Source organism: Lygodium microphyllum, chromosome 28 (assembly GCF_053477565.2).
Source record: "Lygodium microphyllum isolate KBCC chromosome 28, Lygodium_microphyllum_v1.1.10, whole genome shotgun sequence".
Classification (NCBI taxonomy): domain Eukaryota; kingdom Viridiplantae; phylum Streptophyta; class Polypodiopsida; order Schizaeales; family Lygodiaceae; genus Lygodium; species Lygodium microphyllum.
The window spans coordinates 54,303,323-54,375,411 of record NC_141162.1 but is presented as its reverse complement, the minus strand read 5'-3'; the positions used below and the strand labels follow the sequence as shown (position 1 = coordinate 54,375,411).

General features: G+C 39.5%; 3 protein-coding genes across 4 annotated transcripts; 1 reads left to right on the top strand and 2 right to left on the bottom strand.

The window, feature by feature from the left end:
• Positions 1 to 1,732: 1,732 nt before the first annotated feature.
• On the bottom strand, positions 1,733 to 2,605 carry LOC148011450 (ATP-dependent DNA helicase RRM3-like). The gene has a single exon (XM_087670368.1). It carries the CDS (start codon positions 2,603 to 2,605, stop codon positions 1,733 to 1,735), a length of 873 nt encoding a protein of 290 aa, XP_087526494.1.
• Positions 2,606 to 23,606: 21,001 nt separating this feature from the next.
• Positions 23,607 to 55,191, top strand: LOC148011449 (uncharacterized). The gene is made up of 5 exons (XM_087670716.1): positions 23,607 to 23,963; positions 49,346 to 49,627; positions 53,343 to 53,514; positions 54,164 to 54,210; positions 54,294 to 55,191. The coding sequence occupies exons 1-5, from the start codon at positions 23,695 to 23,697 to the stop codon at positions 54,616 to 54,618; spliced, it is 1,095 nt and encodes a 364-aa protein (XP_087526842.1). The 5' UTR covers positions 23,607 to 23,694; the 3' UTR covers positions 54,619 to 55,191.
• Positions 55,192 to 57,066: 1,875 nt separating this feature from the next.
• LOC148011448 (uncharacterized) lies at positions 57,067 to 61,445 on the bottom strand. Of its 2 annotated transcripts, XM_087670691.1 has the most exons (4): positions 61,173 to 61,445; positions 60,920 to 61,023; positions 57,521 to 57,584; positions 57,067 to 57,451 (listed from the first exon to the last, which is right to left on the bottom strand). In XM_087670691.1, exons 2-4 carry the CDS (start codon positions 60,991 to 60,993, stop codon positions 57,197 to 57,199), a joined length of 393 nt encoding a protein of 130 aa, XP_087526817.1. In that variant the 5' UTR covers positions 60,994 to 61,023; positions 61,173 to 61,445; the 3' UTR covers positions 57,067 to 57,196. The 2 variants fall into 2 exon arrangements, with proteins under 2 accessions (XP_087526817.1, XP_087526816.1); XM_087670690.1 differs by having other exon boundaries at positions 57,067 to 57,584.
• Positions 61,446 to 72,089: the final 10,644 nt, after the last annotated feature.

Here is a 72,089-nt window from a genome sequence, read left to right as displayed (position 1 = left end):
ACAAAGACCAAGCACCATGAAAAGAATTTCTATAAGAGACCTAGTCAAAATGAAGCCACAAAGGCCAAGTATACACCACACGAGTGTTTCCAAGCACCATAGGCAAATGGTCGATGCCAATAGAAAAAGACAATGTCTCCAAGATGCCTAATAGAAAGAAAGCTTCCTCTTTTTTGAGTAATCATTAACAAAACCTTCCTCCTTGAGCAAAACATGCAAAGGCAAAGCAGGGAATGATCCCATAGTTTCCATTGGTAATCGCATGGGCGATGCAATACTCCTACCTCTCTCTTTACCACCTATACTGGAACAAAAATCACAATATAAGTACGTGGAACAACGTAATCGAGACAAAGACCAAGCACCACAAAAAGAATTTCTATAAGAGACCTAGTCAAAATGAAGTCACAAAGGCCAAGTAAAAGGCACCCGAGTTATTCCAAGTACCATAGCCAAATGGCCGATGCAAATAAAAAAATACAATGTCTCCAAGATGCCTAATAGAAAGAAAGCTTCCTCTTCTTTGAGGAATCATTAACAAAATCTTCCTCCTTGAGCAAAACATGCAAAGGCGAACTAGGGAATGATCCCACAATTTTCATTGGTAATTGTATGAGTGATGCAATAGTCCTACCTCTCTCTTTACCACTTGCATTGGAACAAAAATCACAATATAAGTACGTGGAACAACTAACAAATATCATTTCATCCCAACAATAATAATACATGGTCGCATATTTGTGAACCATTCTGTAGGTACTGACAAACATTGATGCAGCTTCAAAATCAACCCAAATCCGTGAACCCATACTTGAACCAATGCCTCGGTATCTTATCAGTATGAGAGCGTTGAGATCTCTTCTTATGGTCAACCTCGTATATATGCACCCAAAAACATTGTGTGTATCCACAATGTACAACTTCAATAAAATTTGGGAGCTTGATGTCAATAGTAACATCATCATATAAACGCTCGATGACCCTTGCAAGTGTCCTTCTTATGATATCATCACTCATAACATGCACTGTAGCTCCTTTTAATAGTCAGAAACAGGATAATAGTGCTACTCTAGGGTAGGCATATGCAAAAGTTAAATAAATAGCGAAACATTATAAGTAATTTACTTCCAAGAGAGCATATGCCAACCAAACACGGCGCACAAAGAGCAATTCATATATGCGCAAAACCAATGTCCCTACATGGTCATCAATAATTACATATCCACAGAGAAAGCAATGCACATTATTGCACCTTTCGAAGAACATCCTTGTATACAATGTTTGTGGTCATATCCCCATCCTTTTCACCCAATAGGACTTTCACACCATGCGAAGATTTTACCTTTGAAAATGCAACATAAAGCTGATCATGTGTAAATACTAGTGCCTTTAAATAAAGCCCAACAAGTCTACCCCTACCGGATGGGAAACTGTCTCCATTTCATAGTAAATGGCAATTGTGCAGCATTTGAAATAAAAGTAATCCGGGGAATAAACACTCATTCGCCCACATTTTCCCTTGTTATTATCTCAACATCTATCGCTTTCCTATTGAAAGCTCTACATACCAACTACGTACCATTACACATACCCCTTCCCTGGGTTTAGGTTTCTAAGAAGAAGAATAGGTGCATTTATCTTCAGCAACAATAAATGAGGAGGAAATCCACCTCCAAGTTTCAATGTATTTAAATACTCAACAGAGTACAAAAATGAGTCCAGACTCTACAATCTAATTTGCACTATAATACTGCCTGATCTCCCCTGGCATCAGTTGCAATGCATAATCATTCAAAGTAGCTGCCTCTGTATTCCGTGAGGCAAGTATAGCCCGCTCACTAAAATATGATGTGTAGTCACCCACATTGGACACGTCATTGTAGACACTATCAATCAAGGTTTCGATAGACTGTCCTTTTAATACCATGCTAGGTGGAACACACAACTTATCACAACTTTCGATAATACCCACTCTATCCCCTATTCCTTGAGTCCAACAGATGAACCCATTGTCCACTATACTACCAGTTGTTGACACTTGCATATTCCCAGTTAGCCTTATCACCCTTATGTAATGCCACAAATCAGAGTAACACAATGCAGCATTAACAATATCCTCACATGTTCCCTTTACCACAACCGACAAGGCATGCCTAAAATCCCCTCCAAACAAAACAACTTTTCCACCAAATGGCTTATCACAACTCATAATATCTCTTAGAGTTCTATCAACTACTTCAAAGGCATATCGATGGGTCATGGGAGCCTCATCCCACAAAATAAGGCTTGATTGTCTCAATAACCAAGCAAGGTCACTTTGAACATGAATGTTGCAAGTGGATCGATTATTTAATTCTACTGGGATTTTAAACCATGAGTGAGTTCTACGACCACCTTGTAAAAGCAAGGCACCAGTGCCACATGATGCTATTGCCAGTGCTATACGGCCACCACTACGCACCTTCTCAAGTAAACATTTATACAACAAAGTCTTCCCAAACCCACAAGGACCATCCAAAAAGAATGCATCCCTAATACTTGTGTCAACAGCATCCATGATTGCACTAAAGGCAATTATTTGTCCCTCGTTCAACATTGCCTCCATGGATTCAAAAACCCTACCTTGTTTTGATGTGTTGTATGCATATTCATCTTGCAAAAAAGGGTTAGCATGCAGTTGTGAGTTTGGTTTATGAGGTTCAGGCAACCCATCAAAATCAAAGAGTCTTCGCTCTACATGGCGCAAAAGGTCTTACAGATGTAACAAAGCCATGTTAGATGCCTCATGTTGTAGAACACCAAGAGAGGTGTGCACGTGCTGTAGCTACAATCTACACATGATATCCTCTACCATTGGCACCAAAAATCTTTCCCATAGATGGCCAAGCCGAGCTGGCTCACAAAACACCAAAATTGCAACAAACAAAGTACAAAGTTAAGCGCCAGTTTGCATAGAGGCAGCTTCTTCTAAGCACACAACATATTCATCATCACTCTCCAACATGCCCCTTGCAATGCAAGCATCCCTAAAAGTATCATGGATCACATTATCAACAGTATGCAAATCTTCAAAAGAAGTATGTCCCCTACACTTTGTTAAAAGCATCCACAAATAGTAGAGCTCACCACAGGTAGGCGGCACAAAATACATCCGACCATATATATTCACACGCTTCCTCCTAGTCCACAGCTTATGTCATGCATTCCACACCCAATACACTGGAAAGTCTTGATAGCGAATAGTCTTAGCCTCCTGATGAATGCGGTTGCACATAAACCATTCAGTAAGAGTAGTCTTGATAGCGAATAGTCTTAGCCTCCTGATGAATGCAGTTGCACATAAGCCATTCAGTAAGAGTAGTTTTTTGGAGGTCTTCATTTTGTACAACATCTAGTATACTATCTATATCTCGAAACACCACATAGTTCTCACCAAGTAAGTGAGCCTGTAAACATTGCATATCAGGCTTTTCACTGTGCAATGCATAATCATAGACCCGCCAACATGCCTCAGAGGCAGAAACATATCTGCATCCAAATAACTTTGAATCTCGTCCACCTCGTGAACATCGCCACCATTCCGTGCTAAATCAACCCCAATAGAAAATTTGACGGTTGCACGGCCATGCCCCTTGTACACATACTTATACAAATACTTAACACCTCCAATTGTCGAGCACACCTCCACATTTATGTGTGCATTGTATTTCTTACTCAAGAAAGGATTGTATGGAACAATCCATTGATTATCAATAACATTACCATTTATGATTACAAAGTTTCCATCATCTCGTCTTCAATAAATGGGATAGCGAGAACTATCAACCATTGTCATGTCTACTAATTTTTGTGGGTATTCTTTAGTACATCTACCCTTATCCATACAAGGACTTTTGGGGTTCAATCCTCCGCAAGGGCCATGAATGTTGCACTTTGAAATTGTCTCAAATAAGGCTGGAAACTCAACTCTATCATGCAACTCAACACAAACCAGTCTATCGTAGTGACATGCTTCAGAAGGTTTGAAAGACGGCTCTAAAATTAGCAAAATATGAGAATGCGATAGCCCCCTCTTTTGGAATTCAATCACTGTAACATAGCCTACAACCTTTCCAAAGAGATCCTTCCGCAACAACGTGTACATTAAATCAACATGTTTTTAATGAAACACGTGAGTAGTCAAATCCGAACGGTCATAAGCACTTTGTCCAGGCAACAAAGCATTAGTTATCTCCAAACACTTTGGATTGCATGTCATTGTTATAAAAAGGTTAGGTCAACATTAGCTCTGAGTGATACAAATGCAAGAGCACTATTATATACTCATATGTTCTTTTAAATATCCTACTTTGAGGGTGCATACCATGCAACAAATCATGCAATGGTTGTGGTGGACGTTGCAATGGTGGTAACATTACTTTTCCATTTTGACAGCAGTGCCTTCCAAACAAAATCGACCCTTGCACCCGAGTCTTGCATCTCCACAACCTAGCTAAATACCTCTCACGCATTTCAGAAAGACTTCCCATGGAATGCACATCCAGATCTTGAAATAGCAATACCGTTATTGCTAGGTAAACATCTGTTGAAGGCAAACCATGTGAAATGCAGCACAATCCACCATTCTTGGGATCAAAAACAACAATATTATGAACACGTGACTCATTAACCACGGAATTTTCCACATTGTGGTGACTCCCAAAATCACAACCATCTATTGATGTAGAAATATCAGGCACAACATGATTGACATGCATCATTGCCAAATCTATACCAACATGTTGTTCAATTGGCTCATTATCCCCATTTACAATTTCAACATATCAAGACACACTCTCACAAACCAGTCCATTAAGATTTTTCCCACTCTGGCACTTAGACATTGAAACATTATTAATGTGTGACTTGATAATCACATGATTAAGACCATTGCAAAGGCCACTGACGGCAAAGCATTTGTCAAATCCACACCAAACTATCATTGAACTTGAAATCCCCTAATGGTTCTATCCCCGCTGATGGCAAAACATTAGCCAAGTCTATACCAAACTGTGGTTGGCCTAGTTCATGATGACCACTTAGAATCTCCTGATGAAGAGGCTGGTTTTCAATATCCCTACGAAAGGGTCTACCATGATCTAAAATCCCTTTTCGAGTCCTGAGCCTAGCAACCTGCCGTCACTCATACCTTGTGGATGTAAGCACATCCCTACGAACATGCAACACATAGTCTCTGCCAGTTGCTCGATGCGAACACCCCATATTGATTGGATGGCCGCAAAATCTATTATCAACTAATTCCGTCGAAGGCATGGATTAGTATATATGTGTAGACACATTTAATATTTAAATTTTTAAATATTAAGATTAAATATCAAGACACAATACCAAGTCAATATATTTGAGTCAATACCTGCAACCCTGTCAATGTATCTGTCTACAAAGACGTTGCACCTGCCCATGAGAGAGAGAGAGAGAGAGAGAGAGAGAGAGCCTTTTTGTTGAGATAGAGAATTTAGATATAAACACATGCATAATTGATCCATTTCAATTAACTAACAAAATAAAGTAAACATGCAACCATAGAAACGGTTATCAACACACTTTATCAAAGGCATTGTTTGATTTCAAAACTAAATGTATTGCATACATTCGATGTATGCAATACATTGTATGTAAATATACTAACTATCATTGGATTATCAAAATTGCTCCATGTGAACCTCAAGAAAGAGACATCACATTATACACACTTAATACATTTTACTCAAATATGCTTTGTTATATCAAAACTGTTACACATCTTAGCATATTCCACGTAGGCTTTACAAAAAGGAAGCATATATTATCACAAAAAGTGCTAGCCCAAGCACTTTAAAATATGCAAGACAATCCGAACCTATAAGTTCCACCCTAAGCGATTCTTTCTCCTTAGATGCGACCGTTCATTTGACGGCTCAATTGTTGTAACAAAGCATTAAACCTACTAATGTTCATTTGAAACTGCAAGAACGGCATTGGCAACCCCTCTGGCAAATCACAAGTTCGTGGTCATCTCCAAGCCCCCAGACCAAAGCCCACATATCATTCACTAGTAGATTCATTAATCTACTTGTCTCAGAAATAATTGCTAAAAGTGCCCTTACTTCAGCACCCATATCAGTCGACACTTGTTGGAGAACACCTTGTGTGTGCTTTGTCTCACACACAACACCATACAGACCTTTAGCCTGTTCATGTAACTTCATTGATTACATGGCAACTACATGATCAACATGCGCACATAAACCCATCTGCATTTCCATCAACTCATTCATCCTGGCCGCCTCAAGATTTTTAAATTCTGAAGCACTTGAAGTAGCCCTTGTGTTTCTCCGAATCTTTGTAACTCTTGTACATTTAGCAACATGCATCTCTTGAACCCTTGCCACCTCTTTCATTTTTCACACATTCATTCTATTAGAGCCCATACGTTGGCTGCAATGAAACATATTAACAATCATCTCCAAAAATATATATAGTAGCACTTTGATGCAAGCACAATTAAAGCAACTATCTTCCATACCCATGCGAATGGCTCCAAGCTAGCAAGCGTCGAAGAGATAATGTCGTTGCCACTTTGTTTAATTCAACTGAATCCACTACATTCAATGGAGTCGAAAGCACTACGCCGGGAATATCTCCCATGGCTTCACTTTGTTCCATGGCTACACCAAACTTTAAAGAGAACATAAGAGTCACACAACAAATAAATCTCAAATCTATTCAAGACATAAGCGATAGACACATTCACAACCCTAAATGCATGAAAGAATGTATGTACGCTATGCATGAGTGCCATCATGCACACATGGCACTCACCAAGCACTAGCCACGCACATGAGTGCCATCGTTACTCCATCAACAAGGTGCCCTTCATATTTCTCTTCCAACATTCTCTCAATCTTCTGTAGACTGTCACCAATGTTCTCACAAATAGAAATCGAAGCTTTTTGATTCCGAAATAGTATCTTCACTTACTTTTCAATCCCATCCAAGTGATGAAAAAACCTCAAGGAACCAATGGAACTATCATGCCCTCCAACATGCTTAAGTGCACGACGAACTACCTTCTTCCTTGTGACCTCCTTTATTTTGCGTAAATTCATTTGCATATTAGGAGTGCACTGTATAATATCTTCTACAGACATATTCTTGTTTGCTACAGAAGCCTCCATACTGGGCAAAAAGTATGTGTTAACCTTGAAGGATATATAAAATATTCTCAAAATTTAGAAACAGTGGAAATTCCCATATCTAATACTGCCACAAAGTTCAACTAACCCTCTCTCTCTACTTCTCCCTCTCCCTCTCTCTACACCTAACCAACCAACCAATGTAACCAACACAACCAACCTATTCTCTCTCTCTCTCTCTCTCTCTCTCTCTCTCTCTCTCTCTCTCTCTCTCTCCACCTAACTAAATAACCAAACATTAATAGAAAATAATAAAGTAAATAACTAAACTAACCAACTAACCCTAAACTAAAGTAACCTACCAATTAACTAATCAACTAAGAAAGAGAGACATTGAGAGAGAAGAAGAAGAAGAAGAAGAAGAAGAAGAAGAAGAAGAAGAAGAGATAGAGGAGGAAGAAGAAGGAGAGGAGAGAGAGAGAGAAAAAAGAAGAAGAAAAAGAAGCGAGAAAAAGAGAGAGAATGTAAACGCCCCGAACAACGTAGTATGCTTAACAATTATGATATTCGCTTGTTTTCGAGATTTAATATAAAAGAGAATGAACACTTAAAGCTAAAAATGAAAATTACTCACAAAATTACAGCCATGAAAATGTAAAAGTAATGGAGACAAGATTGAGGGTTGAAGATGGGCAACCCCCCCCCCCCCCTCCCCCCCCGAAGGAATGCATTTCTGCTCAACCCAAGTCCCTTAGGGAAGAGCTCAGTTACAATCAACCTGAGAGTGAGAAGAAGTAATTCTCACTCTCACAAGATCATGCAAAGATGTACAAACACACATGCATTATCTATTATGCAATGATAAGAACTGATTTCTTTACAGTATGAGAGAAGAAAAAGGGGAATTCAGCCTTTCTCCATCGTTGATCAGCAGTACATGGATAGAGCTTGCTTCTTGTAGCTAAAATGGAAGAAAAAGCTCGAGAAGGAGGTGTTGTGATGAATTTACAGGCTTTCTGTCCTGTAAACAGCAGTGATAGAAGAGGGAATATGGAGGAATTTGATAATGAAGAAGTGGGGGATGATGATGGGGATGGATGGGGCCAGTTTCTGGCTATCTGTGGGTGCTGTACATGAGTTTACAGCAAAGAAAAATGATGATCAATGAAGAAAAACGAGCTCTTATTTATAGGAGAGGGGAGAGCTAGTACAAAAGGGGAAAGTGGAGTAGCACAAGACAAGTGTCCAGCCACATGTCATGAGATGTGACAAGTGGTGGGACACTTGGAAACTTGTGTGACAAGTGTCTTGACACTTGTCTCTTCTCTATGGCCTTCCTTTTTGGGTTGAATACTGTCAAGAATAGAAACAACCAAATTTAGTAAGCACAGTCAGAGTACAGAACTTACTATTTTTAAAATGACATCCCTATTTTTTAGGACTAGCATTTTTAGGCTAATTCGAGGCTCCTAAAATTTAGGGACCTCCTAAAATTTAGAGATCTCCTAGAATTTAGGGACCCCCCCAATATGGGTATCATATGAAAGCTTTTTCCGTGTACATCGCAAAAATGGTATCCGAATCTTCATGTGACTTTCCTATGCAAAGAAATGTGCATTTCAAGCTTTTAGCCCACACATGCACATTATACAAGCATTTCATGATCATGCCATCTTGTTGATTGTAACTGTCTGTTCTGGTGGATCTAGCCCACACTTCAAGGCATCAATCCTTTCTGTGTGCGAGTCTAACCCTGATATGCGTGAGTTCTAGTCACAGGCGCCCAATCGGGTCATATAGGTGGAAGTGTGAACTATCTTTTCTCTAACCCACCGTGTGGGTCCACCATAACCTGTGACCACTCATCAGTGGCCAGCTCCAATGCACTTTTCTTTATATCTAATTAGTGCAAAGGAAATCATTATATAGACAAATTAATGAAAAAGGATACAAATTCTGTTTCTATAGAGTTGTGACAGCCCTCTGGCTTTTATTCAGCTGTCCTCAGCTGAAAAGCTTGTTGATATTGCTGTAGAATATTTGGGTAATCCTTCATGAATCTTTCATCTACCCATTGTGCATCTGTTGTGGGTAGATTCTTGAATTTTAGTAAGAATTTTCGTGTCACAAGGCCACTTCTCGTGGTTCGATCCTTGAGAAACAAAATCTTTTCAGGTTCCAAGAGTTGCTCTGTTTCTTCAACTTCTGGGGGATCTTCAGTAATGGGTTCCTTTGGTTCTGGTCCTATGTAAGGTTTTAGCAAACTTACATGAAAAGCATTGTGTATTTTCCAATGAGCAGGAAGCTCAAGTCGATAAGAAACTTCATTTATTTTCTCAATCACTTTGAAGGGTCCAAAGTATCTACTGGAGAGCTTTGGAAAAGATGAATTTTGACCCGAACCTTGTTTGAGCCTACTTTTATCAAACTTTAGCAAGACATATTGACCTTTTTCAAAAGCCAAAGGTCTTCTTCATTTATCTGCTTGCTTCTTTTGTCGCTCTTGGGCAACTTTGATAGTGGCTCGAACTTGATCCATTGCGGTTTTTAAATCTGAAGCAAACTCATCAGCAGCAAAAATCTTATCTTTAGTGCGAATAATTGGAGGAGGAATCACTTTACCCTGTACTATTTCATTTGGAGCTTTCCCTGTGGATGAGTGCACTGTATTGTTGTAAGCAAACTCCAATAATGGAAGATATTTCTCCCATTGTGACTTATGTTCGCTAACATAAGCTTTCAACATATCCAAAAGAGTGAGATTCATCACCTCTGTTTGGCCGTCAGTTTGAGGATGAAAAGATGAGGAGAACTTTAAAGTGGTTCCCAAATTCTCAAATAAAGCACGCCAAAAGTTACTTGTGAATTTGGAGTCTCTATCTGAAATGATCTCAGAAGGCATACCATGTAATCTAAAGATATGTTGAATGAAAAGTCTTGCAGCTTGTGCGGATTTCAATGTTTTATGACATGGAATAAAATGTGATTGTTTGCTGAATCTATCAATTATGACCCAAATCATATCATGACCTTGAGGTGTTCTTGGAATACCTGAGATGAAATCCATTGTGATAGATTCCCATGGATCTTTGGGCACTGGAAGAGGTTGTAACAATCCTGGAATCTTCTCCCTATCATATTTGGATTTTTGGCATACCAGACAAGCCTCAATGAAGTTATGTGTATCTTTTCGTAATGTTGGCCAATAAAAGTAGCGCTCAATTGCACTTAGAATGGCTGCCCTTCCTCTATGCCCTGCATAAGGGGGTAAGCACCTTTTGTCGAACAGGAAGAGTGACACAAAGGCGATTGTTCATGAGAAGGTAACCGTCCTTGATGGAATAATCTGGATGAGAACCTCCTTGCTGTAAATTTGACCAAATTGCTGCAAAATCAGTATCTTCATCATAAGTATTCTTCATCGTTTGAAAATCTTCATGATGAGCCACTGTAATAGTTGCAATGCGAGGCACTCTAGAAAGTGCATCAGCAACTACATTTTGTTTCCCTGGAGTGTACATAATTTGAAAATGAAACATAGACAAGAAATTTTCCCATCTTGCGTGTTTCTCCTGCAAATGCTTTTGAGTCTTGAAATACTTCAAGCTTTGATGATCGGTTTTAATAAGGAATTCATTGCCTAAAAGATAATGTTTCCATATCTTTAAAGCATGAACCACTGCTAAGAGCTCCTTTTCATAAATGTCATATATTTTCTCCACATCATTTAGACGGCGGCTTTCAAAGGCTACGACATGGCCTTCTTGATTTAGCACTGCACCAATACAATCACCGCAAGCATCTGCTTCCACCACAAATGGTTTTACCAGATCTGGAATGATAAGAACAGGTCCAGAAGTAAGAGCTGTTTTCAGCCTTGTGAAGGCTGCCTTCTCTTTTTCCTTCCATTGGAAAGAGATCTTCTTCTTTGTAAGGTCATGAAGTGGAGAAGCCATATGTGCAAAATGCTTGATGAAGCGACGGTAATAAGAACATAAGCCAAGAAACGATCGCACCTCATATACATCACGAAGATGAGGCCATTCTTGGATTATCCTGATCTTTTCAAGATCCATCTGAATCCCTTCAAAAGAGATGACATGCCCAAGGTAATTTATTTTATGCATGAAAAATTCACTCTTTTTACCATTTACCAAGAGTTGATTTTGTTGTAGTAATTGTAGAACAATTTCCAAGTGTTGATGATGATCCTCTTCATTCTTGCTAAAGACAAGAATATCATCAAAGAAAGTACCAACATATTGTCGATGCTCTCTAAAGATGCGCTCCATCATTCGATTAAAGGTGGCTGGTGCATTGGTTAATCCGAAAGGAACCACCAAGAATTCATAAAGACCGTATGAAGTGCGGAAAGCAGTTTTGTGTACATCTTGTGGTATTACCCTAATTTGATGATAACCACTCTTTAGATCAATGCGGCTGAAAACCTTTGAGCCTCCTAGACGATCCAAAATGTTGTCAATTCTGGGAATAGGAAACCGATTCTTCACAGTGATTTTGTTGAGGGCTCGATAATCAATGCACATCCTGAATGTGCCATCTTTCTTTTGAACAAGAAGAACCGGTGAACAAAATGGTGAGCTACTTGGCCTAATTAGCCCACGGTTGAGTAGGTCTTCGACTTGCTTTCTGATTTCTTCTTGTTGAGGACGGCTCACACGGTATGGTGCTATATTAGGAGGAGAACTGCCCGGAATAATATCAATATGATGGTCTTCTGGCCTTTCTGGGGGAAGTTGATAAGGAAGATCTTCCGAAAAACAATCTTTATACTTTTCCAAGAGCTGAAGTCGCTCTTGGTTTTCAGCATTCATATTATCTTTTACATCAGTGACATAAAGCAGACAACATTGAACACAATCCTTAATTGCTCTAGAGACTTGCATATGGCTTACCATAGGTATGGTGTCTCCAGAAACTCCAGCTTGGATCTCGTACTTCTTGCCTTTGTTGGTGAGTTCTACCTTCTTTTTCTGAGAGAAGATGGTTGAATCTACTCTATGATTCCAGGGCATGCCAAGAATCACATCGCAACCATCAAGGTCTCCGATACAGAAGGTATCTTCGTCACTGTAGCCTTGAATTTGAAACTTGAGCTTGCCAATGTAGGGTATCACAGTCTTCACTGTGTCACCTTCATCAGCATTTAAAGCTTGGCGAACTTCTGCCGGAGTGTCCATCTCTTCATTCTTTAATCCAAGCTCTTTAGCTAATTGCAAGGAAATAATATTTTCATTCGCCCCAAGATCTATTAAGAATAGTGCTTGCTTACCTTGCAACTGTCCCCAAGCTTTTAATAATTTGCGCGTCTCTGGAGTGTGAGTTGTGTTTGCAACTACATCACTAATAGCATTGATTTTCACTGGCGACTTAGGCTTGTTGTCAGAAACCTTGCTTTGTCCCTTGTTTGGACATTGCTTCGCTATGTGGCATGTTTGTCCACATTTAAAGCACTTCCCTTCTTTCATGAAGCGTTGCTTTTCTTCTTCGGAAAGCTGCTTTGCTTGTGGGTATAGATTGGAGCGAAATTGAGGAGCATTAGGAGGTGCATAGGGCTTCATCTTCTTTTGATTTGATGGCTGCTTTTGCCACTGTTTTTGTCCTTCATTTGGGGCTGAATACTCCTCATCGTCAGCTACTCTCTTCTTATCATTCTTTTGGAATGATTTGTTGCCATTGTGCTCCATTTCCCATGTCTCAGCATAGTCAATGAGTTCCCTGAGACTAGAACAATGATAATGATTAAGAGCAGTACGAAGTTTAAAATGCAAACCTCCTTGAAACTTCCTAAGCTTTTCCGAACTGCTGATCTTCTTGAAATGTTGGACCTTCAAAAGTAGCTCCCAAAATCTCTTGGTATAGTCACCAAGTGACTCATTTTTCTTTTGCCAAAGCCGATCCCATTCCATTTTTACATCTCTTTTGAAATGAATAGGAAGAAATTGGCTTTGTATCAGGCGAACAAAGGACCGCCATGATTTTGGGGCAGCATGATCATATTCCAACCCCCTCCACCAAGTATGGGCTAAGTCGGTTAAATGTAAAGCTGCAAACTTAATCTTTTCTTTTTCTTTATACTTGTCACGACCATACAAAATTTGAAATTGACGAATAAACTTCAGAAGAAGATCAGGATTTCGGGAACCATCATACATACTGAACTTGATCTTCTTTTCAAGAATAGATAGTGACTTAGTCTTCTTCTTCTTCTTATGCCTTCGTCCATGCTCGGATCTTGAGGTTGAAGATGATGAAGTGCTTGATGGGGATGAAGATGGAGACGAGGGTGAAGAATGTCGATGCCTTTGACGATGATGAGGTCTTCCACGAGAAGGGTGTGACTCTTCATTACTAGAAGAGGATCCATCAGAATAGGCGCCAGATGACTTTGAAGAAGAGGATGAGCTTCGACGCGATCTCTTTCTTTGTATTGAAGTAGAATGGGACTGCCTCTTAGAAGTAGTTGGACTTCTTGATCGGCTCCTTTCATTGGTATGGCTTTGTCTCCTTGAAGTAGATGGGCTTCTTTCCTTGAATTCTTTGGGATTCTCAACTTTTTCTAGTTTGAGAAGTTGCTCACGAATTTGCTGATTCTCCTCTCTAAGACTTTGAATGGCTTGAAGGATAGCACTCGATTGATCCATTGAGACTAAAGAAAAAAAATATGCTCAAGCACTCAATGCAAGGGCTAAAACAAACAAACTTATAGTTGTAAGCACTACCAGTGTTGGGGGTGAGGACCGAACCTGGCTCTGATACCACTGTAAACGCCCCGAACAACGTAGTATGCTTAACAATTATGATATTCGCTTGTTTTCGAGATTTAATATAAAAGAGAATGAACACTTAAAGCTAAAAATGAAAATTACTCACAAAATTACAGCCATGAAAATGTAAAAGTAATGGAGACAAGATTGAGGGTTGAAGATGGGCAACCCCCCCCCCCCTCCTCCCCCCCCGAAGGAATGCATTTTTGCTCAACCCAAGTCCCTTAGGGAAGAGCTCAGTTACAATCAACCTGAGAGTGAGAAGAAGTAATTCTCACTCTCACAAGATCATGCAAAGATGTACAAACACACATGCATTATCTATTATGCAATGATAAGAACTGATTTCTTTACAGTATGAGAGAAGAAAAAGGGGAATTCAGCCTTTCTCCATCGTTGATCAGCAGTACATGGATAGAGCTTGCTTCTTGTAGCTAAAATGGAAGAAAAAGCTCGAGAAGGAGGTGTTGTGATGAATTTACAGGCTTTCTGTCCTGTAAACAGCAGTGATAGAAGAGGGAATATGGAGGAATTTGATAATGAAGAAGTGGGGGATGATGATGGGGATGGATGGGGCCAGTTTCTGGCTATCTGTGGGTGCTGTACATGAGTTTACAGCAAAGAAAAATGATGATCAATGAAGAAAAACGAGCTCTTATTTATAGGAGAGGGGAGAGCTAGTACAAAAGGGGAAAGTGGAGTAGCACAAGACAAGTGTCCAGCCACATGTCATGAGATGTGACAAGTGGTGGGACACTTGGAAACTTGTGTGACAAGTGTCTTGACACTTGTCTCTTCTCTATGGCCTTCCTTTTTGGGTTGAATACTGTCAAGAATAGAAACAACCAAATTTAGTAAGCACAGTCAGAGTACAGAACTTACTATTTTTAAAATGACATCCCTATTTTTTAGGACTAGCATTTTTAGGCTAATTCGAGGCTCCTAAAATTTAGGGACCTCCTAAAATTTAGGGATCTCCTAGAATTTAGGGACCCCCCCAATATGGGTATCATATGAAAGCTTTTTCCGTGTACATCGCAAAAATGGTATCCGAATCTTCATGTGACTTTCCTATGCAAAGAAATGTGCATTTCAAGCTTTTAGCCCACACATGCACATTATACAAGCATTTCATGATCATGCCATCTTGTTGATTGTAACTGTCTGTTCTGGTGGATCTAGCCCACACTTCAAGGCATCAATCCTTTCTGTGTGCGAGTCTAACCCTGATATGCGTGAGTTCTAGTCACAGGCGCCCAATCGGGTCATATAGGTGGAAGTGTGAACTATCTTTTCTCTAACCCACCGTGTGGGTCCACCATAACCTGTGACCACTCATCAGTGGCCAGCTCCAATGCACTTTTCTTTATATCTAATTAGTGCAAAGGAAATCATTATATAGACAAATTAATGAAAAAGGATACAAATTCTGTTTCTATAGAGTTGTGACAGAGAAGATGAAGATTTCTCTGCGTAACTACCTAACCAACTAACATAATACAAACTAAACTAACCAACTAAGAAAGAGACATAGAGAGACATAGAGAGAGAGAGAGAGAGAGAGAGCATGGGGATGAAGAAGAAGAAGACAAAGAAGAAGGAGAGGTAAGAGAAGAGGGAGAAGGAGACAAGAGAGAAGAAGAAGAAGAGAGAAAGTGAGAGAGAAAGAGATAGAGAGAGAAGGAGAAGGAGGAGAAGAGAGAGAGAGAGAGAGAGAAAGAACAAAAAGAAGTGAGAAAAAGAGAGAGAAGATGAAGATTTCTCTCCGTAACTACCTGACCAACTAACATAATACTAACTAAACTAACCAACCTACTAACTAACTAACCAACTAAGAAAGAGAGAGAGAGAGAGAGAGAGAGAGAGAGAGAGAGAGAGAGAGAGAGAGAGAGAGAGAGAGAGAGAGAGAGAGAGAGAGAGAGAGAGAGAGAGAGCAGGGGATGAAGAAGAAGAAGACAAAGAAGAAGGCAAAGAAGAAGGAGAGGTGAGAGAAGAGGGAGAAGGAGATGAGAGAGACAAAGAGACAGAGAGAAGAAGAAGAAGAGAGAAAGAGAGAGAGAAAGAGATAGAGAGAGAAGGAGAGAGAGAGAGAGAGAGAAAGAGAGGTTAGAGAAGGAGAGTCAGAGGTGAGAGAAGAAGATGGAACCTGCTAATAGCTAACCAACTAACTAATATCATATAGATTTCTCTCTGTAACTACCTGCCCAACTAACATACTAACTAAACTAACCAACTAACCCTAAACTAACCAGCCTACTAACTAACTAACCAACTAAGAAAGAGAAACGTAACCAACCAACCAACCAACCAACCCATACACCAAACCAATAAAAACAACAGATAAACTAACAAACACTGCAAGAGATCACCAACTTGAATAATATTCGTCAAAAATTGCCCCAATGACCAATCCCACAAACAAAACTATACCAAGCAAACCAAAACACCAATAAATTAAACCGCACCAACCAAACACCTCTCTCTCTCTCTCTCTCTCTCTCTCTCTCTCTCTCTCTCTCTCTCTCTCTCTCTCTCTCTCTCTCTCTCTCTCTCTCTCTCTCTCTCTCTCTCTCTCTCTCTCTCTCTCTCTCTCTCATAACTAACCCATAACTAAGTTACAACAATGTACTCTAACTAACCTACCTAACAACTAAAACTAACTAAGCTACTAACAACTAACCTACCAGCTAAGTAACCAATAACTAACTTACAACTATTATTAATCTCTCACCACCCCCTTCTAATAACTAACTTACCCAACCACCAACTAACTAAGCTACTAGCAACTAACTAACTAAGCTACTAACAACTAACCTACCGACCAAACTAATAACATTAAATAAACAATTAACCAACCAATCGATAAAAAATTAAAGTAATGCTAAACAACAAAAGTAAACACACAAATTAATTTAAATAATCCAAACTAACTAACTTACTAACTAAATAATTAAAATCACATGTCTAAGATAAACAATTAACTAACCAACCAATTGATTAAAAATTAAATGCTAAACCACTAAGAAAACAATTTAAGGTAACCCCAAACTAACAATTAACCTACAAACCAAACTAATAACATAAAATAAATAATTAACCAACCAACCAATCGATAAAAAATTAAACTAACGTTAAACAACTAAAGTAAACACACAATTTAAATAATGTAAACTAACTAACTAACTAATTAAATAATAAAATAACCAATCAATTGATTAAAAATTAAACTAATGCTAAGCCACTAAGAAAACTAACAAAATAATAATAAACTAACCTAACCACTAGCGAACTAAGATGTTAACAACTAATCTACTTACAACTAACTTACAATAACCTACCGACTAACTTACAACTAACTAATTAAAGAATTAAAATCACACGTCTAAGATAAACAACTAACCAACCAACAATCGATAAAAAATTAAACTAACACTAAACCACTAAGAAAATAATTTAAGCTAACCCCAAACTAATGATTTAAACTAACCTACCAACCAAACTAATAACATAAAATAAACAATTAACCAACCAATCAATCGATAACACATTAAACTAACGTTAAACAACTAAAGAAAACACACGATTTAAATAATGTAAACTGATTAACTAACTAATTAAACAATTAAAATCACACATATAAGATAAACAATTAACTAACCAACCAATTGATAAAAAATTAAACTAACACTAAACCACTAAGAAAACTAACTAAACAATAATAAACTAACCTAACCACTAACTAACTAAGCTACTAACAACTAATCTACTTACAACTAACTTATGGTAACCTACCGACTAACTTACAACTAACTAATTAAACAATTCAAATCACATGTCTAAGACAAACAACTAATCAACCAACAATCAATAAAAAATTAAACTAACACTAAACCACTAAGAAAATAATTTAAGCTAACCCTAAACTAACGATTTAGACTAAACTAACCTAACCACTAACTAACTAAGCTGCTAACAACTAACCTACTTACAACTAACTTACAATAACCTATCGACTAATTTATAACTAACTAATTAAACAATTAAAATCACAAGTCTAAGATAAAAAATTAACTAACCAACAATCAATTAAAAATTAAACTAATGCTAAACCACTAAGAAAATAATTTAAGGTAACCCCAAACTAACAATTGAAACTAAACTAACCTAACCACTAACTAACTAAGCTATTAACAACTAACTTGCCAACCAAATTAATAACATGAAATAAACAATTAACCAACCAACCAATCAATAAAAATTTAAAGTAACGCTAAACAACAAAAGTAAACACACAATTGAGATAGTCCAAATTAACTAACTAAGTAACCTACTTACAACTAACTTACAATAACCTACCGACTAACTTAAAACTAACTAATTAAACAATTAAAATCACACGTTTAAGATAAACAACTAACCAACCAACAATTGATAAAAAATTAAACTAACACTAAATCACTAAGAAAATAATTTAAGCTAACCCCAAACTAATGATTTAAACTAACCTACCAACCAAACTAATAACATAAAATAAACAATTAACCAACCAATCGATCGATAACAAATTAAACTAGCGCTAAACAACTAAAGTAAACACACAATTTAAATAATGTAAACTAACTAACTAACTAATTAAACAATTAAAATCGCACGTCTAAGATAAATAGTTAACTAACCAACCAATTGATAAAAAATTAAACTAACACTAAACTGCTAAGAAAACTAACAAAACAATAATAAACTAACCTAACCACTAACTAACTAAGCTACGAACAACTAATCTACCAACCAAACTAATAACATAAAATAAATAATTAATAACTAAAATTAAACAACTAAAGTGAACACATAATTTAAATAATGTAAACTAGCTAATTAAACAATTAAAATCACGTGTAAGATAAACAATTAACTAACCAAAATTAAATTAATGCTAAACCACTAAGAAAACAATTTAAGCACCCCAAACTAATGATTTAAACTAAAGTAACCTAACCACTAACTAAGTAAGCTACTAACTCACTAACCTACTTACAACCAACTTACAATAACCTACCAACTAATTTACAACTAAATGACTAATAACTAATCTACCTAACCACTAATTAAAATCACACACACACACACACTCTCTCTATTTCTCTCTCTTTAAGAAAGTAATTTAAGCTAATTAAACTAACCTAACCACTAACTGACTAAGCTACTAACAACTAACCTACTTACGACTAACTCACAAGTAATTAACTAATAAGTAATCTACCTAACCACTAACTAACTAAGCTACTAACAACTAATCTACTCTCTCTCTCTCTCTCTCTCTCTCTCTGTGGGAACATGGTCACACACACACACACACACACACACACACACACACTCTCTCTCTCTCTCTCTCTCTCTCTCTCTCTCTCTCTCTCTCTCTCTCTCTCTCTCTCTCTCTCTCTCTCTCTCTCTCTCTCTCTCCGCCCGTTGCGCGCGGGACAGTCACCCAGCCCAGACAGTCGGGATAGTCTCACTGACAAACACACACTCTCTTTCTCTCTCCACTCACGCTGCGCGGGATAGTCACACCACACAATACTACTGATCCTCTTGCTGCTTGCTCATGTTCTACTTCTTCCTAATGCCCGTGAAAGTGAGAGTGAGAGGAGGAGGTGGTGAAAAGAGACCACATTTCTCTCTCTCTCTGCCCCCAATCATGTGAGTGATTAATCCAATCATGTGAATGATTAACCACTTACGTTTCTCTGTACCCCGAATCATGTGAGCAATTAATGGTACATGTAGACTTTGATTTGATTTGGGAGCTAGGCTTCGGAGCTCCCTGGTGCTTCGATAGCTCTCGAACCTATAGCTCAAATAATAATGTAATATAGATGTAGACTTTGATTTGGTTTGGGAGCTCATCTCGGGAGATCCCTGGTTCTTTGACACCTCTCGAACACACACACACACACACACACACTCTCTCTCTCTCTCTCTGTCTCTCCGTGGGAACAAGGTCTCTCTCTCTCTCTCTCTCTCTCTCCATGGGACAATCCCAACACACACACACTCTCTCTCCGCCCGTGCCGCGCAAGACAGTCGCATCGACATACATACACTCTCTTTCTCTCTTTGTTCACGCCGCGTGGGATAGTTGCACTATGCCATGCGTTGACTTCACATGCTGTCGTGCCGCTACGCGCACACCGTGTAAAAAAATCTAGAGTGTGGCTTCTTTTTAGATTTAGAGAGCCAATGCCATTTTAGACATTGGTGTTAGTGTCCATGGTTCAAAAATATTAAAATTTAGTCAATTTTTAATATTCTAGATATTATCTCTTTTAAAAAAATCTACAAAACTATAGACAACTTCTAGATTAGGATGACATGTAAAAGAAAGCATGTAGCTTTCAACTAATTTGAGAGGATTTTATGTAAAAAGAGAGATTAGCGAAATCGCACGACGCGCAATCACTGTTTTCAGGCAGTGAACAACACTCCAAAAGTGGGAGATGAAGAAGGAGTGATCTGGCAGGATTCTGGCCAGGTGTCCTGGTATTTGACACCCCTTTCGGAGCCATTGGAAGGATCAGATTGGCGATCTAAGTAGCATAGAGGAAGGTATTATTTTGTACACGTTTTTGTCTATTAGAGTTATATTTTCTCATAATGCTGAAAGAAACTGACAGGCTTCATCTCTGTTAGTATTCTTCTATATTTTCTAATTCTTTTTGGAAGTATTCTTTTACATCTTCAATCTCTTCGAACCCCTTCTCTTCCGTCTACTCCTCTCCTTGAATCTACCTTCACCCTGGTATCACTTATCTTCAAGAAATTGGCTTGAAACCTTCAACTCTACTCTTATCTCTACCATCTCTGGAGTCTAAGCTCTTGAATCCCCATACATTCTTCTCTTGCCAAACCCCTATGGTGACCTTCAACCCTACACATTGCGACAACGCTCTTTGTCTCAATCGCGCCACACCATGCATTGACTTCATGCCGCCCCGTGTTGCTGCTTGTTAACCTTGCACTGTATGTTGCGTACCACATGTTGTTGTCGTCTATCCCGTGACTCTTGCCGCTTGTTGACTTTGCACCGCACATTGCGTGCTTGTCCCCTAACTAGTGCCGACTGTCAGACTGCATTGCACTGTGTTGCATTGTGGCAGTCAAGACCTCACACTGCACGTTGCTATGTTGACTATTAGATTGCGTTGTGTGGCAGTAGGATTGGAGACAGTGGCAGCGTGGCAGTAGGACTGCCGGACTGGAGAGAGAGAGTGAGAGAGAGAGAGAGAGAGATAGAGATGACTGACCTGCTCGTGCTTGCTACTTGCTCTCCTGACCCTCTACACACTGCTGATCCTCCTACTGCCTGCTCCTGTTCTGCTCCTTCCTAATGCCCATGAAAGTGAGAGTGAGAGAAGGAGGTGGTGAAAAGAGACCATGTTTCTCTCTCTCTGCCCCCAATCGTGTGAGTGATTAACCCAATCATGTGAATGATTAACCACAAACGTTTTTCTCTCCAATCATGTGAGCAATTAATGGCACATGCAGACTTTGATTTGGTTTGGGAGCTAGGCTCGAGAGCTCCCTGGCACTTCGACACCTCCTGAACTTATAGCTCAAATAATGATGTAGTATAGATGTAGACTTTGATTTGGTTTGGGAGCTAGGCTTAGGAGCTCGCTGGTGCTTCAACACCTCCCGAACTTCTAGCTCAAATAATAATGTAGTATAGAAGAGATGGTGAAAAGAGACAACGTTTCTCTCTCTCTTTGCCCCCAATCATGTAAGTGATTAACCCAATCATGTGAATGATTAACCACTTACGTTTCTCTCTACCCCGAATCATGTGAGCAATTAATGGCACATGTAGACTTTGATTTGGTTTGGGAGCTAGGCTCAGGAGCTCCCTGGTGCTTCAACACCTCCCAAACCTCTAGCTCAAATAATAATGTAGTATCATAGGTTCATGGTCATCTCCAAGCCCCCAAATTGAAGCCCACATATCATTCACCAGTAGATTCATTAATCCACTTGTCTCAGAAATAATTGTTGAAAGTGCCCTTACTTCACCACTAAGATCAGTCGACACTTGCTAGAGAACACCATGTGTGTGCTTTGTCTCACACACAACACCATACAAACCTTTAGTCTATTCATGTAACTCCATTGAGTACATGGCAAGTGCATGATCAACACGCATACATAAACCTATCTGCATTTCCATCAACTCATTCATCCTGACCTCAAGATTTTTAAAGTCCGAAGCACTTGAAGTAGACCTCGTGTTTCTCGAATCTTTGTAGCTCTTGTATATGCATCTCTTGTCCCCTTGCCACCTCTTTCATTTTTCACACATTCATTCTATTAGAGCCCATACGTTGGCTACAATGAAATATATAGTGCCATCATGCACACATGGCACTCACCAAGCACCAGCCATGCACATGAGTACCATCGTTACTCCATCAGCAAGGTGCCCTTCATATTTCTCTTCCAACATTCTCTCAATCCTCTGTAGATGGTCACCAATGTTCTCACAAATAGAAATCGAAGCTTTTTAATTTCGAAATAGTGTCTTCACTTGCTTTTCAATCCCATCCAAGCGACGAATAAACTTCAAGGAACCAATGGAACTATCATGCCCTCCAACATGCTTAAGTGCACGATGAACTGCATTCTTCCTTGTGACCTCCTTTATTTTGCGTAAATTCATTTGCACGTTAGGAGTGCACTGTATAATATCTTCTACAGACACATTCTTGTTTGTTGCAGAAGCCTTTATGCTCGGCAAAAAGCACACATTAACCTTGAAGGATATATAAAATATTCTCAAAATTTAGAGACAGTGAAAACTCCCATATAAAAGAGAGAGAAGATGAAGATTTCTCTCTTTAACTACCTGACCAACTAACATAATACTAACTATACTAACCAACCTACTAACTAACTAACCAACTGTGGAGAGAGAGAGAGAGAGAGAGAGAGAGAGAGAGAGAGAGAGAGAAGGAGAGGTAAGAGAAGAGGGAGAGAGAGAGAGAGAGAGAGAGAGAGAGAGAGAAGAAAAAGAAGCGAGAAAAAGAGAGAGAAGATGAAGATTTCTCTCCGTAACTACCTGACCAACTAATATAATACTAACTAAACTAACCAACCTACTAACTAAACTAACCCTCTGCACATTGCTGATCCTCTTGCTGCATGCCTGCTCCTGTTCTGCTCTTTTCTGATGTCTGTGAAAGTGAGAGTGAGAGAAGGAAGCGGTGAAAAGAGACCACGTTTCTCTCTCTCTCTCTCTGTCCCCAATCGTGTGAGTGATTAACCCAATCATGTGAATGATTAACCGCTTACGTTTCTCTCTACCCTGAATCATGTGAGCAATTAATGGCACATGTAGACTTTGATTTGATTTGGGAGCTAGGCTTGGGAGCTCCTTGGTACTTCAACACCTCCCGAACCTGTAGCTCAAATAATAATGTAGTATAGATGTAGACTTTGATTTGGTTTGGAAACTAGGCTTGGGAGCTCCCTGGTGCTTCGACACCTCCGAAACCTCTAGCTCAAATAATAATGTAATATAGACTATAGATATAGATAGATGCAAGTCTAGCTCAAATAATAATGTAATATAGACTATACATATAGATAGATGCAAGCTTTTAAAGCTGAGCCTTAACGTTAAAACCTCGTTTATACATTTCAAAAATTCTAAGCTGTTAGCGAGACACAGAACGACAGAAGTCATGGCCGCTAGTAAAGAAAGGCTATCAGGCAGACACAAAAGAAAGCAACGCGATGGAGAGTTCCAAGAAGAAGAAGAAGAAGCTCTGGAAGGTTTCCCGGAAAATCTACTGGAAGAAACAATTCCTGCTAGGAAGGAGAAAAGAAGGAAGAGAACTGACAAGCCCGCTTTGGAAGATCTGCAAGTTGAAATGAGCAACTTGGAGAAGAGAGAGAACAAGAGGTCAAAGAAACACAGGAAAATAGCTGAAGCTGCAGCTGATGACAAGAGGTAATAGAATTTGTATGCATGTACTTTCCAGGCAGCTTGACACAATTCTGCTGGTCACTACATAGTCATAAATCCTCTCTTTACAATACTACGATTGCTTTTCTTTCTTGTCTCGCTAGATGTAAAAGAAAAATTAGTCCTTTAGCGTGATTCCCTATGATTGATAGTCTAGAGTGTTCAGCATGATATAACCGATTAATGGTTATAATTACATCATTTAAGGACATTCTGAAATTTACTTCTAGAGTCTAGACTCATTTGATGATGTATTTTGGACTCACATCTATGAGAACTAAATCCACCATGATAATGGATTGCAAAATGAGTGGTAAAGAATTAGCAACCTTGTTTAAATTGCAGTAAAACTTCTAGAAGAGAGAGGAGCTCAAATGAATTCAAAGGACTTTACAGAGCATGTATGGGGATTAACAAGAACAGAAGTGAGTTTGTGTCTAATCAAGGGTGAGAGTACATGTGAGAGGTTGGTTTGTAAAACGAGAGTGGCATGCTCTTTCCTAAAGGAAAACGAGATGCAGTCCTGACTTTCTAGTGCTACATTTCCTCTCCCCATCATGTCAATGCCAAAGGAGTTGATGCAGATAGAGGTGCAATAAAGTCTTGTGATCCTACTTGATACAAAGTGGCTAGTCTTGGTATTTCTAGTGTGGCTTTTTCATAGTCTTGGACTTCAAGAATTCTAATCACTCATGTTCAATGTTCATTCCTCATTTAGTTCAATGAGTTATTCCTTCACTTTACACTTTTGTTTGTTGTGTTTATTTTTAAAAAAATTTCTTTGTGAGTTTAGTTGTTTGAAATTGAGTCCATACACATTTTGTGTTTTATTTTCGAACCTTGAAGTATTCTCCTCACTCTTGATGCCATTTCTGCCACGCTCAAAGGCAACACAAAGTGCTTAACTAGCCATAGACCTTTGAACAAATACATCTCATATTTGGGATTGAATGTATGGACTCACAACCATTGACCCTCCCTTCTTTGAAATGGAGGAATACAGAATGGCCAAAGAGAGATTAAGTGTCAAATCAAAAGAGGAGGTAGCATCTGCAAATCAAGTTGAGTTTGAAGACCTACCCTTTGTGCCCTTTCTACATGATGTTAAGCTCATCATCCAATGCAAAAGTTCATGGAATGCCATATGAGATTCCATGAAATATATTTGAGCTTATAAGAGCATTAGAGTTCCTACAGGGAAGGTCTAAGCACATCCCCTGACAATATATGTCCAAAGAGCGGAGTAAAATTTAAAACTGCTCTCTCAAGGAGTGGGATAAGCAAAGGGAGTTGATGGTGATGGCCTTTAAATGATCCCAAAGCAGCACACCACCAAAGCTCAGATGTTAGAGGATGCCAAACACAGCTATGGTTGTCTTGGACAAGTGATTAGGAGCAAATGCAGCCTTTGAGGGAGAAAATGTAGTTGTATGAGAACCTAAAATATAGGGATGTCATTCTAAAAATAGTAAATTCTGTACTCTGACTGTGCTTACTAAATTTGGTTGTTTCTATTCTTGACAGTATTCAGCCCAAAAAGGAAGGCCATAGAGAAGAGACAAGTGTCACACTTGTCACACAAGTTTCCAAGAGTCCCATCATTTGTCACATCTCATGACATGTGGTTGGACACTTGTCTTGTGCTACTCCACTTTCCCCTTTTGTACTAGCTCTTCCCTCTCCTATAAATAAGAGTTCGTTTTTCTTCATTCAGTATCATTTTTCTTTGCTGTAAACTCATGTACAGCATCAACAAATAGCCAGAAACTGGCCCCATCCATCCCCATCATCATCCCCCACTTCTCCATTATCAAATTCCTCCATATTTCCTCTTCTATCACTGCTGTTTTACAGGACAACAAGTCTGTAAATTCATTACAACACCTCCTTCTTGAGCTCTTTATTCCATTTTAGCAACAAGAAGCAAGCCCTATCCATGTATTGCTGATCAACGATGGAGAAAGGCTGTCCCCATCATCATCCCCCACTTCTCCATCATCAAATTCCTCCATATTTCCTCTTCTATCACTGCTGTTTTATAGGACAACAAGTCTGTAAATTCATTACAGCACCTTCTTCTCGAGCTCTTTCTTCCATTTTAGCAACAAGAAGCAAGCCCTATCCATGTATTGCTGATCAACGATTGAGAAAGGCTGATTTCCCCCCTTTCTTCTCTCACCCTGTAAAGAAATCAGTTCTTATCATTGCATAATAGATAATGCATGTGTGTTTGTATATCTTTGCATGATCTTGTGAGAGTGAGAATTACTTCTCCTCACTCTCAGGTTGATTGTAACTGAGCTCTTCCCTAAGGGACTTGGGTTGAGCAGAAATACATTCCTTCGGGGGGGAGGGGAAGGTTGCCCATCTTCAACCCTCAATCTTGTCTCCATTACTTTTACATTTTCATGGCTGTAATTTTGTGAGTAATTTTTATTTTTAGCTTTAAGTGTTCATTCTCTTTTATATTAAATCTCGAAAAGAAGTGAATATCATAATTGTTAAGCATACTACGTTGTTCGGGGTGCTTACAGTGGTATCAGAGCTTTGGCTTGGTCCTTACCCCAACACTGGTAGTGCTTACAATTATAAGTTTGTTTGTTTTCAGTCCTTGCATTGAGTGCTTGAGTGTATTTTTCTTAGAGTCTCAATAGATCAGTCGAGTGCTATCCTTCAAGCCATTCAAAGTCTTAGAGAGGAGAATCAGCAAATTCGTGAGCAACTTCTCAAACTAGAAAAAGTTGAGAATCCCAAAGAATTCAAGGAAAGAAGCCCATCTGCTTCAAGGAGACAAAGCCATACCAATGAAAGGAGCCGATCAAGAAGTCCAACTACTTCTAAGAGGCAGTCTCATTCTACTTCAAGACAAAGAAAGAGATCGCATCGAAGCTCATCCTCTTCTTCAAAGTCATTTGGCGCCTACTTTGATGGACCCTTTTCTAGTGACAAAGAGTCACACCCTTCTCGTGGAAGACCTCATCATCGTCAAAGGCATCGACATTCTTCACCCTCGTCTCCATCTTCATCCCCATCAAACGCTTCATCATCTTCAACCTCAAGATCCGGGCATGGACGAAGGCATAAGAAGAAGAAGAAGACTAAGTCACTATCTCAACATAAAAAGAAGATCAAGTTCAATATGTATGATGGTTCTCGAAATCTTGATTTTCTTCTGAAGTTTATTCGTCAATTTCAAATTTTATATGGTTGTGACAAGTATAAAGAAAAAGAAAAGATTAAGTTTATAGCTTTACATTTGACCGACTTAGTCCATACTTGGTGGACGGGGTTGGAATATGATCATGCTGCCCCAAAATCATGGCGGTTCTTTGTTCGCATGATACAAAGCTAATTTCTTCCTGTTCATTTCAAAAGAGATGTAAAAATGGAATGGGATCGGCTTTGGCAAAGGAAAAATGAGTCACTTGGTGGCTATACCAAGAGATTTTGGGAGCTACTTTTGAAGGTCCAACATTTCAAGAAGATCAGCAGTTCGGAAAAGCTTAGGAAGTTTCAAGGAGGTTTGCATTTTAAACTTCTCACTGCTTTTAATCATTATCATTGTTCTAGTCTCAGGGAACTCATTGACCATGTTGAGACATGGGAAATGGAGCACAATGGCAACAAATCATTCCAAAAGAATGATAAGAAGAGAGTAGCTGATGATGAGGAGTATTCAGCCCCAAATGAAGGACAAAAACAACGGCAAAAGCAGCCATCAAATCAAAAGAAGATGAAGCCCTATGCACCTCCTAATGCTCCTCAATTTTGCTCCAATCTATACCCACAAGCAAAGCAACTTTCCGAAGAAGAAAAGCAGCGCTTCATGAAAGAAGGGAAGTGCTTTAAATGTAGACAAACAGGCCACATAGCGAAGCAATGTCCAAATGAAGGACAAAGCAAGGTTTCTGACAACAAGTCTAAGTCGCCAGTGAAAATCAATGCTATCAGTGATGTAGTTGCAAACACAACTCACACTCCAGAGATGCGTAAATTATTAAAAGCTTGGGGACAGTTGCAAGGTAAGCAAGCACTATTCTTGATAGATCTTGGGGTGAATGAAAATGTTATTTCCTTGCAAATAGCTAAAAAGCTTGGATTAAAGAATGAAGAGATGGATGCTCTGGCAGAAGTTCGCCAAGCTTTAAATGCCGATGAAGGTGACATAGTGAAGACTGTGACACCCTACATTGGCAAGCTCAAGTTTCAAATTCAAGGCTACAGTGATGAAGATACCTTCTGTATCAGAGACCTTGATGGTTGCGATGTGATTCTTGGCATGCCCTGGAATCATAGAGTAGATTCAACCATCTTCTCTCAGAAAAAGAAGGTAGAACTCACCAACAACGGCAAGAAGTACGAGATCCAAGCTGGAGTTTCTGGAGACACCATACCTATGGTAAGCCATATGCAAGTCTCTAGAGCAATTAAGGATTGTATTCAATGTTGTTTGCTTTATGTCACTGATGTAAAAGATAATATGAATTCTGAAAACCAAGAGCGACTTCAGCTCTTGGAAAAGTATAAAGATTGTTTTTTGGAAGATCTTCCTTATCAGCTTCCCCCAGAAAGGCCAGAAGACCATCATATTGATATTATTCCGGGCAGCTCTCCTCCTAATATAGCACCATACCGTGTGAGCCATCCTTAACAAGAAGAAATCAGAAAGCAAGTCGAAGACCTACTCAACTGTGGGCTAATTAGGCCAAGTAGCTCACCATTTTGTTCACCGGTTCTTCTTGTTCAAGAGAAGATAGCACATTCAGGATGTGCATTGATTATCGAGCCCTCAACAAAATCACTGTGAAGAATCGGTTTCCTATTCCCAGAATTGACGACATTTTGGATCATCTAGGAGGCTCAAAGGTTTTCAGCCACATTGATCTAAAGAGTGGTTATCATCAAATTAGGGTAATACCACAAGATGTACAAAAAATTGCTTTCCGCACTTCATATGGTCTTTATGAATTCTTGGTGGTTCCTTTCGGATTAACCAATGCACCAGCCACCTTTAATCGAATGATGGAGCGCATCTTTAGAGAGCATCGACAATATGTCGATACTTTCTTTGATAATATTCTTGTCTTTAGCAAGAATGAAGAGGAGCATCATCAACACTTGGAGATTGTTCTACAATTACTTCAACAAAATCAACTCTTGGTAAATGGTAAAAAGAGTGAATTTTTCATGCATAAAATAAATTACCTTGGGCATGTCATCTCTTCTGAAGGGATTCAGATGGATCCTAAAAAGATCAGGATAATCCAAGAATGGCCTCATCTTCATGATGTACATGAGGTGCGATCGTTTCTTGGCTTATGCTCTTATTACCGCCCCTTCATCAAGCATTTTGCACATATGGCTTCTCCACTTCATGACGTTACAAAGAAGAAGACCTCTTTCCAATGGAAGGAAAAAGAGAAGGCAGCCTTCACAAGGTTGAAAACAACTCTTACTTTTGGACCTGTTCTTATCATTCCAGATTTGGTAAAACCATTTGTGGTGGAAGCAGATGCTTGCGGTGATTGTATTGGTGCAGTGCTAAATCAAAAAGGCCATGCCGTAGCCTTTGAAAGCTGCCGTCTAAATGATGTGGAGAAAATGTATGTCATTTATGAAAAGGAGCTCTTAGCAGTGGTTCATGCTTTGAAGATATGGAAACATTATCTTTTAGGCAATGAATTCCTTATTAAAACTGATCATCAGAGCTTGAAGTATTTCAAGACTCAAAAGCATTTGCAGGAGAAACATGCAAGATGGGAAAATTTCTTATCTATGTTTCATTTTCAAATTATGTACACTCCAGGGAAACAAAATGTAGTTGCTGATGCACTTTCTAGAGTGCCTCGCATTGCAACTATTACAGTGGCTCATCATGAAGATTTTCAAACGATGAAGAATACTTATGATGAAGATATTGATTTTGTAGCAATTTGGTCAAATTTACAGCAAGGAGATTCTCATTCAGATTATTCCATCAAAGACGGTAATCTATGGGAGGTTCTCATTCAGATTACAGCAAGGATAGGCAAAAGACTCCAGGATTGTTGCAACCGCTTCCAGTGCCCAAAGATCCATGGGAATCTATCACAATGGATTTCATCTCAGGTATTCCAAGAACACCTCAAGGTCATGATATGATTTGGGTCATAATTGATTGATTCAGCTAGTAATCACATTGTATTTCATGTCATAAAACATTGAAATCCGCACAAGTTGCAAGACTTTTCATTCAACATTTCTTCAGATTACATGGTATACCTTCTGAGATCATTTCAGATAGAGACTCCAAATTCACAAGTAACTTCTGGCATGCTTTATTTGAGAATTTGGGAACCACTTTAAAGTTCTCCTCAGCTTTTCATCCTCAAACTGACGGCCAAACAGAGGTGATGAATCTCACTCTTTTGGATATGTTGAAAGCTTATGTTAGTAAACATAAGTCACAATGGGAGAAATATCTTCCATTATTGTCACAATGGGAGAAATATCTTCCATTATTGGAGTTTGCTTACAACAATACAGTGCACTCATCCACAGGGAAAGCTCCAAATGAAATAGTACAGGGTAAAGTAATTCCTTCTCCAATTATTCGCACTAAAGATAAGATTTTTGGTGCTGATGAGTTTGCTTCAGATTTAAAAATAGCAATGGATCAAGTTCAAGCCACTATCAAAGTTGCCCAAGAGCGACAAAAGAAGCAAGCAGATAAACGAAGAAGACCTTTGGCTTTTGAAAAAGGTCAATATGTCTTGCTAAAGTTTGATAAAAGCAGGCTCAAACAAGGTTCCGGTCAAAATTCATCTTTTTCAAAGCTCTCGAGTACATACTTTGGACCCTTCAAAGTGATTGAGAAAATAAATGAAGTTTGTTATCGACTTGAGCTTCCTGCTCATTGAAAAATACACAATGCTTTTCATGTAAGTTTGCTAAAACCTTACATAGGACCAGAACCAAAGGAACCCATTACTGAAGATCCCCCAGAAGTTGAAGAAACAGATCAACTCTTAGAATCTGAACAGATTTTGTTTCACAAGGATCGAACCACGAGAAGTGGCCTTGTGACACGAAAATTCTTACTAAAATTTAAGAATCTACCCACAACAGATGCACAGTGGGTAGATGAAAAATTCATGAAGGATTACCCAGACATTTCTCAGCCATATCAAGAAGCTTTTCAACTGAGGACAGCTGAATAAAAGCCAGAGGGATGTCACAACTCTATAGAAACAGAATTTGTATCCTTTTTCAGTAATTTGTCTATATAATGATTTATTAAATTTGTTTCCTTTACACTAATTAGATATAAAGAAAAGTGCATTGGAGTTGGCCACTGACGAGTGGTCACAGGTTATGGTGGACCCACGCGGTGGGTTAGAGAAAAGATAGTTCACACTTCCATCTATATGGCCCGATTGGGCGCCTGTGACCAGAATTCACACATATCAGGGTTAGACGCGCACACAAAAATGATTGGTGCCTTGAAGTGTGGGCTAGATCTGCCAGAACAGACAGTTACAATCAACAAGATGGCATGATCATGAAATGCTTGTACAATGTGTATGTGTGGGCTGAAAGCTTGAAATGCACATTCCTTTGCATAGGAAAGTCACATGAAGATTCTGATACTGTTTTTGCGATGCACACGGAAAAAGCTTTCATATGACACCCATATTGGGGGGGTCCCTAAATTTTAGGAGCCTTGAATTAGCCTAAAAATGCTAGTCCTAAAAAATAGGAATGTCATTTTAAAATAGTAAATTCTGTACTCTGATTGTGCTTACTAAATTTGGTTGTTTCTATTCTTGACAGTATTCAGCCCAAAAAGGAAAGCCATAGAGAAGAGAGAAGTGTCAAGACACTTGCCACACAAGTTTCCAAGAGTCCCACCATTTGTCACATCTCATGACATGTGGCTGGACACTTGTCTTGTGCTACTCCACTTTCCCCTTTTGTACTAGCTCTTCCCTCTCCTATAAACAAGAGCTCGTTTTTCTTCATTCAGCATCATTTTTCTTTGCTGTAAACTCATGTACAGCATCCACAGATAGCCAGAAACTGGCCCCATCCATCCCCATCAACATCCCCCACTTCTCCATTATCAAATTCCTCCATATTCCCTCTTCTATCACTGTTGTTTTACAGGACAACAAGCCTGTAAATTCATTATAGCACCTCCTTCTTGAGCTCTTTCTTCCATTTTAGCAACAAGAAGCAAGCCCTATCCATGTACTGCTGATCAACGATGGAGAAAGGCTGATTTTCCCTCTCTCTTCTCTCATACTGTAAAGAAATCAGTTCTTATCATTGCATAATAGATAATGCATGTGTGTTTGCACATCTTTGCATGATCTTGTGAGAGTGAGAATTACTTCTCCTCACTCTCAGGTTGATTATAACTGAGCTCTTCCCTAAGGGACTTGGGTTGAGCAGAAATACATTCCTTCGGGGGGGGGGGGGGGGGAGGGGGGGTTTGCCCATCTTCAACCCTCAATCTTGTCTCCATTACTTTTACATTTTCATGGCTGTAATTTTGTGAGTAATTTTCATTTTCAGCTTTAAGTGTTCATTCTCTTTTATATTAAATCTCGAAAACAAGCGAATATCATAATTGTTAAGCATACTACGTTGTTCGGGGGGTTTACATGACATGACAGTTGGGGCAGCCTGTTGTGCAGAAAGCACAACCAGCAATCCAATGAAGGCATGGTAGTAGGTTGGCAGCAGATAAAGCAGTTGCCAGTAGTAGGGGATGGCATGGGAAGGGGGATTATGTAGAATTGGGATCATGAGTGGTTGGACAGATCCCCTACATATAGACAAATGAGTCAATCAAATGTCATGGGTGGGGCTGGAGCATGGGGCATTTTGAGTGCATTTAATATGGGCACCTGGACACTTGAGTACATTTAGTATTTGAGTTTTGGGGATGTTTGATGACCTAAAAAAGGGGATTAAAATTAATTAATACTTTGTTTTTTAACAACCCCGTGTAGCCCCAAAAACTAGAGCTAAGGGATTGCAAACATAGCTCGTCCAAGAGGTCTCATCCCAAATTAGTTAGGACATTTGACAAGGGAGCATGTTGGCTGCCCAATGGCTTACTAAGACTACAAAGGTGACGTGGAATTACCTTGTCTTCCTTGAAAGGTTCCACCCCAAAGTAGCTAGGGCATTGGTCAATGGGGTACACGTTAGTGCCAAAAAATCTACCAAGATGATAGAGGCAATAGCTACCTTCTTTTGGAGTCTAAGTATTTTATTATTGTTATTTATTTTTTTGTGTGTTTGTCTTTTTCTTTTCTTTTGATTTTTAAATGGAGAAGGGGAGAATGGTGGCAATCTAGTGGTGACAATTCGAGTTCAATGGATGCTATTTGGGATCTTTCTTCAATGGTGTGTTGAGATACCAAAGTCATTAAGTTCATTGCATTTCATTAATTCCTATTTTAGTTCCCGTTTACAACCCCAAAAATGCTTTATTTGTAGCAATTATTAGGGTTTGGGCACCACTCGAGAGAGTTGGGGTGCCACCTTAGATAGTTCCTATGACTCATTTGTCTATAATAGGGCATGAGCATCCATCACTCCACACTTGACTTTCTTATTCTTCAGTTAGTCTTCCTCTTCACCGATTGTTGATCATCTTCTTCGCTTGTTCTTCATCATTTCCACTGTTGCATTTGGTGGCCTTACTCCTCCTTGGATTGGTACAACAGATCCTCACATCATCGTTGTGTGTTTCCAGCTCTTGTTGCCATCCTAGCATGTGGATGATAGTTCCCAGCCATCAGCCATTGTATGGAGGTTGCGTCTATAGCAGATTTGGATTGTCTACATTAGGTTACACCCTCTTTATCGGCCCTTCATTAGATACTTGCGTTTTTGAGTTTTCTTCACTCTTGAAGGGCTGCTCGCAAATGCTTGTTTGCAGCCGCTTACATGGAGAGATCTTCACTGACATTCCTGTGTGCTATACTCCAATTAGCTACCCAACAATCGTCTTGATAGCAACTAGCATCCTCGATAGACATCTCCCAAGGACTGCAATTTGCTCTCTCTACTGCTGTCCTTCATCTCCTCATGTCTACTCCAGCATTGTGTTGTTCGAGGGATGGCATTTCACTCCCTCCATGGAGCAGCTTTTTTTCTCGCGATCGACACCTTTGTTAAAGGATCGTGTTTCACTCCCTTCATGGTGTAGATCTCTTCCAAGTGCTGCCACCTGATGAGCTAGGACAAATTGCAATGTAGTTATCTTCAAGCTCCTCTCCATTGTATGATTAGACAAAGGATGCTCCTTGGCTATCGAGGATCTAGTGGCCTATGAAGACTTGCAAATACCTTGGGAGTGCAATGGTATTGTACTCATTTCAGATTCACTGGAGGCTTGCAATGTTACTTCGATGCTCTACACACCTTTTGCAGAGATAGAGCTCTCACAATGAATCTTGGAAAAACCAAAGTCATGGTATTCAACACGTTGCAACATGGGTGACCCAATCTATTTGTTATTTCACATTTAGGGAAGATGTAGTGGAGCATGTGAGAGAATATGTATACTTGGGAGTCACTTTCCCTAGCTCACTGAGGGGGGAAGTTGAGACTTGGCTGGTGTAAAGCAATGCAGCCTTAGGGGACTTGCTTTTTGTATGGAGTTGAGGTTTGGGGTTGCAACCTATGCCACAGATGATTGAGCTTGCTCATCAATGAAATTGACCAAGAGGAGACCATTATGATGGTTGGGACTGCATAGAGAGGCCATTGACGATGATGATATCATGCATGATCATGAGTAAGCCTTTCACCCTATTCCTTATCATTAGAGTACAGTTAGGGACAATAGCTATGGTTGCGAAGGCGCTCTTTAGAGCAATGACTTTCTTATACAAGATAAAGGAGCTCCCACGTCTAGATTGGCATCAACATCCTCTAGACAACTGGTAGAGGCAAGTGAGAAGGAACATTGGAACTCAGATGGCAACTTGGATGAGCTTACATGGTTTGGACATCAACTGCTCCCACCATTCGGCTATAGCTTGGATTGTCCTACAATCCCCCTTAGCTGTTTTGAGCTGAATTTAGTCACATTAGGCCGATATCTTGAGAGTTGAGATAGGGAGGACTTGGATCTAGCCACCTCATCAAAGATGGAGTTTTAATAGATAGGGAGGACTTGGATCTAGCCACCTCATCAAAGATAGGGAGGACTTGGATCTAGCCACCTCATCAAAGATGGAGTTTTAACAGATCCACCTTCTACACCTCTCTGAGGATGGATTTATTGTTCGACCACAATATTTAAACATACATCTCTCCCACAATACGCAGGTTGCTATTGGACATGCACTCCTTCCATCAGTTGAGGATAGAGACAACTAAATGAATAGATATTCTAGTAGAGGATAGGATATACCAACTCTATGATAGAGAGCTTGAGAGGACGGAGTACTTTATATGCAGATGTAAAGTGTACCTTGACATATAGGGAAGGTATCACTATCTCTTTCATGAGGGTTTTGGACCCCTCGATTGTGTCATGGAGTATGAGGATTAGAGATGTCTAGGGCTTTTCCTCTTAGAGCTCCAAAGGCGTCACACAACCATAGTTGCCTCCGTACGATGCACCGTCCGTACGGTACGTATTTGTATGTTAAAACGGGCCTATTTGGGCCATCTGGCCTGCGCGTCCTCAATCTTGTGTCCTGTGTTTCTTGCACTTTTTGGGGTGGTGGAAAGCCTTCGATACCTCATCCCACCCCCTTTTCCAGCCATGCACTCCTCCGCCGCCCCCCCTCCCCCCCTCCCAACCCTCTTTGGATTCCTTTTAGCTGGCAGCCCTCTCTTTGACCGTTGACCCCTCTCTCTTTAACTGTTTGAACTTTGACCCTTCTCTTTGACCGTTGACCCCTCTCTCTTTAACTATTTGAACTTTGACCCTTCTCTTATCTACAAAAGGTGCTTCTCTCCTCCATGCTTCCACACCAATTCAGCAAGCACTTACCATTCTCATCTTCCTCTCTTGGATCTTGATTCTTGAATGGACTTGTGATTTGTCATTCTCGAATCTCACCTCCCATCTTCTCCTTCCCGCACCCTATCGAAGCATTTGCCATTCTTAAATCTCATCTCCCATCCCCTCTATCCCGCACCCTATCAAAGCATTTGCCATTCTCATCTCCCATCCCCTCTCTCTCACTCTTGCTCTTTCAACTTTACCACAACCCTCGGGCCTCTAGAGGCTCCCTCCCTTTCAACTTTCAAGACTAAAGTTTCAAGAGTCGAGACTCAAGCATCTCTCTCTCTCTCTCTCTCTCTCTCTCTCTCGGGCCTCTTTACCTGTCATCGGCACCATGACTCGTGAGAAGCACGAGGCCTTCAATTTGTATGCGATCCATATGGAGAGGGACACAAAGAAGTCCAACTTCCACCATTGGACATGCAAGTATTGTGGGAAGCGCTATACAAGTAGTGCAACTCGGCTTCTCCAACATCTTTCCAAGACGGGGGGGCAAATTACTCCATGTAAGGAGATCCCTCAAAACATCGCAGAGGAGATTCTCGCCAAGATGAGAGGGGGATGCACAAGAGGAGGAAGAAGTGGCTTATCGGCACCAACTCCTATGCTTGCTAACGAGGAAGCATTAAATGTGGGCGTATCTTCAACCGATGTGAGAGAAGCCTCTACCATTGGTGGTGGGGGACTCCACATCCGCATCTGGATCCGGTAAAGGACAAAGAGTAGAGGCTCGTGCGGTGCAAGAGAGACAGTCCTCTCTCTCTCAAGCTCCTGGTCATGTGTGCTGTTTTATAGGGTATTACGTATGAGTGATTGCGAGGGGTTCACTATGGGCCTTCTCATTTACTTCTTTAGACCGGCATTGGTGGAGGCACGTGCTTATATAGTTATCATAGAGACATAGCGTGTACATGTTTTAGGGATAGCAAAGAGGAGATGGACGTAGATACATAAGCCCATCCATGGTTTTGCCGCATTGGTACATCCGGCCTACAAGTCACCGGCGATCATGGATGATAGAGAGTTTCGTTCGGACTAGCTTGCTTATTTGACTTGTGCAGTTCCTGTGGATGACCACAGTGCAGTGCTGGAGGAGCTAGGATGCTATGCAAATCAGAGAGGGCATTGCTCGATTCATAGACCGATGGTCGAGCGGTGAAAAGGCCAACTACGGAAATGGCATCTTACTCCTAGACCGCTTGTGGGTCAGGTGGAGCTCTAGACACTCCTTGCTTGTCCAAAATGGAGTTGGAGATTTTCGTGAGCCCAACGTTTAGGGCGTTGGAATATCCTACTCTAGATAAAGGATGGAAATTTTGGTACCATGTGATTTGGACCAGGTACTTCTGTTGGACAGAAGTGATACATAACTCTCCTGTATGGGTAGGAGACAAAGATTAACTTGAAGATAAGTTAAGGAACTTATTTGTGAAAAAGGACTGCTTGTTTTGTTTTCGTGTCTGTGTTGTAAATTACGTGAACGAACCCTATGCCCTAAAAGGCTTAATTAATGAAGCCGATTTTAAATGTTGCACATAAATGTGGTAGGACCTAATTAGAAAACTAAAGCTATCAAGGGAAGCGGGTGGACAGAATCCCCGACGGATCTGTCCTACGGCAGGGTGGTCCCAGAGAACTGGGAGGGTTCTCACAAGGATTTATCGCCAAGTTGACTTTAGGTACTGTTAAGTTAGAGCTCGATTCATGCCGTTTTAGGGGACCGGAATGGGACTATGCCCTACGGGTAGAGAGGTTGAGCGCGCATCCCTCTCGTTTCCCATTCTCTTTGAACCAAGTGCAGTATGGATCTGCATCGGATTGGGTATCTCTGCGTAAAGTAGGATATTAAAACCCAACGCTAGAATGCTATTAGGAGCCCTTGACATCTAGGAACCCAGATTTTAGGTCAATCCTAGTGGGTTCGGTTGCGGACGTTCCGTTGTGAGGCGGACTTGGGAAACCCTAGGCGACAAACCCTCGAACATTCCATGGGAGTGCTGGGCAGCGACGCTTAGATTCGTTTCTCAATGGACCGCTAAAATGTGCTTAGATAGCCAATAGGCGGGAAGGTTACACCATCTTGGAAAGATGTTGGAGAAGCCGAGTTGCACCACTTGTATAGCACTTCCCGCAATACTTGCATGTCCAATGGTGGGAGTTGGACTTCTTTGTGTCCCTCTCCACATGGATCGCATACAAATTGAAGGACTCGTGCTTCTCACGAGTCATGGTGCCGATGACAGGTAAAGAGGCGAGAGAGAGAGAGAGAGAGAGAGAGAGAGAGAGAGAGAGAGAGAGAGAGAGATGCTTCAGTCTCGACTCTTGAAACTTGAGTCTTGAAAGTTGAAAGGGAGGGAGACTCGAGAGGCCCGAGGGTTGGGTAAAGTTGAAAGAGCAAGAGTGAGAGAGAGGGGATGGGAGATGAGAATGGCAAATGCTTTGATAGGGTGCGGGATAGAGGGGATGAGAGATGAGATTTGAGAATGGCAAATGCTTCGATAGGTTGCGGGAAAGAGGGGATGGGAGGTGAGATTCAAGAATGACAAATCAAAAGTCCATTCAAGAATCAAGATCCAAGAGAGGAAGATGAGAATGGTCAGTGCTTGCTGAATTGGTGTGGAAGCATGGAGGAGAGGAGTACCTTTTGTAGATGAGAGAAGGGTCAAAGTTCAAATAGTCAAAGAGAGAGGGGTCAACGGTCAAAGAGAGGGCTGCTAGTTGGAAGGAATCCAAAGAGGGTGGGGTGGGGGGAGGGGGGGAGGAGTGCATGGCTGGAAAAGGGGGTGGGATGAGGTATTGAAGGCTTCCCACCCCCCCAAAAAGTGCAGGAAACGTGGGACGCGGGATTGAGGACGCGCAGGCTAGATGGCCCAAATAGGCCCGTTTTAACATACCAATTCGTACAGATACGTACCATACGGATGGTGCTGTATGTCGTACGGAGGCAACTATGGTATGAAAGCAATGTTTTTTTTTCTTGTTTAGTATTTGTGCTCGGGTTTTGTGTTGGGGTGATGCTCGTGCACAAGGATTTTTGGTGGTTTTGATGATCGGAGTTTGGGGAGTTGCCACTTTAGGGCTATGGCTGAAACCTTGTGGCTTGGATAAGCATTAGAATGTCAATTGATAGTAATTTTTTATTTATTATGATTATTGTTAGTGCAAACATAACTATCAAGGGTTGGTATTGAGTCATGGAGAGAGAGACTCAATTCTTGGCTAGTCGAGGAGAGAGAAATGGGTAAGTTGCTTGCAAACAAAGAGATGGAGATGCTAATGATTGCTAGGGAAAGCATTAAAATGGCCTAGGATCATGCCACATTTTATACCAACATCATACTCCTAGAGAGCTCTAGGAAGGCATGTGGGTTTACCTTAAAAGTCCCAAAGGACTCTAATTCAATGACTGTCGACAAGTACTATAAATTATCTTTGAGGTATTGTGGTCCTTTCTAGATTGCCAAGAAGATAAGTAGCATGTTCTATGAGCTAGATTTACCTTCAGAAATCCGAGTTTAATTTGTGTTCCACGTGAGTTGTTTGAAAGAACGATTGGGACAAGGTGAGTAGATTGTCTTGATTGAGGAAGTCTCGCAGCTTGAGGATACTTTTTGTTATGTTCCACTTGAACTTGAATTGATTCTTGACTTTAGGATTGAATGTTCTTATCGGACCATTTATTCAGAGTATTTGGTCAAGTGAAAAAACTGCCCGGAGGCGTAGGCTACTTGGGAGTCAGTATGTTCATGGAAGAGTCGTTTTCCTCACTTTGTTTGTAAGGATATTGCCGAGGACAGCAATCATTCATAAGGGGGGAAGTGTTATTGTCCTTGGACATCCGGATGGGCGCTAGTAGCATCAGTCATGGTGCTTACAAAGTGACTTAGTACGAATGTGCTATGGGCGCTTTGCACTTTGGGGTTAGGGCAGCCGAGTCCTATTTATAGGACTCAAGGCCCTATTGTGCACATTCATTGTGTGATCACAACTCTTGGACTCATGGCGTGTTGGCTGACACATCTGTACATTGGGATGGTGTGGGCTGGTGGTATGGGACTCCAACCCTTGGGATGTGGTGACTGGTTGTGACTTGGAGTGCTGCTAGCTCCCAAATCAGGGGTTGACCCCGTTTGGCTCTATGGCTGGGAGGTGAGTTTTATGTCCAGTCCCTTGTATTGTAAGTATGGCTTGTGTTGTGTCTTGTGTGTAGGTTGGATCCTAGGGGGCTCCTTGTACTACATTGTGACACCATAGTAGAAATCATTGTACCTATACTTCATTTCCATCTTTGTTGTCCATTTATCTTTATGATATAGAGGTGAATATTCATTTGTTCTTTGAGGAGTCCCTTCTTGTGCACGTTGTCGGAGCGTTTGGGATCGAAAGTCTACTACGGGGGTAAGAGACAGTAGCGTGAAGGGAGATTCAAGGAGAGCAGTAGATGAAAGAGAAGGGGTTTGAGGAAATAGAAGATGTATAAGAAAACTGATAGAGGTGAAACCTATCAATATATTTCAGCATCCTATCATACATGGAAGATATCAACTCATAATCATAGCTCATAACCAAATACATCCAAGTAAGGGTGGGTCGAAGCCCAAGACACACTGAGACAATAGCTCAGCTCATACACAAATACATAACATAATCCATGATCATAATCCACGATCCATGCTACTGCCATCCATTGACTGCTATAGGTATTTACCTCAAAATTACATGTAAACTTCAAACTAGTAGTGGTAGAAGCCACTACAACCAAGACACATATCAAATGCTCCTGTCAAATCCCTGTCAAAGCTAAAGAAGCACTTCAGCCCTATCAATAATAGTATATTCCAGCCCTCAATCAAGGCTTCAAAATGCATACAAATCCAATCAAAAGCCTCTTTAATGAGTGCCCAAGGTTGCCCTATTGATTAGGGACCATATCCAATACATATATTCACTTAGATCACTTGCAAGCTCTCCCAAATTGAGTGGATTGTGGGATGCCCTGTTTATGATAGTTTTGAACAGTCCAAAACAGCCCATTGACCAAGAAAAATCACACCTTTGGTTGTCCTAAGTGGTACACTAGATCCCAAGAGCAAAAATCAAGCTCTTGGCATTAAGAAAAGCTGTGAGAATGAAGATGAAGCAAGAAGAGACCTTGCTGGTTATGGATTTCTTGTTCTTTCTTGTTCAAGACGGCACCATAGCTCTCTTCCTCTCTTCCCAAAATGCATGGCAAAGACACACTTTATCTTCCTCTCATTAATCTTGTCTATTCCCCCTTGAGTTGAGCTTCAGTTGCATGCTTTGGAAGCTCCTCGTGTGATCCAGTTGTGCCAGCACTCTCTCTGCAGCCCATGCCCGTGATTTGTGGGGCATTTCACGTTGATGGCCTTGCTCTTCACCTACATAACTCTAAGTTGCATAAGGCATACTTAAGTTACCTAAGTCATTAACAAAGGCATATACCATGTCCCATGCTCAAACCAAGTGGACTTGTCGAACTAAGTGACATCCAAGCAAAATGAACTTAAAGAGTCACTACTTTATGTCCTATAACCTGTGTTGAAGCTCTTGTAGACCATGTATGCAGACCTACATGATCCACAACATCTCCATTTTTCACAGTGTAAACATAAAATCCCATGACATCCACCCCCTTCTAACCAACACATCCTTCGGCATGTGCCAAAGTCTAATGGATCTGCAGTGTCAGAAGAAGTATCCTCTGCCATGTCAATGTCTTCATCTTCTACCTCTTCTTCTTCCATATTTTCATGTTCATGCTTAGTATCCAACTTCTGCAACTCATATGCTGAAGACTCCTTGCGTTTAAAGAGCTTGATACGTTTTCCAGCCACTGGAATCCTTAGAGCGGTCCCATCCATCTCATTTAATGCATAGGTAGTATTGTCGAAAACAAACCTTACCACATATAGACAAACTCCTCTATGTCCAGCCCATAAGCTTTCATGAAGCTCTTGCATTACCTGTTATTGAGAAGCTCTATCTCCCAATACATGTACTGGAGCTTCTCTCTTTTTCTTTGCATGCTTTTATTAATATCCGTCTATCAAGAAAAACCCATAAGCTTTTCTTTTAATCATTTTGAATTCATCTTCATACCACTTAGCCTTTCTTTGTTATGAGGCTGAGATATTGGCCTAATTTCAGCCAATCATCCTCACACAACTCTTCCAAAAATTGTGTTCTCACTAAAGCAAAACACCGATGATGCTTTCTCTCTATTGCCCATCTCTTCTCCATGGCTTTAAGCTCTTTGCTTACCGGTGAAATCCTTGTTACAACAGTTGTACGTGTTGTATTTGGTGTTATGACAGTTGTACTTGCATTAATATCAGTTGTACTTAAATTTATGTTAGATGTACTTGCAGATTTGTATCTGCAGTAACAGTAGCTGCATACTCATTCCATGCTGTCATAAAGTTATTTCCAGCACTTACCATGCCATCCTCTTCATCTTCCATCAGCTCCTCTTCATCTTCAAACCTTGCTTGTGAAAGCATGTTAGCCACGGGGTTTAATCTATCTGCAATATGCTGAAAATCAGGGTTAAGTGACTTTATATATGCAATCCACTGTAACATGGCAATATTGAGAGTTGAGCAATTTACTATCATGCCCAATAGGGGTAGACAATCAGTCTCTACTACTACATGAGCTCCCATAAAATACTCCCTATCACACTTGAGGACTGTCACTACATCCCAAAGCTCTCTTTTGACTTGAGAATACCGTTGTTGCCGTTCATTGAGGACCTTTGCTCCAAACTGAATGGCATACCTATTCCCATCAACATCATCTTTACCCACTGCCCAACCAATTGGACTTGTATCCACGGTGACAATGATAGATTGCCCATTCTCATAATTTGCTCTCCTTAGTGTTGGGGCTGAAATCAATGAGCTCTTTAACTTCTGAACGGTCTTGGTATGCTGTTTACCCCATCAAAACTTTTGTCCTTTTCTCAATAGCTGATATAAACTCTCAGCCACATGAGCAAAATGTGGAATCCGTATCAAGTAAAAGATACATGCACCCAAAAATCTTCTCACCTTGGATACATTTGAACATGTCTCCCACATCTTGCTTATGGTATTAATCTTTACTGGCGAGGGCTTTCTTCCATATGGTCCACACATGCGCCCAACAACCAATACTTCCTCCACTCCAAAAACCGACTCTTCTCCTGACAGAGTCAAATGCACTTTTTCAAGACGGCCCAAAATCTTGTCACAATCAGCAATATGATCAGCCACAAATCTTCTACATTCTTGCGCATTCAACTCTTCATTCTTCTCATAGATATCACACCCTTTGATCGGCACATCATCAAGAAAGGGTAAGGTCAACTGAGGAATATACTCCCTCAAACCTTTATGCATAGCATTCATCATACGCGCCACTGAATTGGTTACTCCTTATGGGAGCGTACACATCCTAACCAATTCAAGTAATATATTCATGTTAGTGATATCTCGGCTTTCCAATTCAAGATGGAACTGATCATATCCTGAATATGAATCACCCTTAGAGTAAATTGCCTTGCTTTCCAATTCAAGATGGTTACTCCTTGTGGGAGCGTACATATCCTAACCAATTCAAGTAATATATTCATGTTAGTGATATCTCGGCTTTCCAATTCAAGATGGAACTGATCATATCCTGAATATGAATCACCCTTAGAGTAAATTGCCTTGCTTGCAAATGCTTTTGCAAATTCATCCACTATTGGGCCTGATCTAATATTCCTTATGGTGACTTTATTAACTGGTTGTAAATCCTCTGTAAACCTTAAAGCACCATTCTTCTTTGAAACAATAAACCACCGATTTGAATATGTAGCTAAAGAGGGCTCCAAAATTGGCATTCTGATATTCTCATTCAAAAGCTCCACTAGCTTAGGCAAATATGTCCGAGATCAACATATCCAATTTCATCTGGCTGAAATGCAAAGGCTTTCCCATGCTTTGCCAACATCTGCAAAAAACAAGCTCTTTTTGCAAGCAAAAGAAAGCTTGTATCACCAATTTTCAGCTTTTGTAAAGTTTCAGCTGTAAATTTATGTCCTACTCCATGTGGATCTTGCAAACTAGGTTGTTGAGACACTTTTTCAACTTACCCATCTCTTTTGGGTGGTAGGCTTAACCTTCTTTGTAGCTGTTTTGTACTTTGTATCCACCCTTGCTTCAGCCTTGTTTTGCAACCCATAACATTCATGCTCAGCAAACTCTTGAATAACTTCATATATCTCTAAAGTATCAATATAAATAACCTGTTTTTCAGCCGTGTTTTCAACATTAATTGTTGCAGAAATTTCAGCCACTGTATCAACATCAACCAACCGTGAAAACAGTTGTGAAATACCTTCATTTGCAGCCATCAAACCGTATATCTTTAGCTATTTTTCAGCCCAACCTACATATTTCTTTTCAATTCTGCACATGGCTGAAATATTCTTAAAATTACCAAGACTACATGTTGTCCATTCTTGCAACCCATACACAAACATAGTTTTCCCCTTTCTTGGAGGCATAATTATCTTCCTAGAGACACTACCATAGCCTCCACTTATAGCAATGCTGTCTAAAAACCCTTAAAACTCTCGTGCATTAGATGGCATGGGATTGTCTCGCAGTCTATTCCAGTTGGGGAGATGATTCACACAAACACTGAGAAACTACACCGCCTTTGTATTATCTTTACTCCGAATCCGAGCATATGAAGAACCATCATCCAAGGCTTTTGTTTCCAGCCTTGATTCCGAAATATAGGGCTGTCCCAAGATCACTGGATAACTACATGAATCTTGCACAAAAAAATGATATTCATCCCTAACATCTCCGATAGTTACGGGTATATTCGGACAAGCCGCATAAAGATCCCTTGATGAATTGTTTGCTACCCACATGTGCTATCCTGGATCTACATCAATCGGCCAACCTCCATTCTCATACAAGCTGTGTGCCATAACATTGATTTCGGATCCATGATCCAAGAGAGCTATACAAGGCATCTCTCTTTCTCCCACTTTTACAATTTTCTTTGTTGTAGCACGAGCCCAATACGTTCATGAATAATGATTACTCGAAATTTAATGAGCATCTTCTTCTTCATGTACTTGCTGGTGGACGTCCTCATTTTACATAGCCTTCTCTCTATGCTTATTGCTGCCCATAATACCATTTTCAGCCACAAGCTTGCTATCTACACTCTCATTCGATCCATTTTTAACATTAGCCAGTTCCAAAATAGCATTGCATGCATCATCATACTCCCTCTGAAGTTGTTTCTCTATGTCTTTTTCAACCTGCATTAATGCTTGCAAAACTTCACCATTAAATTGCATTTTTCGATTCAATATATCAATGATTGCATCATGAAATTCATGCTTCACGATTCCAAGAACTTAGCTAAGTGTGAATTCCACTCTACTGCTAAGTATGCGTTCTTCCACGACTTTTTTAAGGTCTGTAGCAGTCTCAAGATCTGATTGTAGCTTGTAACTGGGCTGCTTGTTCCTTTTCTTCTCTTCTTGTTTCTTCTCCTGAGTTGCATCCTCCATAACATGTTCATGTATGGCTTTTTCAGCCTCTGTCTGCTGCTCCGTTTTACTTCGTGTTATGCATTTAGAAGGACCTGAAGAGGTAGGAATTGCAGTTTCCTCTTCTTTTCTTCTCTTTTCTTCCACAAGAGCTTCTTGATTATAAACTTCAATTAAATAAGCATAGATTGAAAATGAATCCACTGGTGCATTCCATCCTGTTCTTCCTCATATACTCTGACTTGCATCAGCCAATTCAGCCTTTACTGTTTTGCTCTTTTCCATGCAATCCAATGCTTGCATCCAAACGCGAGATTTCGCTTCAGTCATGTATTCTTTACGAACTTCATCAGTCCTTTTAATTCTCAAACCATATGTGGTTGTATCTATGGCTACAAATGCTGTCCTTGTAGCCATCTTTTCCAATCTCTTCTGCATACCACCATTTCCAAAATTTGGCTCTACTGGAAGACCAGTTTTTGTTGCATGTATTTTTTTATCTTTCCAAAAGACTAACTTTTGTACTTCTGCTTCATGGTAGGTTGTACAGTCTCGCTTATCATGCTGTAAACTGTCGCACCAAATGCATCTTCTCTTGTATCCCTCTCTATATGGCCTTTGGGTTGTTGTCCGACCCTTCTCTTCTATCTTGACATTCAATTTTTCGACCTTTGCATTGATTTTAGTTCAATTCAACCTCAAATCAGCATGCCCTTGATTAATTCATCCACAGCATTACCTTTAAGTACCGGACCAACAAGAATAGCCATAGCAGCTAAGAAATGCGTTTCTTTGAATTTGAAACTTAGGAAACGTTTCTTAAAATACGAAACGTTTCTGAGAGTAAAAAACGTGGATGCTTTTATTTATTTTTATTTTTTTGGTGAGTTAGAATCCAAAATATGGTTTTTTTGATAAAAACTATTGAGCAATGTTAAACATGATGATGATGATGTGTAATGACTTGTGAGGGCTTAAGATTTTGAACAAAAGATTGATTTTTTTGTGATTTTGTTTGGTTATTGGACTTTGTCAATCTAATATCTATTATTGTCTTGAGATTTGAATATTATACGACTTTAGTCTCATTTATGAGTTATTTATGATATATTACGATTCATTCTCAATTTTGACATTTTGTCAGTTTGTTTTGAAATGAGAATCATGATATTGCAACTTGACTCAGTCCATATTATAGATAGACTATTTACATGTTAATTTCAATTTTCTTTGTCTGATATGTATAAATCATAATGTTTGAGTTCTAAACCATAGTATAGCTTGTTCAAAGACTTAACTTTGACATAAGTGACAAGTCAATAATGGATCATGGATATGTAACGTATAATGTGTTATTTTTAATCGACTCTATTATCACTCAAGCTCAATTAGCCATTTTTTGTTTAAGAGAGAGTTCCATAGAGGTTTAGAATCTCTTTTCCCAGTCAAAACTATTAAAAATCCCTATATAAAAAAACCCACGTTTCTTATTTTATCCCCTCTTGAAAGAAACTTACGAAACATGTTTCTGACACTTCGTTTCTTAACGTTTCTGACATTTCTGGTTGCTATGGGAATAGCCGGTTGTTTCGCCATAGCTACAGGCGCTTTGGCTGCAATTTCAGCCTCCTTTTGAGCATTGGTAGGTGTGGTGCCTGTACCCTATCTTAATTTCATCCGCTCTCTTATTACTAACATATGCAATGCCTCAGCTACATCAGCCCAATCTGATTTGAGCCCTGTTCAGAAGATGCATATTCTAAATGATTAGTTAGCTTCTCCTACAAGACAGGATCTACAGCCTTCAGAAACAAATCAATTTTTTGGCTCTCCAATGATTGTTGCTCATCGGCATCCAATTGCGCATATCGACTTTCAAATTCATGGAGCAAAGCTGTAGCAGCTATTGGCTTTTTAATCCAGTCTGTAAATGCCTTTTTAGTTACCAAACCTGCATCTTCCAAGAAAAACTCTTCTCTCAAAGCTTTTTTAAAAGCTGCCCAATCAACATCTCTTCTATGTAACTCATTAATCCAATCATGCAATGCATGCATGGCCAAATGGGAGAAATACTGACTCCATGCATATTGCGGTACCCCATGAAACATATTTTTTTCATACAACCGGATAAAGGCCGAAACATTTTGACCCTTAAACTGCTTCAATTCCTGTCCCACTGTCTACAATGCATTCACAGCTAAGGAATCAATTCTTTTTGCTTCCTGCCGAGTTTGCATTTGCTGATGTAACAACAACTGTTGCTGTTGCTACTACAACAAAGCAATTATCCGTTGTAAAGCATCACCACCACTTGAACTTGCAGAAACCCCCATCTGTACACACCTTTTGCCGACTTTCACGTCGAGTTTACCACCACCACTGTCAGAGCGTTTGGGGTCGAAAGTCTACCACGGGGGTAAGAGACAGTAGGGTGAAGGGAGATTCAAGGAGAGTAATAGATGAAAGAGAAGGGTTTTGAGGAAATAGAAGATGTAGAAGAAAACTGATAGAGGTGAAACCTGTCAATTTATTTCAGCATCTTGTCATACATGGAAGACATCAACTCATAATCATAGCTCATAACCAAATACATCCAAATAAGGGTGGGTCGAAGCCCAAGACACACTGAGACAATAGCTCAGCTCATACACAAATACATAACATAATCCATGATCATAATCCATGATCCATGCTGCTGCCATCCATTGACTGCTATAGGTATTTACCTCAAAATTATATGCAAACTTCAAACTAGTAGTGGTAGAGGCCACTACAACCAAGACACATATCAAATGCTCCTGTCAAAGCCAAAGAAGCACTTCAGCCCTGTTAATAACAGTGTATTCCAGCCCTCAATCAAGGCTTCAAAATGTATACAAATCCAATCAAAAGCCTCTTTAATGAGTGCCCAAGGTTGCCCTACTGATTAGGGACCATATCCAATACATATATTCACTTAGATCACTTGCAAGCTCTCCCAAATTGAGTGGATTGTGGGATGCCCTGTTTATGATAGTTTTGAACAGTCCAAAACAGCCCATTGACCAAGAAAAATCACACCTTTGGTTGTCCTAAGTGGTACACTAGATCCCAAGAGCAAAAATCAAGCTCTTGGCATTAAGAAAAACTGTGAGAATGAAGATGAAGCAAGAAGAGACCTTGCTGGTCATGGATTCCCTGTTCTTTCTTGTTCAGGATAGCACTATAGCTCTCTTCCTCTCTTCCCAAAATGCATGGCAAAGACACAGTTTACCTTCCTCTCATTAATCTTGTTTGTTCCCCCTTGAGTTGAGCTTCAATTGCATGCTTTGGAAGCTCCTTGTGTGGTTCAGTTGTGCCAGGACTCTCCCTGCAGCCCACGCTCGTGATTTGCGGTGCATTTCATGCTGATGGCCTTGCTCTTCACCTACATAACTCTAAGTTGCATAAGGCATACTTAAGTTACCTAAGTCATTAACAAAGGCATATACCATGTCCTGTGCTCAAACCAAGTGGACTTGTCGAACTAAGTGACATCCAAGCAAAATGAACTTAAAGAGTCACTGCTTTATGTCCTGTAACCTGTCTTGAAGCTCCTGTAGACCAAGTGTGCAGACCTACATGATCCACAACATCTCCATTTTTCACACTGTAAACATAAATTCCCATGACAACGTGATTAGCCCACTTGTCTCACCTCATGCACATGCAGAGCTTGAATCCACAGAGAGAGAGAGAGAGAGAGAGAGAGAGAGAGAGAGAGAGAGAGAGAGAGAGAGATGACCGGTGGATATTTGGAACTCTTAGCAGGAGTTTAATCGTCGATGGAGGAGTAAGCAATAATGAACATACTAAGCATGGACATCAAGAGGAGGATAATGCTAAGAGCTCAGAAAAATCAGCGGAAGCTCTTGTCACAAAAGTTCCTCAGGATGTAGGCTCGAATGAGAGAGGGAAAACAAAAACAAAGAAGAAGAAGAAGTGGGATCGTTGGGGACAGCCAGTTACTGATGCCAATGATAGACAAGACACTAAAGTTTGTTTGGAGGATGATGCACAGCAGCCCCATCCAAATATGAACGACAAACAATGGTCTGTTGCAAAGCTCAAATTATTTTAGTTTTCTATTTTTGTTGGCCAACTTAATGTAAGAAGGTACAAGTAGACAGCCATTATGTAACTGATATTTTTTTCTTTCTACATGCTGTGGTCACTGGGTTCCAATTGAGTAGCTAATGACACATGTTCTTAATTTTTGCAAAATCACATATATGCTTCTGCAGATTTGGACAGTGCATACTCTGGTTAGGTTGTTTCTCTCCCTCTGATTCACTTGGTTTGGGTCATTGTTGGGGTCTCTTAGTACTTTCTTTACTTTCAGGCTTACATGAACATGTTAAACAATTATCACAGCCCTTTTAAGGACAGATACTTCTCAACTCTCTTGTATGTAATGCTGAGCTCATGTGAACCTATGCTAAATTAGAAGATGAACAAACGATCTAATTTTGACATGCACTTATTGCATGAAGAAAGACAGGTATAATAACCAAGTGCACAACTCATGGAACTTGTTGAGGCTTGCCCACAAACAGTGGGTATTTAGTTCATACCTGGTTCAGCCAAATCGATCAATGCAGGGTAGGATGCTCTGCATGATTAACCACGAGCAATGGGGGTCAACAGTTTGGCAATGATTGGGTGAGAGGAGAGAGTCAATCACAGTTGGTGGAAACTAGTCGTGTAGGGGCAGTAAGGAAAGGCAGGTGGAAAAGTAATTGGCAAACAATGCTAAACATGGCAGCATGGTCTTTATTACAATCTAGAGAATTATAGTGATTGCTTCGACATCATCAGAAGTAGTAGATAGACCTGGCCAAGTTTGGCTTCTTCCAGACTCTTCTTGCATTTCCAGGAATTGTCCTTCTCTATTGCCTTTAGAACTTGAGAAGCGGGTTTAACCCAACTCATGCTCTTGTATCAGCCAGGAGTCCCATCCTGCTAATACACTGTGTAGTTAGGTTGCAGAAATTTGTCCTGATTCATTTCTTAGGATTCTGTGGCCTTATACTCCCAGGGCATTTTTCCATAATATGTTGAGAGACATGGGTGTGTCTATGGCACACAAACAGACCGCACAGAGTTTCCATGCTCTTAGTGTTTAGCAGCTCATTGTTGCTTTGTGGTTATCACATGGTTGGGAAAGACATGACGTTCCTCAGTGTCATTGGTGTGGTGCTTCCTTGACTTTTCCAATGTTTACCTTATCTATTTTGTGGTTGTAACTGTATGGTTTAGTTTCCACCCTCTTGTAAATCTTGACTACTTAATTTAGGTTCTCTTGACTGGTGAGGAGGAACAGTTTGGAGGACTTGACTTTTTCTTGATTTTATCTCTTCTTCCCACAGCAAGGAGCTGTTGATGCAAGTTGGAGCAATCTGCATGGAGGTGGCGATTCCACAACTACTACCTACTCTATAGGACCAAATGACCTCAGCAAGGCTGTTAACTAATTAATTATTATCCGATTCTCGTATTTTTGAGTCTCTCAGCTTCGATTGATACTGAGCAGCAGGTGTTTGGAGCTAAGTGTGGAAGAGTTGAGCTTATGGTGGTTATAGATTCCTTAGACAGCATCTTCAATAGTAAGGATGATGGTGTGTTCGTGGGCACCCAAATGTGGTTGGGGAAACCCAGTCTAGCGTTATCTTGTTCTTACACAGTGGGCAATCATGGAAATTCTTGTAGCTGGGACAAATGCTCTCTCAAACCTTTGCAATCAAAAAATACAAGAGATGGTCATTGATCCGAGAGTGCTTAAGTTAGAGACCCCAAACGACAAGTATTCAAATGTCCCTGGACTCTGGCAGACTCACAAGTAGAGATACCGGACTTAATTTCATTAGATTGCCAACAACCTCTGCAGCTCAAATGGAGCCGAAGGCACTACTTTCCCTGGGATCTTCTGATGAAGACCAGCTCCAAGTGATCTGCAAAATCTACAGAGAGATTGACAGCATATTTTCGACTATCAAAGATGCTCCAAAAAACTTCGGTTAACAGTGGAGAATGATTCTTTTGGCCCTCACACCCTGTTGCAACAAGGAATATGAGGAGCCTCTGCGATGTTTATGAAGTTTCATGCAGCTGTATCTGGATCACCATTGCACACAAGAAGTTTGAGAGGCTGGATCACAATCTAGAGGATAATAGACAGTGTAAGTTCAGAGCACAGTTTAAATGACAATACTGAATGTGATACCAAGTTGCATCTAAAGTCTAGACCTTAACGTCTTCAAAAGATTACACTTAGTAGAGAAATTTAGATATACCTCTCCATCTTTAGGCTAAACTAGTCTCGTGTAAAAAATATATGGCTGTCCTCTCCAAGTTTAAGGAATTAACAATAAGAGAAAATGGAGAATGTCTAAGATGCACCAGAATGGAGAAAGTGGAGGTGCCCATATTCCCACACAAACCATCCGTGGCAGGCAATTAATTCTGCAATCCCCCTTGAAGTAAATCGACCGTAAGTCTGCAGAGGCTTTTTAAGACGAGAAAAGAATGACTAGCAGTAATTAGCTTTCTTGCTAAAGGAGTGCCAAGTCACCATGTGCCTGCCTATGTAATTCAATGGTGCAACCTCAACCTGTTGTATTGTGAGGAAGAAGCCCTCATTACTGAAACAAAGGGGTCAGGATCCTGCATGCCAGTGCTCATGTAGGGGCTTCTTGTACTTCTTTGAGTAATATAATCAGACAACTGTTCATGCAACAAAAAAAAAAAAGAAAGAGAATCCATGACAAGGTATTAACGCACAACTCAATAGCTGGACGCATAGTTGTGACCGTTGTACATGACATGGGTCCAAAGGTTTCCTTCTCGTGGCCAATGCTTTCTGATGCGTGCTTTTGTCAATGCTTTTGTGTAATTCAATGGTGCAACCTCAACCTGTTGTATTGTGAGGAAGAAGCCCTCATTACTGAAACAAAGGGGTCAGGATCCTGCATGCCAGTGCTTATGTAGGGGCTTCTTGTACTTCTTTGAGTAATATAATCAGACAACTGTTCATGCAACAAAAAAAAAAGAAGAAAGAGAATCCATGACAAGGTATTAACGCACAACTCAATAGCTGGACGCATAGTTGTGACCCTTGTACATGACATGGGTCCAAAGGTTTCCTTCTTGTGGCCAATGCTTTCTGATGCGTGCTTTTGTCAATGCTTTTGTGTGACTTGCATTTCAATTTTTGAACCCTCTTAGGTTCAGCAATGATGAATGCTATATAGCACTGACTACTAGGAATCATGATGCTATTCCTTGGAGCATCCTTAAAAATTGATGGTTTCTGATACATGCTGTAGCAACCAAGGCTAGATTGGGAGGGAGCCCGAATACATGCTGAGTAGCTGCTCTAGCTCTACTATGAGAGGCTCTGACTGTTTGCTATAACTGGCAGTCCTTTAGATGGGAGATTTAAAGAGTGTCTGATAGCAAACTTCTCTTTTGCCACTGCATCCTGTATGTACATCAAGGTCAAGCTGCAAGTCACTCCTGCATCGAGTGGTCCACGATGGTACTGATGGTTCAAGTTGGTTTAAATGCATAATCACGTGAAACTCATTTATGTTGCTGAACAACAAACTTACTGAGGGTGCTTGAAATCTTGATGAACTAATCAGTTTAAATTTGTCCTCTAGAGGGGTTATATCATTATGTAGAACAGTGCAAGGTTTTAATACTGATATCTTACATCTCATGAGGGCTTTTGGCTTGCTTTATTTTGTTCTTTGGGCTTCCTGGCCAGGCATAAAGATGAATATGACCTGAAGAAAGTTTGTGTGGGGGGGATGCCCTATGACACAACTGAAGATGGCATTACAAATTTTTTTTCCCAATGTGGAACTATTGCTGAGGTTAATTGCATTAAATTTGCAGACACGAAGAGATTTAAAGGGCTTGCTTTCATAACATTCAAGGTAAGAGGACCGTTGCTTTTATGGTTTTCAAGGTAAAGCTACAAATTTATGCATCAAGTTAGTGAATCTGCTCTCTTGAAGTGACTCGTACTCCTTTTTTTGTGTTTCTAATGTTTGTGATAACATATAGACAAACTTGATGATCTTAATGGTCCAGTTCGTCCAGTTCCATATGCTATATAATATTCGTTGGTCTTACTTGTGCCAAGTTTGTCAATATATCATAATTTTGGTACCCAGACACAGATTTTTGTTCCTTCAGTGCCTGTGATTGTCTTGTTTCTCAAGATCTGTTTCATGGTTTCAACCTTGAGCCTTGGCCCTTAACCATCTAGGTCACCACTTTAGAACAAACTCGTTTCAAGTCACAATGGGATCTTTTTGTATACTGACTTTGGACAGGGTTGAGCCTTCTTCTGTAGTTGCTGCACCCTGTTAAATAAGACTATGCTTCAATTAAGTGATTTTTCTCCACTTTTTATAAACCTACTCAAGCTCTTGGGCAATCTTTTTTATTATACGGTGTGGCACTTATAAGGTCATGTTCCACGAGTTCCAAGTACTGATAGAAGTACAGCACAACAAATTAAGCCTTGATTTGGTTTGAACTTCTTTAGACTGCTGATTCTATGTTCTGTGTGCTGAGCAGACTGAAGCTGCGGCTAAAAAGGCACTTGCTTTGGATGGTGCTGACATGTATAGTCTCTGCTTTGGCATATTTCCAGCTGATTCACCTAAGAGCCTCCAGATGTCTTATTTCCCGGTTTAACCTGGTGCAGGGGTGGACGATTTATCAAAATTGAGCAAGTGAAGCAAAAAGATAGGATAACAAGAGATCCTCCAAAGAAGACCCAAGGCTGCCTGTCAGTTTACGTTGGGAATTTGCCATGGGATGTCCAGCAGCCTGATGTTAAGAGGTTCTTCAAAGGTTGCCAAATTAATGCTGTGAGGTTGGCGTATGACAAGGCTACTGGTAATTTTCGAGGTTATGGGCATGTTGATTTTGCTGATGATGATTCCCTCGAGAAAGGGATAAAGCTGGACCAGAAGAAACTTCAGGGGAGGCCTGTAAAAGTATCATATGCCGTGCCTGCAAAACACTGAGGGTTTTGATTTTTCATCGTGGATAAGGGCATCACACGTTTCAATGCTTGCGAATTCCCAGCAGTAATGTCGGGCAATTTCTAATATGATGCCAGAAGAAAGGAGGAGATGAAATTGTGAAGAAAACCATGCTCAAGAGGGGAGTGTAGGCCATGGTCATTCAGTACAAGCTGTACTGGGTGTTTGTTGTTTTCACGGCCCTGGAGGGAGGACGAATGCCATTGCTGTTTTGCCTGAAGAAGCCCTAAGGCCTTGGAGGGAACTTTCTTGATGTTTGAACTTTTAAAAATTTGCAAAATTCATCAGGACCTGCATAAGCTTCCTCATATACAAGGTACATATACTCCATCAAGACTTTGTGAGCATACGTCATGTAAAGTTATAAAGAAAAAAAGTACAGTTTGTGAAAAATCTGAGTGGTCTCAAAGACACTTCACAATTAACTCCATTTCTTAAACAATTCAAGGCAAGACAAGGTTTATATGAAATTGTGAGCTGTCTAACAGTCAAAACACCAATCCACACCTGCCTTTAGTATTGTCATTATTGTTATTACTGTTGTTTTTCTTCTCGTTATAAGACTTCTCAAATGAATTTCAACATATTGATACATACAAGGCTTGGAATTGTTACAGTTGCATGATAAAATCCTCAAATGTTAAGTAGATTTACATGGCCAAATTGTGATCTGTCACATGTACACCAAAAGTCTTTACTGGAATTGTTGTAGTGGCATTATAAGGTTCACACACACACACACACACATACACACACACACACACACGTGTGAATGCATGCTCAGTTGTTGGCTTGCATGTGTGTGTACACACACATATTGGTTAAGGTTTCACCCTCTTTGATTATAATGGTAGTGTTATTTTGCATCTTGGGGTAGGCGATTCAATGATTGAGCATCTTGGGGTAGGCAATGCAATGATTAAGTTAATGCTAATGGCTAGTTGTGAATGCTCTATATAGATTTTTGTGCAAGTTCTCCATCCTCTTCCCTTATTTACATGCTGACTCTTGCATTATGCAACCTTGTAGCTTCTTTCGCTAGTTCAAAGGTTCGGTTCCCAATCTGGTTTCCAAGTGTCCTACACAATGTTGTGTTTTGATGTACACTGGCCAAGGTGTGCCCATTAGCTTTTGGTGTTTGCTATTGAGCATATTGATAAATAGTGGGCTTCAAAATTGCCATTTGCATGATGTCAATAAGATCTTTTCCCATGCTTTCAAAGAGACAATGTGCCTTTTTGTGGAGATGTATGTGACTTTGGTCTTCCAAATTTCTAGATCTTTCTGGTGAGCTTGAAGTGAAGGTTAGGATCAAATTTTGGAGCTGTTGAAAGCATTTTTGAAATAGTAAGGTCATTGCATTCTAATTTCCCAACCACATGTCACTCCATGTTGATATATAAAATGAAGTCATTGGACATAAATTGAATCTTTGTCTATTTTTTGGGTGCAACTACATGTGATATTATTAGGCATACAATTGTAACAACATCCAAAATTTTCCAAAGTTGGATCCATTTGGAAAAAAGATTTTCCTTTTAGAAAACACTTGTGGAAGGGATAAAAAGCATACTTGGATTTCATAAGATATGTTCAAAAGCATGTTTATATCCGAGTTTTATATATCATGTTGTTTGATTATTGTTTTGGATTTAGCATTGTTGTATGAAAGGAGGCACTTGATTGGAAAATGAGATGTAATTGGTCAGATGGGAGGGTGGAGAAGGAGCTATGGACATACTATATTAAGGCACGATCAAGTAGGTTGTGACTCGAAAAGAATTGATCTCTCACTTTGCAATAGAGATTGAGAATGCCCTCTTTGTCTTATGTCCTATTTCTAGGGTTGTAAGGGATAAGATAGGCATGAATATGTCTATAATTTTGGTGCCCATCCAAGTCTTGAGAAAAGAATTGTAAAAAAAATCATTCACATCAATGTTGGTGCCTTTTCTTTAATTAATTGTGTGATCTATAATAGGTAATACACCAAACACATTAAGAGAAATGGCAATGTGGATATAATAGGTAATACACCAAACACATTAAGAGAAATGGCAATGTAGATATTTTTAGATAGTTCTCATGTTGACCATTGTCATATAAAGCAATTAATTGCCAATAAGTATGGTTATATTCACGGTAAATTTTTTGATTTTGATGCCTTAAGATAATTTGGTATTTTATCTTTTGGATTTATGGTAAAATTATTGAGTTAATGATTATATGATTTGAATCTTGATAATATGTAGAGCCAGTGTTTAATGGTGATAAATAGGTTTTGATTTTCTAGTATTCCCCCAAATCCCTATGGAAGTTGGTAGTGGGCATATATTTAGTAGTGATAAATATGAAAAGCTCAGGATTATGGGTAGTGAAAACAAAATGTTTGGTTGTTTTATACACACATGTCAATAGGTATGCATTATGTTTCAAAACGAATCTCCTGGACCAAAAGATGTTCTCCTCACCGTCCACTTCCACTGACAAAGGAGAGATTTCTATCATGCTGAGAATCCGGTCCCAAGGCTTAAGGAGATCCCTCATGAGACCCTGGGTCTTAACTTTGGGTATGGCATGCGTTCTGACTGAGTCTGGAGCTGAAAGTGCCCAGGTGTGATAGTTTCTTATTGTTGACCTCCAATAGGTCCATAAGCACACAGGTCCATGGTAATTCTTTCACTGAGCATCTATTTATAAACTTAGCTCTGAGGGCATGTACCTCCTTTGAGGGATTCGTGATACTTAGGCCTCCTTCGAGCAGAGGGAACTTGAGCTTCTCCAGTGCTATGGGTGCCACATAGCGCGTCTTAACCTGCTTGCCCCAAAGCAGAGGGAACTTGAGCTTCTCCAGTGCTATGGGTGCCGCATAGCGCGTCTTAACCTGCTTGCCCCAAAGCAGTCTACTAACTAGGAAGCCCCATTTCTTTTGCTCCTGCTTGCCCCACCTGAGAAAAGGTAAACAAAATGAGAGTATGGGAAAAATTAAAGTAAGGAAAAATCTTGAGCTTCACATGAAATGGCCAATTTGTTGAAGCCCAGCTGTTAGCTTTCTCTCAAGCTTTGTTAAGGACCGAGGAAGACCTTCTTGGCTCCGAAGTGTCCACCCCTAGTGGCACCCCCAGGTATCTAAATGTGTTGCCTCTTCTTACTATGCTCCCTTTCCATTGAAGGTTGAGAAGATCCTCCTCCAAGACACTAATCAATTTGGATTTGCTTATGTTGATAGCAAATAGTGCCACCTTCTCATGTACCCTTAGAATCTCCATGGCCTTCTTGCCATTCGCTTGTTGGGCTTTTAGAGCCATTAACAAGTGATCAGCAAAGCCTTGTCCAAGAAGCTGTTTGCCTCTGTATTGCATGCCCTAAAGGTCTCCATTTTCAGCAAGCTTGTCCAAAGTACAGAATAGAGGATGGGCTCAACGGGCATCCTTGCTGCCAGACTCCACAAGAGATTTGAAAGGCCGACCATTGAGTGAGATGCTGGCTTGTGCCCGATTAGCCACCAGCCTTGGAAGACATCAAACCCCATCTTTTCTAGAACCCTCTCAAATAGATCCAGCTGGCTCGGTCAAAAGCTTTCTCAATGTCCAGTTGGAGAAACACTGCCTCTTGCCTTGAGGACTTCGCCCATTGTATTGCAATCATTGAATTAAGAACATTGTCCGCTAGGCTTCTTCCTTTTATGAATCCAAATTGATGCTTGGGATATGCTCACCCATCAGAGGCATAAGTCTGTTGGCCACCACGGCTGTGGCAAAGATCTTCTAGATTCAATTGAGCAGGGATATTGGCTTCCAATCCTTCACCTGTATGTACACTTTGTCTTTGTTTGGGAGTTAGTGTGATGGTGCTTTCCACCCATGGCAGAGGAAGTTCTACCACCTGCCAATAGTTATTGATTATGGAGCAAATACTTTTCTAGTACCTCCCAGTTGAAGCCCACAAATTCTATTGGTATTCCATCTAGGTGATTTCTTGCTGCCCAAGCTCTTGAGTGCCTCTTTCAGTTTTGTTGCAGTGAAGGGGCACGTTAAGGTGATATTTTTCGCCTCTGTGATGACCTTTGAGACAACATCTAGCAAGTTCTGGATTGCGTCAGCTTTCACTCTACTTGGGACCTCCCGATCCTGTTTGGCAAGGTGTGCTTTGCATACATTTGCTATTTGCTGTTGATTGGATATCCATTGCCCATTATCAAGTTGGGAGGGCAACCAAACACTTCCTTCTCCGCCTTTTGCAAGGAAATGCAATCCGGGTCAAGCTTTAATTGCCTACCAAATAGCAGGGTAAGCTTCTCCATCTCCCTTTCTGGGGCTGCACTGTGAATTTTCAGTGCCAGGGTGAGAGCCTTGATTTCCTCCTGCAACAGGGATCTTACCCCTACAGTCCTTGAGAGGCAGCCCTTCATTGAGTTTGCCCACTTCTCTTCCTTTCTCTCCTTGGATGTGAGCCAGATACCATGAACGTTGATTGCATGCTGAATTGAGTTGACAAAAGGCCCCCAGGGGTTGTCCGCTTGGTTACTTAAGTCATCATTTAGTTTTGATACAGCCCGCAAAAATATGTATTGAAAGGCGGTCTGACCAAAGTGCTTTCGATTGACAATTAATTGCTTGTGTTTCCCCGCCTCCCTTGAGGGCTCAAACATCTGCATCTCCAAAACGACAGGTAGATGGTCTGAGAGGAGGCAATTGACATCAATCGCCAACTAGACTGCATTTCAAAGCCATTCTCCTATCTGGGAGCAATACCATTTGTCAAGCCTAGACCAATAACCCTTGTGGGAGGGAGTTGTATGTGAAGGAAGATTGTGGATGCCTAAATAGTCCACTAGGTCCATGAGGCCCCCACTTTCCACCACCGAGCTATATGCATCCAATTCTTCCCCATATACCATCATGGAGTCTAATGATGCATCACAATAATGCAGTTTTCCTCCACGATGTTTGCTAATTGGGTCCATTGGAGCTTTGTGATTCTCCTGTCATTTGAGCCATAAACATCAATAATTGAGAGAGGCTCATTATCCCAAGTGATGCCAACCACCAGCATGCTCCCCTCCAATGACTGGTATAGTAGAGCTGGGTTCCACCCCCTTTTGATTATTGTCAGGTAGCTGGAGTAGCTCCCGTGACCTCCCCCAATAAAACAAGTGTAATCCTTAAAAGAAAACATAGAGCCCCTCCATTTATGACATTTGTGTTCTTGCACCAGAACTACATCCAGATCATGTTTGTACGCCCAACCCCAAAACAAGTGCCTTTTGGTCCCCCCTGTTGAGGCCCTTGCAGTTAATGGTTGCTATCTTAATCCTTCCTCTAGCTGTCTCCATTTGCATGATTAGGTTAATGAATAGTCTCTTGTCCCCTTTGCACTGTAACTCTGGTAGAGCTACTTCTGCAGACCAGATATTACAGTCAATCTCCCCTCCTGCTCCCTGATGTGAATGAAGCTTAGCCAGGAACCAAAAATTGTTATGATGATTGGCCAGTTGATCTCTATATCCACCCCCAGATGCTACTCAGATTTTGGCATCCAAGCTTGGGTATTCCTTTGCCAACTCATCTAGTGGGAGCTTGTTGAGTTGAGCGAACAAGCTTGCCTTGCTTCTTGAGCTCTTTGGTATGGCGACCTTGGATCAAAACCCCTTGGCGAACTGATGGGGCACATTGATTGGCCTAGTACTTAAGTGCTTGCTTGCTATGGATTAGATTTTTCTTTCCTTATTTGACTTGCTGCTAGCCCTCTCCATCACTTCTGCCTTGGCAGCTCGGTTGAGCCTTGTATTTGTCAATTGAGGTATTATTTTTGGCCACCTCCACCTAGGTAGGGTTTCATGTAGGAGAATCACCTTTCTCCTTGCCCAACATAGTCGGGCATTCTTTGATATAATGGCCCCATTTACCACAATTGTGTCAAGAACCTGCAAGCTTGTTCCATACCAGATGGAGGCAAAGCTCTCCCACGTTTGGAATATCCTAATCTGCAAATTCCAGCTGCACTTCATCAAGATTCCACAAGATGCACACTCGATTCTTGAAAGGACTTGCCAAAGAAGGAATGTAAAGTGACTTTTCCAGCCCCTTGGCAATGTCTGGCAGCATGCACCATAGGTATGCAAGTAGATCTGGAATCTTGACCCAAATTGGCAGCTTTCGCACAAAGATTCTTTACCCAATTCCATTAGCTTCCAGGCCACAATGTACACTAGATCCATATCCCAAAAATAAACACCTTGATCCAGGACTTTGAATGCAGCTTCTTTTCTAATGAATAGTACCTCATAGAAGCCTTTGCCTCTATAGAAGATTTGCTCCACCTGCCCCGGTGCTTTGAGAATTGCAAATCGACCATCCGGCCACCTCCGTTGCTCTGGGCGATTTTCTAGTAAAAAACACAAGGACACCACGAGAGTTGAAACGAAGTGCATTGCTACATACCTTGCTAGCATCAAGGGTGATTCTCTTTGCCACCCTATCTGACCTCTCCTCTATGTTCTTGTATAACAAGTTAGCCAAAAGATCGAAGACTACCTGCGGATTTGCCTCCAATCGTAGCTCATAGTCCCACTGTGAATTTTGTTGCTCCACGTCGTATGAGTTGTTGTCTTGCTCATCAGAGACAGTTCACTTCGATTTAGAGACAGTTCGCTTTGATTCTCTAGAGGTAGAAGTTCTTCATCCCTCTTCCTTTTATGAGACTGCATATCCATCTCCTCCCCTCCATTGCTGCCATTGGTGATCACCACCTCCAGGCCACATCGCCGCTAATGGACCTACCTAGAGCTTTTCGAGCCACGCCCTAGACGTTAAGCATCATGCATCAAGGATTTGACATGCAGTGTAGGGCGGATGGCTGCTTAAATGGTAATAAATGATAGTAACTCGTTTGCACCGCTCATACTTCATCCTTTGCTTTTCAACAGGTTTTCACAATACAAAAGATAAGTTATTTTCATAAGAGGAAAGACAACATTTCATACAAGGCCGTGGCTTTCTTGGCCCATAGTAAGATGACAAATAGTACAACATATATTCAAATTTAGCCATGACTAAACCACAATTTTGACAAATCCAATTGTTATACTCATCATTGTATTGACCATGATGCTCACAATAGATCCAATTGTTAGACTTGGTATTAACTATGGTGTTGACAACTATCTTCTTTTTCTTTCTTTGTTTGGCTTCTCTTCCTTAAGAAGATACTTCTCTTAATTATTCCATGTTATTTCACATCTCTACTAAGAGTATGTAGGTTCCTCCTTTTAGAGGATCTTTAGCACGGCTATCTTTATTGTGGAACACAATCTTCCACTTGTAATTTGACATACTTTAATAAACACACATATACCATGTACTAGAATTAAACCATATCCATCCCAATGACTGACATCACATCATAGAATAAGCATTGATAGATATGATAATACAAATAGAACCTACATGTTAATTTCCTAGAAGAGATCAATTGATGATTAATTGTGCCAAAAATATGATATTGGGTCAACATAGACCTCCTAAACCCTAAACCTAGGACCTAACTTATATTTGTTGAATTTGGTGGCATGGAGGGCCTCATCACACTTGAGGGTGGTGATATGATTTTGCATATGCCTTGGTACCATGAATGTTAGCTTGATAGTGAGAGGGATGATAATGAAGAGGAAGAGAGTGGTAGTGATATCTCTTTGGAGGATATACTACCTTTATTGTATATAATAGCATATTAGGTGCTAAAATCATAATAGATGGTTAAAATTCATGTAAACATGACCCTTCGTACATTCCAAGTAACACAAGTTACTTTTACTCATTTCTCTTATGTGCACTTAATGTGTTGATGTTTGTACTTTTTTCTTAATATGTGAAATGAATTTGTAAAATTGATGCCCAAGAGTGTATAAGAAGGGCCAAAAAAAACCAAGGAGCTATTGGTGCATAGCTGTGGGGCTGGAGCTTTATGTTTGTGAGTAGTAGCTCCTTGTTTTTTTCTGGTATAGTGAGCGAGTTTTAAAATGATATTAAAAACCATGCAAAAATTATAAGCGAAATTGCATTGCTTTTTATATTTAAAAGGCCTAAAGTTTGTAGGTTTAGTGCTAAAAATAAGCATAAAAAGTCGTGCTTATATATCGTAATATAAGTATGATTTTGGACGTGAGTCTTTTGACAGATGGTTAATGTAGATCATAGATGTGCACATAAGTCTTTTGCTCTAGTTCAAAAGTTGTGTTAATATAGCCATTTGTGAGCTAATCCTTTATAATGAGGTGTCAAAGGAATAGGGGCATTAATGTGATTATCTTGTATGGGGATGATTTCATTGATGGGGTGATAATGTGCAAAAGGTGGAGCATATGAAGAGTCTTCTAAAGCAAAAATTTAACATGAAAGATTTGGGAGAAAATTGGCAAGGAAATGAGTGTTTCATACATGAAAAATATTTAGGTTCATTATCATTTCATCACGTCGTAGGCCTTGGTAGGTGTCATTGATCTCATATATGTGAGCATGGAGGAGTAGATTGTAGATATTTTCACCAAGGTCCTAGGAGCAAAAAAGCTTCGATGATTTTGAAGCTTACTTGGAGTACAAGTCATGGAGTTGAGCTTGAGGGGGAGCGTTGTGATGTTAAGCTCAATATGAGCTGACAATCATATACCTAGATAACCATTTTCACATTCATACCATTGATGTAGTTGGTACTTGCATCGACACATCATTCTAATGATACTTTATAGCTAGATGTCAAGTAGTCCACCTACTTGAGTTATGAGATATCTATCTAGTCATCTTTCTAAAAAGCATGTTCACATTATGGGCCCTTTTATATTACATATGTTGTATTCTCTCTTCATTCTTGGTAGACTATTATGAAGAAGAAGGAGAAGAAAAAGGGTTTTTAGCTTCCTATCTTGTGTGAATTGTCTATGTATTATGTGTCTTGCAAGAGCTTAAGCATCTTATCACTTTAGCTGCTACTTTTTTTGATTAAACTAGCTAAGAAGAGCTTTTATTCCCCTCTTTTCAAATATTAAAAGCATTCCCAAGATTCTAACCATCATAGAGAAACCATATATTATAGATACATATAGAAGGTTACAAAGGCATACAAAAGCTCACAAAAGCTAGGAAAGGCAATAAACCCACATAGTCAATGCAAAACCTTTACCAACCATCCAAAGGATCTCCAATTATATCCCAATCCATTCTTGCACAATCATAAGATCTCAAACTGAATGAAAATAGAGCTCTGTAGAGACAAATAGAACATATCAAAATTAAATAGTTGTCCAAAAGAGCTCAAGACAACATAACAAATTAAACAAAAACCTCAATGAGCTAGAAAAGATATTCAATCCAAACCAATACTCTCTAAGCCAATTATAAAAACAATCACATTGCACAAAAACATGTAAGAAACAAGTAATTTATCTCCAAGAAAATAATAAAAAATAGCAAAAAATCTAATTACTTCAACACTCAATGTATCCCCATACTTATATAGAGAGCATCCTTGCGACCTTGGAGAGAGGCATAATAAATTTAGAAAAAACTTAGAATCTAGATAGACTTCGATGAAATCGTACAAATGATTTCGGAAGGTGGCCATCATCACACATTAAGGGGTTGCAAGAGCATTGCTCAATCCAAATGACATCACTCTATAAGCATAAGTTTCCCATTCTATGGTGAAAGTTATATTGAGTTAATATTTTTCTACTATCTACACGTGGTTATGTCCACTCAATCCATCTAATAAGGAATATACCTTTTGTCCTTCCATTATATCCAATAATTGATCCATGAAAGGGATATGAAAATAATTTATATTAGAAGATCTTTTGTTTTTCAAAGAAAAAATGAAAGAACTTTGTTATTTCTCTTTCTCTCAGGGATAATCTTATCCCAAAAAAAGTAGTTCACAAAAAGGTATGAGAGAAGATTGTTTAGAGCTTTGCAAGCAAAAAAATATACTAGTTACTTCAAAAAGGTTTGATAGAAATAAGAAAATCCCCTTGGTCAAGAGCCAAGCCTTTTACATCCATAAGCATCTTGAACAAAAAAGGGTCAAAAGGAGAATGGTAATAAATTATAAACCTTTAAAGAAATATCGTATTAGTCATAGACATCCCATATCAATTAAAGATCTTCTAATCAAGAGGCTTTATGGGGCAAATTCTTTTAGAAAATTTGGTCTCAAATGAGGATTTTGGCAACGTCCTAGTCATGTAGCAAAAAACCCACTTTTGTGGCAATTTGGACCCTCAACAAAAAATTCCATTTCTTACCAATGTAGTTGAAAAAAAAATAAAAAGGCTCAAAACAAGCTAGGAAGTGTATGTTTTTATGTCCATCTTTAAGATTTTTCTAATCAAAACCATCTTCAAAGTTTTTGCCAGGCTAAAACTTGTGTGAAAAATACTTTGATGTAGAGTATGTATTCTCAATAACACATTTGGAATTAGATTCAAAACTATCAACTTTTTGAAGAGCTCCTATTTTGATTAATTTTTATGCACTTATGAAAAATCAAATTTTATAGAAAATGAATTTCCACTTGAAATTTATTCAAAATATTTTAATTTACTATCTTACAATGTTAATAAAGCCCCATCCAATTTCGGTATCATATACACATGTTATCTCTGATATAGTGAAATAAGACATGAGCCACTAAAGTGACTTGCAACTACTTTTATGGCAAATTACAAGACTAATGTTAAGGATTCTGATAGGTTCAAAACATGATTCTATGTTTCCATGGTCATTTACTAATGGATTGTTCTTGCTTTTGACATTAAGAAAACCCTTTACCTACTTCCAAGAATGAAGTAGTAAAGTATTTTCATAAATTCCTTTTGTTTGGTTTACAATGATGATATTTTGGTTTTCTAAAAAACTATCATCTTACTTGTTGCATTCTATTAGCCCTGAACCTGGATGATGTAGGGGGCATCCAAAAATCTCAAGGGTCCCCCATGTATTGTATGGGTCTATGATTGCATTGTGTGGATCTTTGACCCACATAACCCAAGGAGGGGTCATGAGCTGGCTAAAATATTTTGGTATAATGAGTTGCACTGTGATTTTGGTATGCATGGTATAACTCACTATAAATATTTAAGTATTCATAATGTCTATTAGAACTTTAGAAGAGTTTTTGGATAATTAATTGTATTATAATTTTGTATCTTCTGGCATATGATGATACCTTTATTGGATATGGAATTAAAAAATAAAAGGAAGGTTTAAGTATAGATATTATATTTTGGGTTGGCTATATGGAACAAGCTTTCTATATGCTCAATATTATAATTCCTCTAGAATATTAGCTTTCTACACTCCATTACGTCTCTCTAGATCAATAATATAAATGAGATTGATACAATGGTTTCTTTATCCCTTAAGTTAACCAAATTGATATACTATTATATTCATTTAGAAACGGAGGAATGTGATTACTGTATGTTGTGCCACCAAAAAGTTCAACAAATTTTACATTTTTAAAGCACTTTGAAATCCAAGATTAAACTAGTTAAGTATATACCACTCTTTATTTGATACATCTAAACCTTTTGTACAAGAAAAACTCTAATAAAAACAATTTCTAGCTCAAAGGATTTATTGAATTATTAGATTAATAATATTTTGATATATGCACCTAGTTTTTCAATTGAATGGATATGTATATATAATTATGATAAATTTCAATAAAATAAAGAAAAATTATTTTTGAGGTACAAAAATAATGAGTACCAATAGACATTTTAAAAATGTATTGCTTTGTTACATGCATCCTCTTCTTTATACGACGCATTACGACTTCATATCATGTATATCTTGAAGCTTTTTGTTATGTTATAAAACTCTAATTTAAAAAAAAAGAAAAAGATAAAATATAAGGTCTATTTCTCTTACTCAAGGACTCATACTCATTTTCAAGTTGGTTGTGAAGATAACATACATCTCATCTATGCGTCTCTTATATAGATCCTACCATGTCTTCCAACATTTGTATACATCAAGCTTGATATTGAGGTGATACACATCTCTCTTGTATCTCTCTATTGATGATTAGGCCCCATCCATCTTCCTTTGTGATGTTGATTCAAATCGAGCCATCATCACAAGATTCTTTATGTTTTTTGAAGTTGCTTCTAAGAAATGAGAATATCTCAAATCAGAATCTATCAAAACGTAACATGTCAAGACATAGCTTGAGCCTCAGCATGGTATCTTTTCTCAAGCCTGATGAAAAGAAAGCGTATTATTATTTCAAATTGATCTAGATACAAGCCATCAAATTCCGATTGATAACTTAAAAGCTTCACGATAATTTATGCATTTAAAAAAAGGAAAAAATTAATTCAATTAATTTTTTTAACATTTTAATGATTCTTGAGTTATATGGCCAACACATATGTTCTCTAATTTGAGTAGCAAAATTTAGAGTAGGCTAGTTTATCTACTTTGAGAATAGGATATCTCCATTTTCATACCTCTCATGGTTTCTTAGTGAGATACCTCTTTAGATATCCCCATTGGGAATATTGTAAGCATCCTTAAAAGTTGATTTATCTTGTCCTTTCAACCATTTTCTTCCAATGTTCTCTCCCACTTTGTTGAGATTTTGCACTATGTTGAGTGGCAAGGGCTTTCTCAATTTGGCTTTTTGATAAACATCAAAGTTGAAAATAATAGTATTTTCTTGCTTCTTCTCATGACACTTTTGGGTTTATCTAGTTCTCTTTGTGCTTTTGCTAGGTGCTAGGTCAGTGGTAACTCTTGTGACTCTACATTAGCTCCCTCCTCAAGTTTATCAAAATCTAGTGGATCCAAATAATCATAAGGAGGCTCCATGACATTAGGAAACTCTACTGTAGTAGATGCTTCAATAGGTAATTGAGGCTATATGTCACTTGGGTCAATGGACTTTGGATGGTTCAAGAACCCAGTGTTGATTCCACTAAGTGGGTAGGACACCCAAAAGACAAGCCCTTATCGTAGTAGTGGAAATTATAAAACGTAAATGAGCCCCCACACTAGAGAAGGGGCCTAAACCTAACCCTAAATTTGGTCTAGATAAGGGTGGGAGGTCTACATTGTATTTAGCCTTTTGGTGCCTCCATGTTACAGAAGCTATATTAGTACAACTATTGAAGTTTTCTATTTACTTTTTCTATTTTGTCATCTCAAGAGAGAATGTGTCTCTTGTCTCCATTGTTGAGACTGAGAGTGTGTGTTTATTTGAGTGAGAGACTAAGGAAAATTGGAGCTCTATATCTTCTTATTTATTTTCTTCTTCTTATTCTTCTTCCCATTTATAGTAAGAGGGTCAAGTTTGGAGTTGCATGTGATGTTGTGAGATTGTGAGAGAGTAAAGGATCCAACAAGGTGAAACAGTTCTCCACCTTCTTTCTCTTCCTTGTTTTCTGTATCTTCTTATCTCATTGTTGGTGTATTTGATGGTGAATGCAAAGGAGCAAGGGAAAAAACTCTAGCATGCATGCATACAAAACCTTCATCACCAAGAGAACCCACCCAATGTTTTTCAGCTTGAAACCATAGTTTTCCACTTTCTAGAAGTCCTCAAGGATGCGTTGTGAATTTGTTTCTTCGTAGCGACCATTAATGCTGATGAGAACAATATGTTTTTATCATAAAATTGCAATATACTTGTTCATGGAGAAACATGCTATACTTTGTATTTTATTTTAAAAAATGATAGTCTATTTTTTTTAATATACAAGGATGATGATTTTTTTCTTCTTAATAGTAATTCTAATAAAATCGATAAATAATAACAATACTTTAAAAAAATTTAAAAAATACTTCAAATATTGTACCAATGTCTCACATGGTATAAAGAGGTTTGCAAAATCTCAATTGTATCTCTCCATCTCAACAATTGTTCCTCTAGCATCGAGGCTAGTAATACAATCATCTTTGTAATATCCATTTTCCACAGTCTTTGGATCTCATCATTTCTCGTTCCAAATGAAAGACTGTTAGCCTTAATATATTGCATTTGTTGTATTCATTTGTTACAAGAGAATAAATCCCTTCTCAAAAAATTTAAGAAATAAAAAGAGAATAAGAACAAAAACAAATTGTTTGTCATAAGATAGACCAAATGGAAAATGATGAAGGTCGTGATGTTCAAGATCGGGAGGCACATCTTAATCAGCGTGTCCTATGTCCTTGCTCTCAATGCAAGTTGGCAATTAGATGAAAACGTTGATGGTCTATAGAACACGTATGATGCTTCAGCGAGTTTCAATTGGAGATCATTGATCAAGAGATCTTAGACTTTGAGAAAACGGTAAGAAAAGTGTATATCAATCATGCATTGTATTCGCAAATTAATTGAATATCATATACAAAAACATTAGATGTGGCCGTAAAATTTATTACATGGAGGTGATGTCTCATCCCAAGGAGGAGTGCACCTCTTACGACTAGTTAGAAGAGTTTGTGAGCATCCAATGGATGGAGTGCCTGAGCCAATCCACCACTTGGAAGGCACTACCCAATCTATACTGTCAATACCAAAGCAGACAAGCACCCTTTGATCAGACTTTCCTACAATCTTAGAGCCTGAGATGGAGGCAATGATCGATGCATTGATGTCCATGGATGCTGAGACGTCTGATCCGCTTAGAGAGGAAGCATCCATACCATTATATAATGGGTGCTGAGTATCTCATCTGAAGACGCTACTTTCACTCCTAAGTGTGCAAGAAAAATACAGGTGGAGCGATGTGAATGTGACCGAGTTGTTTAGATACCTTCTATGTACGCTTGGTTGATTTGTTTTTAGCACCATTATAAAAAGAAATTGTGCTTTTTTAAGGTCTTTTATGACTTCTTTTCGGTTGCTAAAGTATCATGTATTACCACTTGCAAATACCATGCTTGAGTCTCATGATGATGTGCGACATGTTTTACGAAAGCTTGGCATGGACCACAACAGCATGCATGCATGTGTCAACAATTGCGTGCTGTTTCAAGGAGAATACGAGACTATAGAGGCATGTCCAAAGTGTGGTGCTCATAAGTATTGATAGGACTTGCAGGGGCAAACCATCCCTTAGAAAGTTCTTAGACACTTTTCACTTATCCCCCATATATATCACATGTTTCATACATCAGGCATGGCGAGCTTGACAAAGTGGCATGCACAGAATAGATCCACAGATGGAGTCCAATGAATATCAATGGATTCATGTGCATGGAGCTACATTCACTCTACCTTTCTAGGCTTTACACAAGAGCTAAGAAATCTTCAGCTTGATCATGCTATGGATGGCGTGAACCCATTTGGTTTGCGCTCAACTTCTTACAATGTGTGGCATGTAGTCCTTGTTAACTACAACATCCCACCATGGCTTTCTATGTAGAAAGGACATGTGATTCTTAGCTTACTCGTTCCTCGCCGCTACGAAGTCAAGAATATGGACATCTATCTCCGTCCATTAGTCGATGAGCTTAAGATTTTGTGGGAGGATGGGATCATGTAAAAGATATGAGAAAGTGTGATGGTCAACGGTCCGCCAATATATGAGCCATTCTCATGTGGACCATGCATGACTTTTCGGGATTCGGGGAGTACTCAGGTAAGTAGGCTTCCATTCTCATTGGTAATATCTATCATAGCTCATTCAAGTTTGTATTCACGGGATAGGGATGTTGGGATAGGTTTGGTTACCTCAAGTTATCATGCATATTCATTATGTGGGCCACAGTTAGGCTCCTAAAGGTCACAAACCATGAAGAAGATGGTATATCAAGGACATGCCGCTTTCTTGCGCCAGAGAGTTATAAACTAATAGAAGGTTTTCTTGGACAACCTCCAGCACAAATGAATGCCCAAAGCTAGTACGGGCTGAAAATGGTCCACACGGAGTCGCATCCAAACGGAATGTAACGATTCTCAGTTTTCTATGAGTTGTCCTATTGGACCCACTTACAAATCAACCACTTGTTGGATCCAACCACTTGTTGGATCCATACATATTTTCAAGAATGTGGGTAGCTTACTATGGGACCACATCACAGGAAAGAGAGACATTGTAGGGGCACAAATGGATTTGAAGGAGGTAGGTAAGATTGGAGGTGCTTTGGTTGTAGTCGAGTACTGATAGTCACTTGCAACTACCTCGTGCTCCTTGGGTTTGGTCCACTAAAGAAGAGCGCTTTGTGAAGCAAATTATCGGGTGTATTAGCACTCTGACGGGTATGATGCATTCTCTCATATCTGTGTTTTCTAAAGACGACCAATTATCAGGGGTAAAATCCCATGATTGGCATAAGATATGTCAGGCTTGTACTACAAATGGATTCTAAGTGGCCTGCTATGTGGAGTATAGTCCTTGTTCGTAATGCTTCTTCATTTTTGGTAGTTTGTACTACCAATCGCGATCGCATGATGCCTTACTCTAGAAATACGTAGAGCAATTTACAGATTGTCAAATTTAGTGCAATGGATCTCACAAAAGGAGATCAAGACATCCTCTATTCAATCCTCAAGGTGGGGAGCAGTGGAGATGGTCTGTCTTTTAGGATATTATTCACTAGCATGTTAGCTAACTTAGATGAGGATATGCTAGTGATTCTATAGCTAGACTACACCCACATAGTCCATCCTTGGTTATGGCACATTCATTATGCCAACTCTTCTTTCCTTAGTGGGTTCACACTTAGTGACATACATTGTGGTACTTTTATATTAGTATTTTATCATACTTAGTTTTCTTTTGTGTGAAAGAAGAAGAAGATTTTAGCTCTATCTCTCTGTGAAATCAACTCTCCATTGCCTTTGTGTGTATGCTCTTGATTCTTCACCTCTCTCTCCTATTGTCTATTTCATGGTATCAAAGTCATCCCACAGCTACATAGAGCTTGATTATTGAAGGACTCAGGTGAAGGCATTGGAGCACAAAAGTAAGCAAGCAAGCAACATGTACGAATCTCTTCCATCTTGCTCAATTTACCTTGGGTTATAACTACAAGAGGCTCTTTGTGATGGCTAGTAGGGTTACCATCTCTGATTATAGAAAAACTTTGTGAGTAAGAAAAACAGTGTATACACTACAAATACATCACTTAAGGGCTTGCCCGCTGTGATTTTTAGCATATGAGGTTATTTCAGCCTCCATTCTAGACCTATAAGTGGTCTAAGAGTAGTTTTTAAGTATATTACATTTTTTTTGTGTTGGTTGATTACATGTACACATATTATAGATTTTGAATCTATAAGTTTTCAAGTATTTGCTAAGTTACAGATAGAGGGCATCTGCTTATAGATTGCAGATTACAATTATTATTATTCAATCAATGAAAAAGACTGTGTGTTTAGTTATGGTGCACCTAGTATTAGCTCGCTTACAGATTGTACATTTTTGCAAGTTGTTTGTTTTGTCAAAATGTTTGATAATTTCAACT

What these genes read in the sequence shown, in the direction of transcription:
- LOC148011448 (XM_087670690.1), bottom strand. Translation starts at nt 60,993, where the DNA reads ATGGTCGATTTGCAATTCTCAAAGCACCGGGGCAGGTGGAGCAAATCT. An exon ending in GAGGCAAAGGCTTCTATGAG is followed by an intron (nt 57,585 to 60,919) that starts GTACTATTCATT and finishes ACCTTTTCTCAG; the next exon opens with GTGGGGCAAGCAGGAGCAAA.
- LOC148011449 (XM_087670716.1), top strand. Translation starts at nt 23,695, where the DNA reads ATGGCCGCTAGTAAAGAAAGGCTATCAGGCAGACACAAAAGAAAGCAA. An exon ending in GCTGCAGCTGATGACAAGAG is followed by an intron (nt 23,964 to 49,345) that starts GTAATAGAATTT and finishes AACTCTTAGCAG; the next exon opens with GAGTTTAATCGTCGATGGAG. An exon ending in GCTTTGGATGGTGCTGACAT is followed by an intron (nt 54,211 to 54,293) that starts GTATAGTCTCTG and finishes AACCTGGTGCAG; the next exon opens with GGGTGGACGATTTATCAAAA.
- LOC148011450 (XM_087670368.1), bottom strand. Translation starts at nt 2,605, where the DNA reads ATGGAGGCAATGTTGAACGAGGGACAAATAATTGCCTTTAGTGCAATC.